Here is a 72,089-nt window from a genome sequence, read left to right on the forward strand (position 1 = left end):
TCTCATGCGTGTATACTCAAAATCATGTCTAAGAGATTGAAGTTTTACTTTGGTTACCTTCTTGTCACCTCTATATTCTATTTATAGGATATCCCATACAGCTTTGGATGTTTATTCATTTGATATTCTGGGAAAGATGGCATCTGAAACTGCCCCTTATATTTTCCCAGTGCCTTAGCATCTATCTCTCATCACATTGTCCCTCAATATTGTTTTCCAAATCATAAAGGGCTCCTCATGATCCTTGGACTCATTATCTAAATCTGGAATTTCATACTCTTCTCAAACCAATTTTCAAAGATCTTGTGACTTGAAAATGGTGGTCATCCTAATCCTCTAGAAATCATAGTTCTCGTTATTGAAAATGGGAGCTCTAAGCTCACTGCTACTTGATCCAGACATCTCTCAGTTTTTAAACCACTCTATGGGGCTTCAAATGTTCGAAATCTTGCCAAAAAGATAGCTTCCACAATACCCTGTTGATTTAATCGAACCTAGGCTCTGAGGCCATGTTAATATTTTGTATTTTGGGTGTTCAAATAAAAAGTAATTTCAGTATTAGTTAGAACTCAGAGAAGAGAGAATGAGAATGTAAGAGGGTGACAACTGCTAAACATTGCAGCTTGGAATCATATATATATCATAGTAGTAGGGTTTTGGTCCAATTATAGTCATCAATCTTATCTCTATTGAGAAAGAAGACAAAGAACTCTACCAAACATTGTACCATTCTAACCTTAACCATACAAACCAGTTTTAATCTCAACCCTCCATTTGTTTTTTAGGACTTGGCTTGAGAACTAGCCATTGGCTTCTTGTTGTTGTTGTTGCTGGAGACTGTCTGACTTCCAACAATCAAACATAAAACAAATTATGAATCTTCCAAAATTAATTGTTGCATAAAGAATTTCCATAGACGGAGATTCAATTTCCAAGCTGTGGACATTTCTAGATCCAAGGCCAAATATAGAGGAGATTTGATAGGGTTAACATGGGGTTGTGCAAGGGGCCTTACTTTATTGGCATAGAGTGTTGAAGGAAGCATACAATAGGTGTTTCTTTCAAAAAGTACCTCAAATGTTTTTTTTTTTTTTCCCAAACTAGAATCGTTTTTAACTTTTTTTGTTAGACAATGTCAGAAGTGCTTTTGGTGGTCTAAAACTATTTTTACCTATATTAAAAACACTTCCAAACAAATATAAATTATTAGTCTTAGGACCAAGAAAATCTATTAATTTAGTGGAATATTAAATAATTGATAAATTAATCATTTATTTATTAATTTATTGTTTAATTAATAGCTTATTAATTTATTAAGGTATTCTGCATTTTCTCCAATGCTCTTAGCATTTAATGTTACGTAGTACAGAAGTGGAACACTATTGCAAGCCCAAACTCTATTTAAACAAAAAATGTCTTAGAGCTCGTTTGGAAGTGTTTTTAAAATGATTGAAAACGCTTTTAGAGAAAATATTTCCGGGTTCCAAAAGCACTTAAAGTGCTTCCTATAAGAAACACATAACTGGTGTTTCTTGCAGGAAGCACTTTAAGTGTTTTTTTTTTTTTTTTTTTTTTTTTTTTTTTTTTTTTTTTTTTCAGAATTCACTTGCATTTTTACTAAAGATTGGTTTTAAAAATATTTTCACAAAAAGCACTTTCATCCATTTTAAAAGCAGTTCCAATTAGTAATAGGAAATTATTAATTTATATATTACTTGAGGGGATAGGATCAAAGGACAAATATTTTTACACTTCTTTATAGCCTTTAGATTTTATAACATCCAAGGGTTCTTATTTATTCATTAAGTGACTTGGATACTTATGTGGATTTTAACTAATATTAAAAATAAAAATAAAAACATAAAATCTAGAAAGAAAAAAAAGTTTGTAAATCCACATAAGGATCCAAGTCACTTAATGAATAAATAAGAACCCTTGGATGTTATAAAATCTAAATGCTACAACAAAGTGTAAAAATGTTTGTAAAAATATTTGTCCCTTGATCCTATCCCTTACTTGAGACTTAAATGAACTTTTTATTAGGTATTAGAGCATCTCCAAAGGTTATGTGAAAACTGCTACGTAAACATACAACGGTAAAAAATGGCAGCAAACTCTCTCCGACCGAGCCTTTAGTTTCTTACATGGCACTGAATCAATTGAAGGCAAAGTTTTTTGCTGTCAAATTTGACAGCAACTGTAAAGTTTGTTAAATGATTTTTTAATAGATGTGATGCAATATATAATAAATGTTATTGTATATCAAGTATTTGATTTGTTGTCTCAGTAATTGAACCCCACAAAGAGATAAAAAGAATTATAGAATGACAATATTATTTAACATATAGGGTGGAGTAAAAAATTGTACAAAATGTTAAATTGCCACATAAACCATCAAGTATCATTTTGATGTTTAAAATGTGACATTTCATTTGGAAATGCTCTTATCTTATAAATTTAGCGTATTATTAATTTAGCAGAGAATGAACTTGTGTAGTCGTGAATTAGTAGAGAATGAAATTATGACACGTTTGTGCCTACGAAGATCGGTTGAGTTTGTAAGGATCGTTATTTTCGCTTAGACTAAGGTCTAGGTTCAAGTAAGTCTGCCATACCCTTGCTAAACTTTTTTTTTTTTTTTAACGAACAATAGTGTTTACATTAAGGGAGAGATGGTGGGCTTAAACTCACAATGGGTTAGTAATAATGTAATTCAAATTTTCATTTGATAAGAATCGAACCTAAAACATCACTTATAAATAAATAGGAATACCACTAATTGTAAAACTAGGTGGCCTTCCTAAATTTTTTGTTACCTAAAAAAGTATTCCACCCTGAGATTTTTTCCAAAGAACGTTTTTGTAAAGTAATGATTTGTTTGAATGGAACGGTCGAATTTGATATCGCGTTAGGGTTTCACAATTGTGCTTTCAGGAACAATTGCTCCCTATACAGGCAGCAATGGCTGTTCCTCCACCTCGCGGCCTCATACCATTCTACGCCACTCTATTCGACGGCTGCAGTTCGTCCAAGAACCTCCGAACCCTCACGCAGCTCCATGCTAAAACCATAAAACTCGGCATTTCCCGCCACGACTTCATTCGAACGAAGCTCCTCTGCTCCTACGCCGCCTCCTCCCAACTGAAGCAATCCAACCTTCTCTTCTCCTTCTGCACTAGCCGACCAACCTTCATATTCAACACCCTCATCAGAGCCCACTCTTCCCAAGGCCTCTTCTCTCAGTCTCTGTCCATTTTTCTCCGAATGCTCGCCGCCAATAAACCCTTCGACCGCCATACCTTGCCTGCGGTTCTCAAATCTTGTGCCGGGTTATCGGTGTTGAGGCTCGGCAAACAAGTTCATGGAGCTGTTTTGGTCAATGGGTTTGGCTTTGACTTGGCGAATTCGAATGCGTTGATTAGTATGTATGCCAAGTGTGGTGATTTGGCGGGTGCCCATAAAGTGTTTGACGGAATGCTAATGAGGAATGAGATTTCTTGGTCGGCAGTTATGGCGGGTTATGGGATGCATGGAGTGTTTGATGAGGTGTTTGAGTTGTTTGATAGGATGGTGGAGGCAGGAGAGAGGCCGGACGGGGTGACTTTCACTACGGTGTTGACAGCGTGTAGTCATGGAGGGCTGACGGAGAAGGGAAAGGAGTATTTTGAAATGATGAAGCAGAGGTTTGGGGTGATGCCCGGGTTGGAGCATTATACCTGTATGGTGGATTTGTTGGGTAGGGTGGGACGGGTGGATGAAGCAGAGGAATTGGTTTTGGGGATGGCGGTGGAGCCGGATGAGGCATTATGGGGTGCATTGTTGGGGGCTTGTAGGATTCACGGGAAGGTAGAGGTGGCTGAGAGAGTGGAAGAGATGCTTTGCGGAAGGCGACCTAGTGTAGCATCTATTTGAGGCATTTAACAATGAAGTACTTGCAAAACTACACCAGTTCTTTGCTCATGATGCTTTTGGGGAAAAATTCCCTTCTCAGGTTGCCTTCGGGATTGAAATTTGTTCATAAAGCCTATATATACTTCTCAATCTGAAGGTTGCCTTCTAGTTACTGAGAGTTCTACATGTGGCTTTCGAATTTGTGGTGGGAACAGATGGAACAGACTATACACGGACTGGAATGCTTTCTCTTCCATTGCTATGGAACTTGACTTTGTGGGAGAACATATTTTGATGGCAATGGATATAACTGCTAGAGGCTGTAAACAACCCAAGGAAGAAAGAACCTTCATTCATCACTTTTATGGTCGATGAAGTTCTCTGTTGTTGGTTTGGTGTTTCTTCTCTTCTCATTCCACCGATGCTAATATCATAAAGGTTTTTTTTTTTAACTTGTTTGTACTGGTTTTTTTAATACCATGTCATAGTTTTAGTTCACATCTCACAAACGAATTATATAGCAAAATAATATCCGCACACCCATTTTCTCGTTTTGCACACTTTTTTGTTTTTTTCCCCCTTGTGTTAGATTGAATAAACATAGGGATTTTTTTTTTTTTTTTTTAGGGGTTGGGGTGGGAGGGTGTACGAAATCACTTCTTGAATTATATTGACAAGACTGGTTTCGGAGCTTCACAAGCAGTCGCAGAAATATATTGTATTCTTGAATAATCTACAACTACAGTGTCAATCAAACTTGTACGGTTCTCTCACAATGTTTTCTGGAACATACCCACATAATATGAGCTCAAAGGAGAGAAGCTCTAGGGTTGAATATATACAGTCTGTGTCAACATGGGATTTATCACCGGCCACGAATTCATGAATGTTACAGTCAACCTCAACGGAACTACATCCCGGTGTCTTCTGTACTCCGAGGTCTTTCATCTTCTTCCTAACCTTGTTTGCACCATCCCACCGTCCAGCAGCTGCATATATATTGGCTAGGAGCACATAGTTGGAATCAACACCAGGGTCAACCTCAGAGAGGTACTTCATCAATCTTTCAGCTAAACTGATGTTCCCAATGGTTCTACAAGCGGCCAACAAAGAACCCAACACAACTTCATTTGGTTTCATCGGCATGTTTTCTATTACACCCAAGGCATCTTCCAACCTCCCTGCACGGCTATAGAGATCGACTATGCATCCATAATGCTCGATTCTGGGTGTTATTCTGTGAACTCCCTTCATGTTATCAAAGTAATGGAGCCCCTCATCGACTAAACCAGCATGGCTGCAGGCGGTGAGTGCTCCAGTGAAGCTGACCCCGTCTGGCTTGAGCCCTTTCTTCTGCATCAGGTTGAAGAACTCAAGAGCTTCCTCTGCGTGCCCATTAACTGCAAATCCCACAATCATCGAGTTCCATGATACCAATGTCCTTTCCTGCATGTTCTCGAAGACTTGACGAGCAAAACCAATACAACCACATCGAGAATACATATCAACCAACGAGTTACTTATCCTAACATTGTCTTTAAAGTCTCGCTTCATAACAAAACAGTTTAGCCACAAACCTAGACCAAGCGTTCCCAGATCTGCACACGCAGCGATTACAGCAATTATGGTCACATAGTCTGGTTCAACTCCCGCGAGCTGCATCTCTCTAAACCACTCCAACGCTTGCTCGAACTGACCTTTCTTGGCAAACCCACCAATCAACACGGTCCAAGAAACCGCATCTCTCATAGGCATTTTTTCAAACAGCTCAACCGCATCCCTAACCTTCCCATTTTTCATATACCCATCAATCATAGTATTCCAAGACATTGAATTCTTCACATCCAGCCCATCAAAAACCAACCTAGCAAAATCCACACTGCCACACTTGGCATACATATCAATCACCGCCGTGCCCACCATCACATTATTTGTATCCAATCCGAGCTTCCGGGCATAAGCATGAAGCGAAGGCCCGAACAGAACGCCCTTGGCCGGAAAATGGGCGCAGCCAGAGAGAAGTGTAACAAATGTGACGTGGTTGGGTTCGACGCCAGCTCGTCTCATTTGGATGAAGTGAGCAAGAGCTTCAGCTAAATGACCATTCCGGCAGCGGTGGGATATTGATGAGGTCCATGAAACAGTGGGGTCTATGGGGGTTTTGGTCCTTTCAAGCGAGACGGAGTGCTTCCGGTACTGGTTCGGATTAGGGGAGGTGGACTGGGAAGGGTTTGGAAGTGGGAGAAACGGCGGTGGTTGTTTGGGAAGTTGAGGGAGTTGGATTGGGGTTGCTGTGTACGCGGGAAGACTCATTGTTTAAAATACCGCTATTCTAAAGAGCCTCACTCTAATAAACAAAGGATGTGGCAAGATCTAAAATGTTATCTTGTCTAAATTATAATTTTAATTAGACCTTGAAAAATAATATACGACGCAAAAACATGACACGAATAAACATAAAACTTATATAGTTAGGCCTGTAAAGTGGGTTTACACAATAATAATACGTTATTTAACGGGGCTGGCTAATGTTCATTCGCAAAATACGATAGACTTGTTATATATCTTTTATTTCTGAAAAATCATTTAGCATAATAACTTGGTCATTTTTATGTAATGTGTTTCACATAATTAGGTTTCATGATATTATACGGTGCTTGCTTTATGTTCAACTTGTCAACTTGATATTATTTGAAATGTCTCATGTCGTGGTGATTCTTGCCAGAAATATAGAGAAATTAGTGTATGGTTGAAACACAATTCTACACGTAAAATTTACAAATTAATTTGAGTTAATATATTTAGGCGTGAAAAGTTAACATGTATGTTGTCTTGAGAATAATGTTATATGACAAAAAAAGGGATGTGCTATCCACACACCCTTTTTTACTTCTCACACATCCTTATTAATTTACATCCGTTGATCTTCTTCAATTCATTCAATCTAACGGCCGGAAACTTAAAAGGTGTGGGAGAAGTAAAAAAGGGTGTGTGGATATCACACCCCCAAAAAAATGATACGATACAAAAATGTTAAAACACTATATGTAGCCAGCACATTGTTAGTACTTAAAAACTTAGGGAAGTTTTTGGAAAGGTAATTGTAACATCCCACATCGCCCAGGGGAGTGATCTTTAAATGTATATTCCCATCCCTACCTAGCACGAGGCCTTTTGGGAGCTCACTGGCTTCGGGTTCCGTAGGAACTTCGAAGTTAAGCGAGAAGGGGGCTAGAGCACTCCCATGATGGGTGACCCACTGGGAAGTTGCTCGTGAGTTCCCAAAAACAAAACCGTGAGGGAATGGTAAGCCCAAAGCGGACAATATCGTGCTACGGTGGTGGAGCGGGCCCGGGAAGTAATCCGCCCCGGGCCGGGACATGACAATTGGTATCAGAGCCTAACCCTGGCCGCGTGTGTGCCGACGAGGACGTCGGGCCCCTAAGGGGGGTGGATTGTAACATCCCACATCGCCCAGGGGAGTGATCCTTAAATGTATATTCCCATCCCTACCTAGCACGAGGCCTTTTGGGAGCTCACTGGCTTCGGGTTCCATGGGAACTCCGAAGTTAAGCGAGTAGCGCACGAGAGCATTCCCAGGACGGGTGACCCATCGGGAAGTTCTCGTGTGAGTTCCCAGAAACAAAATGGTGAGGGCGTGGTCGGGGTCCAAAGCGAACAATAGTGTGCTACGGTGGTGGAGTCAGGCCCGGGAAGTGATCCGCCCCGGGCTGAGATGTGACAATTGGTATCAGAGCCTAACTCTGGCCGCATGTGTGCCGACGAGGACGTCGGGCCCCTAAGGGGGGTGGATTGTAACATCCCACATCGCCCAGGGGAGTGATCCTTAAATGTATATTCTCATCCCTACCTAGCACGAGGCCTTTTGGGAGCTCACTGGCTTCGGGTTCCATGGGAACTTCGAAGTTAAGCGAGTAGCGCACGAGACCATTCCCAGGATGGGTGACCCATCGGGAAGTTCTCGTGTGAGTTCCCAGAAACAAAACCGTGAGGGCGTGGTCGGGGCCCAAAGCGGACAATATCGTGCTATGGTGGTGGAGTCGGGCCCGGGAAGTGATCCGGCCCAGGCCGAGATGTGACAGTAATGGGTAAGTCTTCAAGCGGCTTTATATCCATTAGATTGATAAGTAAGTAAAAATAGTATTTCATCAATTCAATCATAACCGTTTATTTCATGTAATACTGAGTACTCCAGACTATTAAAGAAAAATTAGAAAGTAACACCCTAGTTTACTACTTGCTCCAATTCAAGGTTAACTTTGAACATTTTTGCTGATAAAATGAGCATGTGACATACACATGTGAGATTAAGTTGGACTTTTTAAAAGTGTAAAACTCTCCCGTATGTACTTCATTTTTTTTCTTTGGAGAATTATACAACGAAATAGACAAATTGTTAAGAAATATTGGTTGTTGACCCTAACTATTGAAAATATTAAGTCCATAAGTTGTGATAACCATACAACTATGACAGAGAAATTTGTGAATAATAGCATAAATTAGCAAAACACTCAAGAGGCATTTTATGTCAATCCTCTCCTTCTCAAAGTGGATAGGTTTTATGAAGTATAAAATATTCTGAATTTTTTATCCGTTAAATCTTAATTTTAATATTTTTAATTAAAACTACAATGAGTAAAAAAATTCAGAATACCTGAAGCTCCTGATCACGGTAGAAAACCTTCCCCTCAAATTATGTTTGTTTAAATAAAATCAGCAGGTTCTTGTGATTTGGGAATGCCCCCCCGGAGGGGGGGTGGGTCCCAGCCCTCAAATTATGTTTGTTTAAATAAAATCAGCAGGTTCTTGTGATTTGGGAATGCCCCCGGGGGTGGGTCCCACCAGATAGATGGATAGGTCTGTGTGGTTATTTTCATATTTAAAGATTTCAAACAAACATGAAACTACATGCAGAATCAGCAAATACATAAAAAATAGCATTCTGGGAATTAAGTCGAGTGGACCAACTTCACAACTGCCAATTTTTGTGCTGCAAAGCCACCTGTGCACTTTCTAAACTCTATTTTAAAAACAATTGCCACTTAGTATTACTATTTAGTGATTTTTTTTTTTAAATGAAAGGTTTTAGGTTCGATTTTCACTAAAAATAATTATGATCGATTCTCACCAATTTTTTTTTTTTTTTAAAAGTACTTATGGTCAGAAGTAATTTCAGGAAAAGAAATTCTATTAACATCACATTGAAATTTTTAATAAATATACAAGTGCTTCCTAAAAAACAACTTGATGTGTTTTTTTTTTTTGAAATAAACAGACAACATGTGTTTCTTCCCAGAAAATTTAAGAGTTCAGTTAGTCTTGAAGGGTGAGTCAAGTCCGTACATAATAGGTTGACACCGGTACTAACTAGTAGGGTTAGTGTTCACTTAAAACACACGTTTTTATACCACAGCTATACATTATCTTTATTATAAATCTTTTATTTTTCTAAATACATTTGTCGTTTTGTAGCTCAGTCAGCATTGCATTCAAGATCGGAACTGTTTATTTTGTAAATTTTTCATCATAAATAATCATTACAAAAAGTTGTTCAGACACATCAAAATCTGCAAATGGCAGGGTTCTGTGTTTGGACATGATAAGTTAATGAATCGACTTTGAGTTTAGAGTAACTTCACGTGACGCCGACACGACACGAACACAATAAAACACAACATTCTACTTCAAATCCAGAACTCATGTAGTATGTACCCAAAGAGCAAAATAGAGATTGCAGCCTAAGCAGAACCAGTGAAGCGAAAAATTACAAATAACAAGTCTGTTTGCATTAGTTCATGTCTTTCACTGCTTCAGCCTTCAATCACAAAAAATAATTGATTTTGGTCCATGCTTAAAATTGCATCTATTGACTGGTTTGAAATTACGTGGTAAAAATATGATCTCGGACGCATGTAAATTTCACAATCAACTTTTCTGGAAAATTGTTGCAACAGGAAGGGAGCTCCCGGGGGAGCGTTGATATCGCAGAAGTGTCTAGTAATTTCTTGATTTCGAAACAATTATCAAGAGTAATATGTGCATTAATATGATAGTGAATGCAATTGATTCTTTTCAAACTAACATGTATATAAAGTAAACTTACATAATTCATTAAAATACGAACAAACGTCCTCCATCTACGTTGATGATATATGATTTTACTGCAGTTGTACAATGAACTTATATAATTCGATTTCAGAACCAAATTTGATAGGGGATTTAAAAGAAATCTTAGCGGCATATTCATGTGCAAGGTATCCAAATGTCCCTGCAAGCTTAGTTGTAACAGACTTCTCCCCATCTGGAGTAAGTTTCACCAACCCAAAAACTGAATGTTTTGCATGAAAGTCATCACCCAGAGGAATATTGGAAGATTTGAGATCTCGGTGTATGAAGGTTTGGCGGGCTAAATTATGTAGGTATTCCATCACTCTTGCAACATCCAACAGAATTATGAGTCTCCTTGTCCAAGATAATGGCGTCAGATTGAAGCTCTTCCAATGGAAAAGATGCCTGCTAAGAGCGCCTTGAGACATATGAGTAGGCAAGAAGCCTTTCATTTCCTTCGACGGAGTAACCCAAAAAAGAAACCAGATGTTGATGACGAACCTTGGAAAGAACATCAATTTCTGACTGAAATTCATCCAATGCTTTATTACTGATTACCCCACCGTCCATTCTTTTAACTGCTATTTTTGTCCCATCGTCTAGTTCACCCTTGTAAACAGTTCCAAATCCGCCACAGTCTAGCTCATTTTCGGGTGCAAAACCTTTAGTCACCTTTCGAAGAACTTGAAAAGATATGACAAGGTTCCCAGCTTCAATCGTATGAGAGTTCTCTGTTCCACTGCTGAAGTTACTGACAGTAGTCCAAGTTTTAGTTGACAAGCTTCCGGTGGTATTACTAGAAACTGAAACCTTATACATATTTTCTGGATCAGATGGGTCTCTAGGGTGAATCACAACTGAAGAAGGAGCCTCCGAGATATTTTTTTTTTCCTTTTTATTACAGAAGTAAATAGACAGACAAATAATCAGAAGAGCCGCAAGAGAAACAACTACAATTCCAGCCACAATAATAACTGGTTTGGATTTTTTAGAACTTTGCGGTTAAACATCCACTTGGACAGAAGAACCGGATGGATTAGGACTTGAGTGTGTTATTGGAGAAGGTGGACTACGGGATAGTGGTGTTTTTCCACCACCATATGATGGGGTATCTGATGGACTGTTTGACGGAGGTCGTGACTGGTTAAGCGGAGGCGGGCTTCTAATAATGGAGGAGGGGTAACAGTTTGATTAGCAACTAAAAGAGGATTTCCCTCGGTGATAACCTTCACACTGTCACGGAATTTTGGTAAAGGAGGCTCGATTATCCAATAATCTCAAGGATTCAACTCAGTAAAGTTAGTAGGAACTTTACCACTAATGTTGTTTCCTGGAAGCCTTACACCAATCAAAGAATCTAACTTTGCAAGTGAAGGACTCAAATTAGCAATTAGCTTGCGTCTAGGCAAATTGACGACGGAAACCTTAGTTTGTGGATTGCAACTCAATCCCAACCACGACCTCTCACATGGATTATTATCAGACCACTTGGATGCAAGACTAAATGGATAATTCAAAGCACTAAGGAAATCCAAAAGTGCAGTAACTTCTGGGGCACATTGTAGCCCAGGATCAGTTTGACAAAATGGATTAGAGTTATAAGAAACATTACCAAACTTGAACTTCGGTATTGCACCCATTAGTCGGTTATTTCCCAGGTCCAATTTGTCAAGCTTTATGTCTGCCAGTGACTGCGGAATCAGACCAACAAGTTGGTTGCCATTAAGGTTGAGTTCCCTGAGAGAAGAAAGATCATCAATGTTTGCCAGAATTGTTCTGGTGAACTGGTTTCCATGCAGCCAAACCTGTGTTAACGACGACATTGATGCAATTACATCAATAGGACCAATCAGTCTACCATCTTGATTATTCAACCACAACGTCTGCACCAAAAACTCTGCAAAACTAGCCGGAATCACACTTGTTAATCTATTAAACAAAAGTTGCAGGACAGTGAGGGACGGCAATGTGCCTAAAAACTCCGGCAACGGTCCTGCCAAATGACATTCAATCAAGGACAGATTTTTCAATTGAACAGATTTTGCCAACTCATTAGGCAAAGACCATCCGGTAAGACGCATTCAACGGAATGTGATCCAATGCCATAACCCTTAGACTGATAAGACCATCAAAGAAATCTAAGGGGATTGTATCGAAATCATTGTTATCCAAGTAAGCAAATTCGAGTTCCAATAAGCCACTAAAGGTAGGCAATTTCCCATTAAAGTTGTTCCTTTGGAAGCCAAGGTTGTTGAGCTTAGGTAGCTGGTTGAAGTTCTAGGGCAAAGGACCTTTTAGTCCCATTTTCTGAACCTTAATCTATTGGACTCTGTCCCCATTGCAGTACACATGATGCCATGGAGGGCCGCAAGGGTCGTTTCCATTGTCTGGCCATTCCAAAAGCTCTGAATTCTCCAACCCTTTTCTGAAATCATTCAGAATTTTCAGATCACCTGGGAAAGTTGCTCTATAAGTCGCAATGGAAACACACAAAATTACAAAAATGCATATCCTCCTCCTTATCCAACTTTTCTCCATAACCAATCGGTCACTACAACAACAAAACAACAAAAGCCCAAAAATCCAACTGGAATTTTACAGAATTCTCCAAAACAGACTGTAAAAGCCAAAACCCAGATTCTGAGGTGCCGAGAAAAATTGGAGAAGAATTGGGAGGTATTTTTTTTTGGGGGGAGGGGGGTGGGAATTGGGAATTGGGAAAAAACACCCAGATGAGAATTCAGAGTTGAGAAAAAGAAAAGGCTATTATCCCATACCAGTTGGGTACAGCCACATTTTCGTACAATTAAAGTTAACTGTAATAGAGCTTGGATCAAGAGTCATGACGAGGTCATTTTGGATGGGTGGCACAAAATTTTGCAGGCATTTTTCAGGGGCGGGTTGCGGAGGTGGCTTGTTATATGAGTCTAGCTTAATGGCGGCGACAGAAGTGATATGAGGAACGGTGATGGCTTGTATTGAGAAGGGCTTTGAGGTCGTTCAGGTTGAGTTAGATTCCAAATGTCTCGTGGACATGCTTAATGGGAAAATGCAACCTCATGTTGTCCTCTTTGATATTCAGGATTTAGCTTTTGAAGCAACAATTGAGGCTAGTAAATTTATCTTCGTTCATTGGGCTTGTAATAAGGCAGTATATTTAGTAGTTTCGTTTGTGGTAAGGGAATGGGGCTTTCATAGTTGAAATGGTCTTGAGTCTAAACGGTTGTTTAATACATTTACTTCTGATGTAAACATCTCTATTCGAATTTAATAAATTTCTTACCTTTGGAGAAAAAATAAAAAAATAAAAAAAAAATCCCATACTTTTTTTTTTTAAACCGTATACTTCACACCACAAGCACCATGACTGCCTCTCGCCTTTTCTTCTCGGTTGTGGTCAGTAATTTAATTGGAGAATTGAATTGAAAGCAATGAACTGATTGTTTTGCCTCATATGAGGGTAGGCCTGGCAATTCTTGACACGACCCGATAACCCGACACGACACGACACGAAATTAACAGGTATTCGGGTCGACACAATAACGAATCGGATCATTATCGGGTAACCTGATGAGCACCTGTTAAGATAACGGGTTGATTCATGTATACACGTGGATAACACGATAAGTAGAATATTAATTTAATAATTTTATAACCCTACAAAAATACTATAATAATTATATAAATTAATTTAACAATTTTATACCCCTAAAAACTATAATATATATATATATATATATATATTAAATTAACTATAATAATTATACCCCCAAAATATTGACTATAATTATATATATATATATATATATTAAAATTTTAAATTAAATTTTATACCCCTAAAAACTATAATAATTAATATGCATCATGCTGCCCTTTGAAGAAAAAGGGAGGGAAAATGAAAATTATAAGAAAAGTTGAAAAGGAAACAAAAAACAGAGGGAAAGATGGGACCTAGGGGTATTTTCAATTTTGCTTGCTACTAGTAGCGTGGGTTTTTCCACCGTGGTCTATCAAGTGCACACTTGTTATTGTTAGGATAAGATCCGACAGTTGTGTTCCTGACACGTGTACGTCATTTACCCCTCTCTCTCTACTTTTTTTCTTGAGAAATTTTTCATTGTAATAGGAACACAAATAGTACACCATGTGTTTTAATAGAAGTGGTGAGAATTTTTATTTTTTTAAGTTATTAACTTTTTATCACACATATCCCACTATTTTTATAATGACATGTGATATACTATTCCTTGTACCGGTCAATTATACATACAAAAAAAACAGATTTAAATCTACTTAATAAATATATATACACACACACACCATTGAACTTGATGGGGTACGCATTCTACGAAACTAGTTTCAATGATTTAACCGTCAAACATGTTTGTATATACTTCGAGATCGTATACACCAAAAATTGCAAAAAAACAAACATTCTGAGATCGAGTAACAAGACAAAACTTTTCGACGGTTATAAAAAGAAAAATCACGATTTAACGGTTATTTTAACTCCGATTTTAATGATTTTTTACAACTACACTCCTTGACCCTATATGAATACAATGAATGAACTCGATCTTCAATTTAACATATTTACACTAGTGGATACCACAAAATCTTATGTTATACTCAATGAAAGTATAAACAAACTCTTAAGTGTTAGTGAATCAATTGCTTTTATGGGATATACATTCTACGAAACTAGTTTCAACGATCCAGCTATTAAACATGTTCGTATATACTTCGAGATCTCATATGCCAAAAATTGCAAAAAACAAACATTCAGAGATCAAGTAACGGGACAAAACTTTTCGACAGTTATCAATGAAAACTCACAATTTAACGGTTATTTTAACTCTGATTTTGATGATTTTCTATAGCTACACTCCTTGACCCTATACGAATACATTGAATCAACTCGATCTTCAATTTAAAATATTTACACTAGTGGATACCACAAAATCTTATGTTATACTTAATGAAAGTATGAGTAAACTCTTAAGTGTTAGTGAATCTATTATTTTGATGGGATACGCATTCTACGAAACTAATTTCAACGATCCAACCGTCAAACATGTTTGTATATACTTCGAGATCGCATACGCCAAAATTGCAAAAAACAAACATTCTGAGATCAAGTAACCGGAGAAAACTTTTCCACGGTTATCAATAAAAAATCACGATTTAACGGTTATTTGAACTCCGATTTTGATGATTTTTTCCAGATACACTCCTTGACCCTATGTGAATACAATGAATAAACTCGATCTTCAATTTAAAATATTTACACTAGTGGATACTACAAAATCTTATGTTATAATTAATGAAAATATAAATAAACTCTTAGTGACACACCCCAACCGAGATCAGGGCGTGCTGGCCGTCACACGAAGGTGATGTAACCATGTGCACGTGCGGAAGCTAATAAGATAGTAATGTAAGAAGTACAAACAATTTGAAACTAGGATGCAAAGTACTAAAACAAGTGCTAGCGTAAGTGAGATACAAGTTCAGAGCAAGACTACAGCAGTCCAAAAGAAAAGTTGTGACATAAGTACACCCGAAGGTGACCCTACGCTGGTGAGTGTCTGTCAGAAAAGCCGGAAGAACCCTCAAGGAAACCACCGAAACTGCTAAGCAACTAGAACCTGGAGGGGCGCAAAACAAAAGCGTGAGTGGGTAAAAACAAATCTTTTCTAAAACCATTAGTAAAATACTTTCTAACCCCTCGCCGTAAAACCTGTATACTTCCCAGAAAAATAACATATATACGTATGTATATAGATGTGCCCAAACATGCTCTAGGGTATGCCAATCATGCTCAAGATATGCCATGTCGAAACCTCACAATGAAATGCAAGTGCTCAGGTATAAATCAAATAAATAACATGTAATATGGCAGCCGGAGTCACCTAACGTGACCTGTACGGCTGCATATAGAGCTCAAATCTCAAAATCAAAAACTGAACTTGCCCACGAGTCGGAACCACCTAAAGTGGTCTGTACGACAGGCCTGGGTGTAATATATATATACGCTCTAGTGCTACGATCACGTGAAGGCTGTGCGAATAATCGCGGGTCACCTACGAGTCGGAACCACCTAATGTGGTCTGTACGACAGGACTGTGCACCTAACTTGGATCCAAGCTGAGCGTGTGGTGCGGGAGGTGAACATCACGTGAAGGACTGTGCCCTACTCTGGGCGGGAGCACTAACACCGGGGGTGCAGGTTATGAGCTCTCTAAGCATCTCAAACTACTACTGAATGAAAACATGAATACCACTTACCTGGCACTTACCTGTGCGTCCACAGCACCAAATACGCATATATAAATGTATGCCACTACTAATGCATGTGATGATGCATAAATGATAAGAATATGGTGCATGGCATAAAACAATAACCCTTTTTAATCTAATTCTAGGAATATAAATGTATATAGGTATATACGGAAAACCAAAAGCCCACTCACTGGTAAGTGGAAGGGTCGTAGCCCCTCTGCCTCGAGTGCGCATGCTCGTCCTCGGGGTACGTGTCACCTATATGCGAAATAACTATAAAAACGTTAACTTTAAAGCACATAACCAACTTCTCGTAATAACTTCTCATACATTGCTCAAAATGGACAAATGAATATACCAACGTGCTCTACACAACCTCAGGATCACAACCATATTTTTAGAAAAATTTTCCCCCGCCGCACGCGCCCCCACGCGCCGGCCAAGGCACGTGCCTGGCATGCTGACGGCGTCAACTGACGCCGTGAGGAATATTCCGTTGGTTCTAACGGATTCCGTCAACGGCGTCAGGAATATTCCGTCAGATTTGACGGAATATTCCGTCACCTTCTTCGGCGAGCCTCCGGCGACGTCGCCGGTGCCGGAAACTGGAAAAATTTTCTAACTTAGTTTTCTCACTCGTTTCTCAACCATTTTTCACGATTCTTGAACCAAAATGAAGCTTATGACTAGTAGAACAACGTTATACAAGTTTCGAAGGCTAAAAGTCACCAGATCATACCTGTCTCCAAACTCAAAAACCGGCCTACTTCGAACCAAGCTATTCCGACGTCCAAATTCGTCCAACGAAGTACTCCGAGGCTCCTTGGGACACCACCAAGCTACCTACGAGCTTAAAAATCCCAAAAACGTGCTAGGTTAAGGTTTGCATGAACAGTACTCAAATCGGATAACCTCGAATCGACGTGAAAACGTTAGTGTTCTCACCTGAAAATGGTATGGTTGCACTCGCACGAGCCTCACGAGTTCGAAAATGCACTTGGTTCCTTCGATCTATGAACGTTTGAGTGAGTTGTGTGTTTGTCCGTACGTTTACAGAAGGAAGAAGAAGAAAGAAGGGAGAGAGAGACACGGAACAGAGACAGAGAAAGGGAATAGAGACAGTGGGAGTGTGTGTGTGGCCCAACACCTGCCAACACCACACCAAGCAACCAAAAACATAACGAAATGAATTAGGGGCAAAGTTGTAATTTCACACGTACGTTAACATGAATTTTGGGATGGGCTGTCACACTTAGTGTTAGTGAATCTATCGTTTTGATGAGATACACATTCTAGGAAATTAATTTCAATGATCCAACCATCAAACATGTTTGTATATACTTCGAGATCGAATACACCAAAAATTACAAAAAACAAACATTCAAAAATCAAGTAACGGGAGAAAAGTTTTCGACAGTTATCATTGAAAAATCATGATTTAACGGTTATTTTAACTTCGATTTTGATGATTTTTTACAACCACACTCCTTGACCCTATGTGAATACAGTGAATTAACTCGATCTTCAATTTAAAATATTTACACTAGTGGATACTACAAAATCTTATGTTATACTTAATAAAAGTATGAATAAACTCTTAAGTGTTAGTGAATCTATCGTTTTAATGAGATACGCATCCTAAGAAATTAATTTCAACGATCTAACCGTCAAAATTGTTTGTATATGCTTTGAGATCGTATACACTAAAAATCACAAAAAACAAACATTCAGAGGTCAAGTAAAGGGACAAAACTTTTTTACGGTTATCAATGAAAAATCACGATTTAACGGTTATTTTAACTCCGATTTTGATGATTTTTTACGGCTACACTCCTTGACCCTATATGAATACAGTGAATGAACTCAATCTTCAATTAAAATATTTACACTAGTGGGTACCGCAAAATCTTATGTTATACTTAATGAAAGTATGAATAAATTCTAAAGTGATAGTGAATCTATTGTTTTGATGGGATACACATTCTACGAAACTAGTTTCAACGATCCAACCGTCAAACATGTTTGTATATACTTCAAGATCGCATACGCCAAAAATTGCAAAAAACAAACATTCAGAGATCAAGTAATGAGACAAAACTTTTCGACGGTTATCAACGAAAAATCACGAATTAATAGTTATTTTAACTCTAATTTTGATGATTTTTTACATCTACACTCCTTGACCCTATATGAATACAATGAATGAATTCGATCTTCAATTTAAAATATTTACCTTTGTGGATACCACAAAATATTATGTTATACTTAATGAAAGTATAAATAAACTCTAAGTGTTAGTGAATCTATCATTTTGATGGGATACACATTCTACGAAAATAATTTCAACGATCCAACCATCAAACTTGTTTGTATATGCTTCAAGATCGCATACACCAAAAATCGTAAAAAACAAACATTCAGAGATCAAGCAACGAGACAAAACTTTTCAACGGTTATCAACAAAAAATCACGATTTAACGGTTATTTTAACTCCGATTTTGATGATTTTTTACAAGTTCACTCCTTGACCCTATATGAATACAATGAATGAATTCGATCTTCAATTTAAAATATTTACACTAGTGGATACTACAAAATCTTATGTCATGATAATTGAAGAAAATTGAGGATTTTGTAAAAAGAATAATGTGCAAGTTTTGAGTTCTATTGGCAAGGTTTAAACTTATGAGAAAGGCTTCACAACCTTGAAAACAAAAACTCTTTCATTTTGCATATCCTTGCTCATTTAATATTTTGTAATAGACTAGTAGTGTGTGGATGTTTGTTTATTAGGCTCTTATTTTCAAGTGTAGATGTAGTACTTAAACGACAAATGTATTTTAATGTTTTGAAGTAATATTTATGTGGCAATGTGTGGTATGTGAAAATTTAAGGAAAAAAAATACATTTTTCTTAACAGGTCATAGCGGGTCATAACGGGTCGGGTCACTTTACCCGTTGGATAGAGTGACCCGATCTGTTAAGATAACGGGTGTGACACGACACGATCTGTTAAGACAATAGGTATTACACGAAAACGACAGACACGACCTGTTTGCCAGACCTATATGAGGGTGGCAAGCGAGGCTGACAGTGACAAATCATCATCCAAGTGTCGGTTGTCCGCAGCGAGTGAAAAAGAGAAAGATCTCCTTTTTAATTGATGTATATTAATTAATAATTTTATTAAAAGAGAAATTTAATATTGGTCACTTAATTTGATTTAACTTAAAGTTCAATCGCGTACTTAAAAAATTGTAATATTTGTTTATGAATTTGTTACATTGCAGGGCAATAACATTTGGATAATAATACTGTTATAATTTTTCTTACAAAAAAATTGAAAATAAAAGAGATGAAAATTCTAACAGAATTACTTATGAAAAGTCCACATTAGCAGCTTCCTCTGCTGCCTTTTCATGTCATGTCACATAGGAATTGACACTTCAATTGAAAAACACTAGTGATGCTTTTTTTAGCGTTATTACTGATGTGGATTTTTTGACATCTCATTTAAATATACTCTCTTACGATTTTGTAGTTTGAAATCAAAGCTCCAAATCAACTAAAATTTAGAGATCAATGTTTCAATTTTCTTTTGACAAAATGATAATTGTGAGAAGGTAAAAGCGACATAAGTGAGAATTTGAGGAGTCCAACCTTGAATTTAGGGGTTTGATGGCGGCTTACATTGGAGGGAGGGATCTCCACTGATTCTCGGACTGGGAAGCAAGAGGAACCAGCAGCAACTGAATATCTTGGAGAATAGCTTTATTTTATGTCACACATATTTGATTTATAAAAGGACAATTACTTAATGGAACCTCGTCAAAATCATACAAATAAACAAAAGATCATGTTAAAGAGATCAAAATTTTAAACCAAATTTGCAAATTAAATAATGTATCACTAACAAGAAATAAACACGTTAATCAACATTTAAGTAATATTCTAATCATTAACAACCACATCATTTGGTTTACAAAATTTGATTTAAAAATTCAGTCTCCCGAGCTTTACCCTAAACAAAATGATACTAAAAAGAGGGAAGAAAATAGTTGCAAACAAAGATTTAAATATACAAAACACATTAACAAATGGTGCTCCTACCCCCTTCAAGTTTTTCTTTTTAAATACCAACAATATATTTACCCTAACAGATGAAGATTTGAGCTAAATCATATAATAAATCAATTATATTAATTTGACATCTAACTCATCCACAGCAGAGTTAAACCGAATACCTCATATTTACAAATGGAAAAATATACCACTAAACCGTAATGCACATCTTTCAAGTTAATTAACTGATAATATTACATAAACAAAGTGAACACAATGAATTATGTTTCTTTTTTCTTTTTGCTGTATCTTCGAAAGTGTAAACAAACTGGGATTTTTTTTATTTTTTGGTGAAATGTTGCTTTATTCCAACACAATAATTACACAAGAAAAAGCCAAGATACAAACACATAAACAAAAAGAAGGGCCTCAGAAGCAACTACAGAGCCCAAAACAAAAGTTTGAGCCCAAAACAAACTGGGATTTAGAACCTTTAGGAAGTCCACATCTTGATGTGATAAACAAGAAGAGGGATGATATGTTGGCATATATAACACACAAGACTATCTCTTTACCAGTAAAAGGAATCGAATAAAGGACTACAAATGCTTCCATTAGGTAAAGCCCATCCGACCCAAATCGAAAATAGCCCTAGTTGTGATGAAGGTTTTTCTATTTTTTTTTATAAGACATATGTTAAATTGTTTTGATTTATGAAAATAGAGATTCAAACTTAGATACAAAAGAACAAACATATTACAGTGGCTAACTAACCTAAATGTTATAAAAGTTTATTAATTAATTGATTTGTTTATGATACAAGAGTAAATCCTTACCCTATGAGCCTACTAGTGACAAACATAGGTCCAACTCAGACGGGTTGGATGATCAACCTAATCCTAACCTAACTTTCAAAATTTGGGTTTAAATTTGGGTTGAGTTCGTGTGAGTTTAGTCGGACTTGGGTTTTAATTAGGTTCGGCTTTATTTGGGTTGAGTTTGGGTTCACCCAATTTTATCAAGTTCAATCTTATAACACCTTATTGTGCATGATTTTTTCAATTTTTTGACCAAACAATGTCAATTAGTTAAAATTTCATTTCACATCATCATCCACACAAAAGTGAAAACAAACAACTTGGAGACTATTTCTAATGTTTCAACCATTTAAAGTTGAAATAAAATTACAAGACATATACCAAAGCTTCAACCAAAAGAAATTTAAAAGTAACACTATCATTCATTATCTATATGAAAACCAACAATAAACTTCAAGTATGGTCATTCCAAAACTTACACATATTTACATAATATGAAGTGGAATAGGTAATTTGCTCATGAGTGAATTCGAACTTAAAATCGGGTTGGATTTGGGTTGAAATGGGCAGGCAAGACATCAACCCAACCCAATAAATGATTGGATTGAGATCGGGGTTGGGTTTGGACGAGTTTTTTTCTTCGTTCCAACCTGAGCCGATCGGGTTTGAAATCAGATTAGGCATGGACGTATTTGGGTTGATTCAACCCAAGTTTCACCCCCAAATGAACTATTAAGGTTTTATCACAAATTGTCTTTAAAATTAACCTAACTCATCATTTTGGTTCCTTAATTTCAAAATCCACCAATTTTGTCCTTAAAATTTACTACTACAAATCAATTTGGTCATTCCATTGGGATTCCATCAATTACTCAATTAGTGTGATGATGTGGCATATATATGGATATCATTAGCAATTAAACAATGCCATATGAATTTACATAGGTGTTATTTTTTTTTTAAACTAATGTAAAAAACCATAAACCTGAATAAATAAATAAATAAATAAAGAAACAAACAAAAGAAAAACTAGAAAACAAAAAAAAGGGGAGTTGGCGGTACAAGAAAGTTTCAATGGTGTCAAGAGTATCTCTGAAGAGCAAAGACAAGATGACTACCAACAACTCAGAGGAGTGCTCGGTGGTTCTCTCCGTGCAGGAGTGGAGCACATGGAAGGCCAAGGTCGTCACCCACTATTGCTTCATTCATTACGAACTCACTCTTGCTGCAACGTAATCATCTTATTAGCTCTGTATGATTGTATCCTGATCGGATCCTTCACATTCTATTATCCGTCTTTGATATTATCTCTGATGAGTTAATCGGTCGGTGCCTATTCGTCTAATCAACATAGTATGATTCAGGGATCTGCTCTATATTGTTTAGGCATTTGATCTATACGTTGGGGGCTATTAATTTTAGTAATTAAGTTTGAGAAATTTATGTATGCTTTACTTAAACTGATCCCTAATACAAAAACATATTTGCACGACGGAGAAAATTACATTGTGCAAGGACATTTTGCGCAATGTTCACAACTAAGCGTCACGCAAGGACATTTTGCGTAACGGGACTTTGCACGACGTAGGTAGCCTTTTGCGTGACGAATGTGAACCTTCATTGCGCAATGTTGGGAAAAAAACAGTAAAAGTCTTGGTTTGGTACCAAAATCTTGCGCGATGTAGAGCAAACGACCTTTGCGCGACATTTTGTTTCACCGTCACGCAAAGACCTTTTGCGCGATGCACCAACCACTGCAGGTCTTTGCGCGACGCACCAACCACTGCGTCACACAAAGATAGCTTGTGCGACGCGGTCTGTCCATCGCACAAAGTGTTTTTTATACTTTATTTAAGTATAACATAAAATTTTGTGGTATCCACTAGTGTAAATATTTTAAATTGAAAATTGAGTTCTTTCATTGTCTTCATATAGGGTCAAGGAGTGTAACTGTAAAAAAATCATCAAAATCGGAGTTATAACTACCGTTAAATCATGAATTTTCTTTTATAACTGTCGAAAAGTTTTGTCTCGTTACTTGATCTCTGAACGTTTGTTTTTTGTGATTTTTGGCATATGCGATTTAGAAGTATATATAAACAAGTTTGACGGCTGGATCGTTAAAACTAGTTTCGTAGAATGCGTATCCCATCAAAGTAATAGATTTACTAACACTTAAAGTTTATTTATACTTTCATTAAGTATAACATAAGATTTTGTGGTTCTCACTAGTGTAATATTTTAAATTGACAATCGAGTTCATTCATTGTATTCATATAGGGTCAAGGAGTGTAGTTATAAAACAATATTCAAAATCAGAGTTAAAACTACCGTTAAGTCGTGATTTTTCGTTTATAATCGTTGAAAAGTTTTGTCCCGTTACTTGATCTCTGAACGTTTGTTTTTTGCAATTTTTGGCGTATGCCATCTCAAAGTATATAAACAAGTTTGACGGTTAGATCGTTGAAACTAGTTTCGTAGAATGTGTATCCCATCAAAACAATAGATTCACTAACACTTAGAGTTTATTTATACTTTCATTAAGTATAACAAGATTTTGTGGTACCCACTAATGTAAATATTTTAAATTGAAAATCGAGTTCTTTCATTGTATTCATATAGGGTCAAGGAGCGTAGCTGTTAAAAATCATCAAAATCGGAGTTAAAATGCTGTTAAATCGTGATTTTTCATTATAACCGTCGAAAAACTTTGTCTCGTTACTTGATCTCTGGAAGTTTTTTTTTTTTTTTTTGTGATTTTTGGCGTATGCCATCTCGAAGTATATATAAACAAGTTTGACGGTTGGATCGTTGAAATTAGTTTCGTAGAATGTATATCCCATAAAAATAATAGATTCACTAACACTTAGAGTTTATTTATACTTTCATATAATATAAGATTTTGTGGTACCCACTAGTGTAAATATTTTAAATTGAAAATCAAGTTCTTTCATTGTATTCATATAGAATCAAGGAGTGTAGCTGTAAAAAATCATCACAATCTGAGTTAAAACTACCGTTAAATCGTGATTTTTCGTTATAACCGTAAAAAAGTTTTGTCCTGTTACTTGATCTCTGAACGTTTGTTTTTTTTCAAATTTTTGGCATATGCCATCTCGAAGTATATATAAACAAGTTTGAAGGTTGGATCGTTGAAACTAGTTTCGTAGAATGCGTATCCCATCAAAACAATAGATTCACTAACACTTAAGAGTTTATTTATACTTTCATTAAGTATAACATAAGATTTTTTGGTACCCACTAGTGTAAATATTTTTAATTGAAAATCGAGTTCTTTCATTGTATTCATATAGGGTCAAGGAGTGTCGCTGTAAAAAATCATCAAAATTGGAGTTAAAATAACCATTAAATCGTGATTTTTCTTTTATAACCATCGAAAAGTTTTATCCCGTTACTTGATCTCTCAATGTTTGCTTTTTGCGATTTTTGGCGTATGCCATCTCAAAGTATATACAAACAAGTTTGATGGTTGGATCGTTAAAACTGGTTTCGTAGAATGCGTATCCCATAAAGTTCAATATTATATATATTTATTAAGTAGCTTTAAATTTATTTATTTTGTACGTATAACACTTAAGAAATTGAATGGTATGTATATTTATTAAGTAGCTTTAAATTTATTATTGTAATTTGGATTGAGTTTTTGTTCGAAAAATATATTATTGTGGTTTTTATGTAAAAAAAAAAAATTGAATTTGAAGTGAGCAAAGTCACATTTTCAGTAAATTTTATAATAAATTTTTTTTTTTAAAAAAAAATATAACTTGCACGTCGCTAGGATAGGGTCGTTGCTCAAAAACACTTTGCGCAATGCCAAGATGGGGTCGTTGCGCAAAAACACTTTACGCGACGTCATAATGTATACATGCGTCGCACAATTTGTTAAAATTTTAGTGATGCAATTGTAAAACATATGCGCTTTTTTTTTAATTTTCCCAAAATTTGGTCTCTTCCCTCTCTCTCTCTCTCTCTCTCACTCCGTCTCGTGTAGCCTTCCTCCCGACTGCACCCAGCCAGCTATCTATCTTTTCTTAATTCTTAAATTTTCTTCTTTCTAAGGTCAAAATCAGGCTTTAATGCCTTAATTTGAAGATTTTGGTATTGTAATTAGATTCAATTTGGAAAATTAAATTAGAAATTGGGGGTTTTAGTGTTAAATCAAATTTTAGGGTTAGAAATTGAGGGATTTAGTATTGAATCGAATTTGGGAGATTTTCACTTGGACTAAGAGCTCAAACTAGTACTCAGACTAGAAACATTGGACAAAGTAATACCACAGGTTCGTAACATGCTAATCTCTGATATATCACTTGTAGTCTTGTTTATAGTTCTCAACTGATGAGTTTGATTATTCATAGGATGGCTCTGTAGATCCTGATTCTTTGAGCACTAGCATTAGAAGTGATATATAACCTCTTCCAGGCCTCGCATCCTTACTTGAAGAGCTAGTACAGGAAGATGGGTAAGGTTTTGCATTTTTTGGTTTATGAAGAGCTATTTCTGAATATTTTAATGGCTTTGATTGAGAGACTAGAATCCGTATGAATATTTTGGATTTGGAAAATTTTCAAGACTAGTATTGCTGTCAAGACAATATTTATCTCAACATAAACTGCTGATAGTTACCAAAAACTAGATTTTGTCAGAACTTCTACAAAGTGTGAATAAAGAAATAAATGATTAACTGCTGAACTCCATTCATGAACTCATACATGGAACTGAGGCCACAAGGATGACTTTTTTGGCAACAAACTAGTCCAGCCTCTTTTGCTTCTCATTAGATAAAAGTTAATCCATTATAATTTTCAAATAAATTATTTCAAAATTGTACTTTTAAGCATGAAGTTCTCCCAAGCATTGGTTGTGAGTAAATTATACTTTTTCAAAGGCTGAGCGGTAAACTAATGTGGTTCAGGTTATTAGTCTGTTAGGTCATGTTAGCTAATTATGTTTTTCCTCTTAATTCCATTTTCCACTTTAGGTATGCTCTTTTCGGACTTTGCAGATAAGCTGTTTGAGCCTCGACCGCCGTTGGATTTCAAACCACCTCCGGAGAATAAAAAGTGCCCACCTTTGACAGGTTTGTTAACCATGAAAATAAGTGGTTAGCAATGGACAGAGAGCAATATTTGATTTATTCAATACTAGAACACAACTCCTAAGTTGAAGTTACATTTGTATACTCTGTATACAGAGATTAATATTTGATTTATGCGGTAGTAGTACACGACTCTTAAATTGAAGTTGTAGTTGTATACTCTGTATACCTTTTATTTTTTCCTTTTTTGAAGTCTTAACTTTCAGAGAATTGTTGTGCACTTGTATGTGAAAAGCAGAGTCAAATCAGAAAAGGATGTTTGAAGCTGGTGGTCTTACTTCCTTGCTAATGCTTCTTAGAAGCTTTGAGGACAAAACCATTCGAAGGGTGGCAGCTGGTGCCATTGCGAATCTTGCAATGAATGGTGAGTGCTCAATGATCTATTCTTCTTTCTTAGAGTGCAAGGGCTTTTTTCTGCAGTTTGAATGTTATTACTTTTGGGTTGAGAATTATCTGTCTGACTTTCAAAATATTGGTTTTTTACGTTGCTTCCTCTTTGGATTTGCAGAAGCCAATCAAGAAATTATAATGCAGGAAGGTGGGATTAGTTTGTTAGCAATGACAGCCACTGAAGCTAATGATGCTCAAACCCTACGCATGGTTACTGGAGCTATTGCTAATTTATGCGGCGATGGTATACTACGTTGTCTTTTCTTTACTTGTTGTATCATTAGAGCCTTTGCCTTTTCTTTTGGTTATTCATTTCTTTTCTCTGATGGTCTTAAAAGAAAATATGTATGACTATTTGTAGTAATCGGGCATAAATGGCTTCATTGGCTTATTAGTGCATAATAAAAGTCCTTTTAAATTTTTTGAAGAAGACTCTTCTTTTCTATTTAGTTCCCGGGTTTATAATTTGCAATTCAAACTTTTTTACACTAGTCCTTGGAAACATGTCCATTTTCCAATTCTATGCTTCAGAGGAAGGGTTTTCTGTTGTTTGTTCTTCATTTTGTATATGTTTGCTCAGCATTTTCCCCCTAAATTTGAGTATTTAAATCTTGCTTTGTTATTATTTTGTTAATATCCTCACATAAGCTACAAAGGAAGTTAAGGTCTGAAGGTGGTATTAAGGCGTTGCTAGGAATTGTGAGGTGCGGGCATCCTGATATTCTTTCCCAAGTGGCACGTGGAATTGCTAACTTTGCAAAATGTGAATCACGAGCATGTACTTAAGGTAAGAGCCTCTGTCAGAAATATTCCATGAATAGTTCCCTCAGTATTATGGTGGAATGTCCGATTTAATATTTTTACGTTTTTGGTATAATGTCAATATGCTGACCTACTATAGGAATAAAGAATGGAAAATCTTTCTTGATAGAAGATGGTGCACTTCCATGGATTGTGCAAAATGCTAATGATGAGGCTGCACCAATCCGGCGCCACATTGAGCTTGCACTCTGTCACCAAGCACAACATGGTAGGTGAATTTGTCCGATCCTAGATAACATCTTTATGTCTTAGACTTTCTACTTATGTACATTGGGTATTTGTATCACAGAGGTGAGTGCGAAGGACATGATTAGTGGAGGTGCCCTTTGGAAGCTAGTTAGAATTTCCCAAGACTGTTTATGAGAGGACATAAGGAGTCTTGCTCATCGAACTTTGAATTCAAGCCCGACTTTCCGTGCTGAAATGCGACGGTTACGGATAGACTACTGATTAGCAAGCAATGTGATGGACTGCTCTGAATATATCTTATTGCCTCTCCAGTCAATGAAAGAGGCACACACAAATTCGTGACGCTTCTGTACAGGCTTGGTCAAGAATTGAGTCTGGTAGGCCGGAGCAGTAGCCTGGGAAGTCGAGATTGCAGCCTTGTTATTGGCCCAGGACTATAACATGAGTATGATCTTACGGGCCTTAAAGATGTCCAGCCTTCAAATCCCGATGCCAACACCTGATCTTGCTCCATCTTTGACCTCTCAACCACTTTGCCTAGCTGATACCCAGTAGCCTGATGCATCAAGCCTAGAAGACGTATGTACATTTTCATATATTTTATAATTAAATACTTTTTCTTGGTTTATTAATTATTGTTTATAATTTAATTACAATATTTATAAAAAATTAAATAAAAATATTTTTGCCAAAAAAAAAAAAAGGTTTGCTCAACGAAAAAGTAACCTACGTCGCGCAAAGAACTTTTGCACAACAACAAAACCTACGTTGCGCAAATCTTCGTTGCGCAAAAGGTCTTTGTGCAACGTAGGTATGGTCATCGCGCAAACCTTGCTTTCACTGCCTTTGTGCGACAGTTGGTGCGTGACGAAGGTTTCGTTGAGCTAATTTTCAGGCAACGTTTTTTGACTTTGTGCGATGAAGGTACATGCGTCGAGCAAACTGTTTTTTGTACTAGTGTGAACTAATAGGCGCTGAAGTTGTGGGGTTGGTGCACAAGGGAGGAAGAGGGGGAAGGGGGTAGTGGTGGCTAGACTGGTGTAGAGGTGGGGTGACGTGAGGTAAAAAGGGGGAAAAATGATGGATTAGTTTTTTTTATTTTTTTTTTATTTTGATTTTCTGTCCGAGAAAGTTGGAGCTGGTTTTTTGGGCGATTTGCGCACTAAAAACCTAGGGTTGTGACGACGTTTATTATTGGGGATTATGGCGGTGGTTCCAACGGCTTTTTTGGAATTGTAAGGATTTCTAGCATTGGGATTTGTGAAGGGTAAAGGGTGATATGGAGGATCCTAATGCGAAATGAGTAATGGAAGAGTTAGGGCAAAGTTTGGGAGAGAAGCTTCATCTCACAGATAAGGAGAAAGATAAGGTTGTGATCGATAATAAGAACGTGGACGAGGCGTCGATTGGCTTCCACTATATGTTGATGGCAGAGGTTTTAACAAAGAGGGTGGTTAAATGTGTGGTGTTTATTGATCGATTCATGTCATTATGGCGGGGAATTGAAGGAGTATCTATTCATGATATTGGTGATCGTAGGTTTTTAGTTAGGTTTGTGGCTAAGCGGGATATGCAGCGGGTGCTAGACTCAGAGTTCCCCTGGACTTTCCGAGATGATTTTGTTATGGTGGATGACTGCACTAATATAAGAGATGAGTGATGGAATTCATTGTCATTGAGAGTCCTACGGGTACAAATTCACAAGGCACCACCGCTTAGTATAACGGTTGCAGTTGCTATTGCGATTGGAGGGAAGGTTGGTACTGTGATTACGATGGACAAATTGGCGAGTCATGAATGTATTGGGACATTTATGCGAGTACATGTTCGCTTTAATCTACGGGAACCATTGATGCGTGGTATGATGGTTATGTTTCCGAATGATGGACGAGTGTGGGTTGACTTTAAATATGAAAGATTCCCTAACTACTGTTTTTACTGTGGAAAGCTTAGGCACATTAGTAGGGTGTGTAGAGCGTAGGGGGTACTTAGGTAGCAAGGTATGTATGAGAAGAGAGTTAGACATGCACAGGTGTACCGACTGCCATATGATGGATTAGAGGCTCGTATTGACCTGCGAGGTAATGCACGAAACTCGCCATAACGAAGATTGAAGGGCTAGAGTATGGGCGAAGGAAGCTGGAAAACCAAGGAGACGGTGAAAGATAATGTTTGTAGTCGGGAGTGGTCGCAAGAGGACATGGGGTTTCGTGACAATAAGGTAGGGTTGGACAGGAGGGTTCTGCTTCATCACCGTTGAAACAGAAAAAACATATCAGTAGGGCTGGAGAAGGAAATGAGAAGCTAAAGGATATCATGGCTTAACTTTGAGAGGCGGAAAAGTTGGCTCTTAAAGCGTGAGAAAGAGCCTTCGATGCGGGGCTCATTGGAGGTGGGGGGTCATTACGCTAGGGACGGTAAATGTTGAGTTGTTTAATTTTATTGAACCAAATGGTAGAGAGGTAGGGGACGGAGAAAAGAGCAGGCAGAGGATAAAAGTGGATTTAAACTTGCCAGCTAGTCTGGAGGATGGAATAAGTTAGGGTGCTAAGCAGCAGAGGGCGTTGAATGTAGGCGGCAGTATGTGGGGAATGAGGTTGAGGAGGTTATGATGGAGAATGTGCAAGTTGGCACTCAGAATTTGGACCCTTTTGATTTGGGTCCAATCATCGTTGTTGTGAGTAGGGATAGTAGGAGACAGAAAATGAGGATCACAAAAGTGGAGTAAAAAATAGAGGTGTAGAGCGGGGATGGGAGTAGTGTATGTAACAAGCGAGCTCTTATTTTTTTTGAGGTGGAGTCCAGCAATGAGGGGTTTCCACGGGCGCCATAAAAACACTGTGTTGGAACTATCAAGGAATTAGGGGTTCCTTGACAATTGACGCCTTGGTGGAGTAGGTGTGGCTTCACATCCCCAAGGTAGTGATTTTACTTGAGACTAAAAACAAAAGTGATTAGTACAAGTATCTGATTCAGTTCTTACAGATGGACTTTATGCAACCGGTTGAACCAAAGGGTATTGGTGGTGGTTTATGTGTGTTTTGGAAAGAGGAGGTGTCTATTTCTAGCATTGTTTGGAATAGGCTTTGGAGGGGATCCAATTTATTTGGATTAGCGGATGTTGGTTATGTATGCAAGTACGGATGAGAAGCCGAGAAGTGCTCAATGGAAGGAGATTAGTAGACGAATTAGTTGCTCGGATGGGAAATGTATTGTGATTGGGTATTTTAATGATATTTTGGACGGTGAAGAGAAGAAAGGAGGTAAATACCGTTCTATGGCGAGTACGAGGGATTTTCGAGATTTCTTGGCAGAAAAAGGGCTTCTAGACTTGGGGTTTGAAGGTTACCCTTTTACATGGAGGAATAAATGTGAAGATGGTTTGAATCAACAAAGGCTCGATAGAGGTTTGCAACTTTTAGGTGGATGGATATGTTTCCTAGGGCGAAGATTAATCATGGGACATTGGAGGGCTTAGATCATTCCATGCTTGTTCTATTTTCCGACGGAACTATTATAGAAGGGTCGTGACTTTTGTTTTCTATGACTTTAGGTGGGGAATATTCCAGAGTGTCGTGATATCATTACGGAAGCTTGGCAGAAATAGGTGGATGACTCATTGGCTTTTAAAGTGAGTGAAAAAGTGTAAGGTACCAGGCAAAGGCTATGTGCATAGAAAAAGTCTACGAAACTGAACTCAAAACGGCGCATTGCGGAACTTAGGAAGGAGATTAGGAAAGGGATTGGGAATCCTTTAGTTCAGTAAGAGTAGATAAAGGCTAAGGAAAATGAGCTATTGATGGCAATTAAAGAGGAAGAACATTACTGGAAGGTCAAATCGAGAATCCAAGTGGGTGATAAAAATACAAAATGCTTTCATGCTCAAACTATACAACAACGAAAGACGAATAATTGGTTACATGGGTTGGAAAACGATACCGGATTATGGTAGAAGACTTAGTTGAGTATGCAGGAAATAGTAGTTGATTATTTTACAGCTTTATTTCAGTCAGTAGGCTTACTGCTGAGAAAGGCAGTGGCGGCTTGGGTAGGGCCAAAGGTGAATGCTCGGGGTTAATGAGGAACTTGTCTGTCCATTCTCGGATGAGGAAATTTAGGGAAGTAGTGTTTCAAATTCTGACAACAAAATCACCTGGACTAGATGGTTTTACGGTTGGGTTTTTCAAGGACCATTGGGATGTGGTGGGAGCGGATATTATGTGTATGTGAAAGCTTTCCATCATTCGGAGGAGGGGGGTTGCTTCAGATGGTTAATCATACACATATTGTACTAATCTCGAAGATGAAGAATCCACGGCGGATTACTGAGCTGAGACCTATTTCTCTATGTAATGTCGTATACATGATCATTGCTAAGGTCTTGACGATGAGATTAAAAAAAATGATTGGTCGGATTATCAGTCCAAATCAGTTGGCATTTGTGTCGGGCCGTCAAATTCATGATAATAGTTTGGTAGTATATGAAATTTTGCATTCTTTAAAGTAAGGGGCGGATAGTGTGGATGGTAGTATGGCAATTAAACTGGATATGGCGAAAGCCTATGATCAAGTGGAGTGGGGTTTTCTGACGGAGGTTATGGGTAATTTAGGATTTCATCCTAAATTTTGTGCTTGGATTTGGGAATGCATCTCTACGGTGTCTTACAGTGTTATGGTGAATGGTGTTCCATCAGGTTAATTTTGACCTGAGAGAGGCTTGTAGTAGGGAGATTTAATGTCACCATTCTTATTTCTTCTCCGTGCAGAAGCTCTTTCGTCATATATTAGGAAGCATGAGGTGGATGAATTGATTAATGGGGTGCGGGTTTCGGCTGATGCGATACCTATAACCAACCTGTTTTTTTGAGGACGATTCTATGTTTTTTTGTAGAGCTGATGAGATGGAAGCTGGTCAGGTGGTTCAAATTTTGGAGGATTATGGAGAGTCTTCTAGGCAAATTATTAACTTGGAGAAAAGTTCAATATACTTTGGGAAGGGTTGTTCGAAGAAACAAAAGAAGCGAATTGTTACAAAAATGAATATTCAAGCTAAAGATGGTCTTGACAAATATTTGGGGATTCAGGAGGACTTTGGGCACTTGAAAAAGTCAATGTTTGAAAAGGTGCGTTGTGGTATTGAAAACCAAACTGACAGTTGGGCCGAACAATTTCTTCCCCCCGTAGGTAAGGAAGTGTTGATTATATCAGTCATTATAGCAATGTTGAACCATGCTATGGTGTGTTTAAAATTACCAGTGGGTACTTGTAAGGAAATGGAGCACGTTATTTCACAATTTTGGTGGAGAGGGCAATCTAAGACGAAAAGGTGTCATTGGGTAGCATGGGACAAATTGACGATGGGTAAGAAGTATGATGGGTTGGGTTTTCGAGATTTAATCAGATTTAATTTGGCTATGCTTCCCAAGATTAGTTGGAGCGTATTGCATAACCTAACTCGGTTCTTAGGATTTTACTTTGGGACAAATACCTCCCCAACTCGACCTTTCTTGAGGCCAACAAACGTAGCAAATTGTTGTGATGGAAAGGCATTTTGTTGGGGTGGCAAGTTTTGGTCTATGAGCTCTGATGGCGGGTTGGCAATGGTGAGTCTATCAGGGTGGCTAGCGATCCTTGGATACCGAAGCCTCATTCTTTTAAACCAATGTTGCGGGATGGGGCCCCTAATTTAAGGATGAGTAAGATTATCGTACTGATAAACAAGGGTGGAAAAAGAAGGAGCTGGCTGCCATGTTTACACCTGAGGATGTGGAGATGATTCGGACAATCCCCATTAGCCGTTGTGGATGTGATGATAAACGAATGTCGCATTACACGAAGAACATGATATATTCGGTGCATTCAGGATACCACGTAGTGATGAAGATGATGAAAAATGGAGAGTATGATTGTAAAAGGGGAAGAATGTCAAGCTCGTCTAGCTCGATAATGGGGATGTGGAAGAAAACGTGGTCTCTTTTGGTGCTGAATAAAATCAGATTTTTTATTTGGAAGGCCTGTCGCAAGGCATTAGCAGTGAGGCATAATCTGGAGTGACGACGAATTCAGGTTGTGAATAAGTATGAACTACGTGATGCACCTGATGGAACTAAGGGTCACCAGTTCTTTAGGTGCGAATTTAGTTGTGCTTTCTGGTTCAAGACATCCTTGCAAATTAATATGGAGTCTATGGGGGCGAATGACTTTGTGGATGGTTGGCAGAGGTTGGTAGAGCGATTGGATAAAGAATTGGATGTGGAGTTGGTATTTCAGCAGATGGCGTTTGGCTTGTGGAGAATTTGGAAGTGCAGGAATGAAGCTATATTCAATGCAAACCCAATCCTACCCCATGTTGCACTTGATTTGTGGCAGCAACAGGTACGGGAGTTCTAAGAGGCTCTGGTTATGGAGGTGGGGGAGAACCATAAGAGTGGGAATCAAAAGGTGGGTCGTAGCAGGATGGATAGGGTTGGCTGGGAATGATTAACATGGAGGAAACCCATCTTTGTTACTCTAAATCTCAACTATGATGTAGCATGGTTGAAAGCTACGAAGGTAGGTGGTGTGGGTTGGGTGCTCTGAGATTTTGCCGGGATACCAAACCTTGCAGGAGGTGTGGATGGGGAGCATTTTGTTGCTACGATCATGGAGGAGGCGGAGGCAATTAGGTAAAGGGTTTGATCCAAATGATTAACAAGGAGGTCATTGCTGATGTGGCACTTGATTTTTATCTCCAAGATATTTGGAGGATGCCGAGCTTCTTCCAGTTGGTGAAGTTTTGCTTTACCCCTCGGCAATGCAATCGTTCAACCTATTTGGTGGTGGTGCACGTAGTTAAACATGGCGGGAGATGTGGTTGGGATGAGTTAGGTTCGGAGTTTCTCTTTATATTTTTTAGCAAAAGATGCAAATATAACCGTTAGTATTTAAATTTTAATAAAATTCTATCTTAGTTAATGACATATTTTTATTAAGAGAAAATTAATATCGGGTCTATAGTTTCTAATGTTCATTGACTAAGACCTTATCAATTTTTAGATTTTGATCAAAGTCCCTAACATTAATATATTAATGAATTACATATAAGTTACATAATTTTTATAATAAAAATTAGTAATTGATTTAGAGTTTTAATACTCACACCCTTATTAAAATCCTAATTAATTTTTAATTCAAACCTTTCCAAAATATAAAAAATAAAAATAAAAAGAATTTGTACCCATTAAATTTTTATGAAAATTTTCAATTTTTTAATCTTATATGTACCCATTCTTAAATATACCAATTTGTTATATGAAACATGTACCCTTGTTTAATATAAAATGTATCCATTTTTTTTTATATAAAATTCATTCAATCTTTTCTCTAATCCATTTTTTAAACTTATATAGGTACATTCTATTTCGTTTATTTGAGAATGTATCCATGTCAAGTTTAACAGAAGAAATTTAATATTGTTATTAAGCCTAATATCTTTTTTTTTCTTTTTTCTTTTTTGTATTTTTAAACAATGTACCCATGTTTTATTACCATAATTTTTTGGTTAGTTTTAACGAACGTACCCTATGTGTACACACACACACACACACACACACACAAAAATATATTGGAGAGTATAATTTATCATTAATATTTTTAATCCCATAAATTATGAGTTTTATTTAAAATCTCATTAATATAAATAACTACAAATTTCATTTTTAATTTAAAAATATAATAACCTATATAGAAATACATTATTACATTAATGTTAAGTCATTATAAATAGTTATAATTTGATTATTCTATCATTCTGTCTGTCTGTCTGTCTGTCTGTCTCTCTCTCTATGAATGTCATATGGTCTTTGAGCTATTATAAATAGAGATTTAGTACTCTTTGGATCAGTTTTCTAGGGATTCTCTGGACCAATGGATCTCATCTATTGATAAAAATCCAACGGCCAAATCTCTTCTCCCTCATATTTTCCCCTCAACTCCTTTCTTTCTCCCTCACTTCGAAGCTCTCAACAACTCTTTTCTTTCTCCCTCATCCTTCTTTGTGACTTGGGATACTAGGTTCCTTGTTTTTCCCTTCATCCTGACATTACCACCTTCATAACTTGGTTGAGGAAGCCTAACCTCCACTCATCTTGGTATTTTGGTTTCTTTATCTTCCACCTTTTCTAAGGCTTCGTGGTTTCTGAATACCTCGGACAAGTTTTTTGGTTCAAAATCTCCTCCTAACCTTTGGAAAACATTTCTGGAAGTCTCTTTCTCAGCTACTCGCATGATGCTTCTACAGGCTTCTTGCTCTTCTTTCTCTCTTCTTCTAATCAATTCTTGATCAATAATAGCTCCTGATGCTGGCACTTCTAGCTCACATTCACATTATCACTTGCTACACAATACCAACCCTTTAACTATGGTTGTTTTGGGTTTCTCGGGCAACTTGATAGTTCATTCTATTGGTCTATCACCTTGCCTTTTTTCTGCTTTCACTTCCTAAGTGGCTTTTCCCTTCCCTTTCTCTGCCCAAGTTAGGTTGATCATGTTTATTGGGGCCTCTGGGAAGGGATTTGTGTCAATCATCATATTAGCCAGAGGTTTTTCCAAGAGCAACTTCCCCTTGACTATGAGGTCTTGTATCTAATCCCTGAACTGGACACAGTTAGTTATGGAATGGTTGAAGGTATAATGCAGATTGCAATACTTATTTCCTCTTAATTCTTCTGGCTTAGGCATCTTTTTGGTGTTGTCGGGTATAATTACTCTTGCTAGCACCAACTGTTCATAGATTTCTGAGGCCTAGGCGGATTTATGTATATGTATTATATATATATATATATATATAAGTATATTTATAAAAAATTTAGGGCTTTTTATGTTAGTTTTATAACATTTACTCAGCCCCACATATTTTAATTATTATAAGGCTTTGCTTCTTTTCTTGATCAAGATTGGGCTTTGTTTTTCATTTAATAAACAACATTATTTCTTTATATAAAAAAAAAAAAATTTATTCCTTAGTGACATAGATGTGGCAAATAGATAGCCACATCTTTCTTTCCACAACTATCTTCCCACTTTAATTTCTTATCTGCTCGTGAAACACAAAATCCCATAAATCTCTCTCTCTCTCTCTTTCTCTCTTTCTCTCTCTCTTATTTCCTATCAGCCCGTGAAACACAAAATCCCAGAAATCTCTTTCCCTTATTTTCTCTCTCGTTTTTTCCAGAAACCTCTAGCAAAGCAACCATGGCTATCTTTCTTTCTCTTTCTCTCTCTCTCTTTCTCTCTCTCTCTCTCTCTCTCTCTCTCTCTCGTTCTTTTTCCAGAAACCTCTAGCAAAGCAACCATGGCTATATTCAAATACAGACGCAGATGGAAGTTTCAATGCAGATGCGGGAGTTAGAGTTGCAGATCCGATGAGTGTTCGAGACAGTAATAGTTGCAGAGACTTCAACGCTGGCAAGAATTTCAAACCACCTTAAGCACCGCCTAGAGCGCCTAGCGAGTGCCTAGGCGGCTGCCTAGATACCCACCGACTTTTGTAACGATTTCTCCCAAATCGGATCGGGAGACCACTGCCGAACACCTAGGCGCTGCCTAGGGCAATTTTTAGAACACTGGTTAAATCAAAAGAATAACTCTGGTATTTAGGGGGCTTCATAAGGACAAACCCACCATCATTCATCACCACCTTCTGATCCTTGACTGGCTGGACTAAACCTTTCAATGTTAAAGGTTTAAAAAATGTGTTCATCTCTGCTGCACACATCTCAATTCCCTCTCTTCCATGACTGTCACTTTCTTTTGGCTCTGCTCCTTCAAACTCTACTTGGTGAATTGCAGCTTTATTTTTGTAGAAATGAGGCACCTTGGATGAGTGTTTCACTTGTTCTTCAATCAATAGCTTCTCATACTTTGTAGTAGCAATCACCAACTCTTGCAGTTCACTGAACTGTACATCATAAAACTTTTTCCTTAAAGGTAGCCTTAATGCCTTCTGAGCAATGGATATAAGTTAGGCATGATTGACAGGGAATTGGCACCTTATCCTTGTCTTTCTAAACCTCATCATGAAATCTTTTGTAGACTCATACTCATATTGCTTCACCTCCACTAGATCATTGATAGTCATCTCGGGCTCCACCCTATAAAACTGTTCATGGCAAGCCATCTCTAGTTGCTCCCAGTCAGCAATAGAATTAGGGGACAACAGAGAGTACCACTGAGATGCTAGACCAACTAACAAGTTCCCAAACAATCTTAACTTATAATTAGGATTGTCTTTAAATGCTATGCAATGGTTGGAGAACTTGGAAATGTGATCTCTAGAGGACACACTGCCATCTTCTCCATTAAAAGTGGGAAACGCGAGCATCTTAAAGTTGAAGGGAAAAGGATTTTGTTCATCAATATACTCAGGATATGGCTTCTAGTAGGTGATCCTAAATAGTGGGCGAGCCTGAGATTGAGCATTCTGGAGCACCATTCTTCTTAACTCAGCTAACTCATCTCTGAGTTGCTGGTTGGCTATATTATTAGGTAGGGTATAAGGAGGTTCCCACTTCGGGCTACGATCATTGCCCGAGAAAATTTCCTTTTTGGGTTCAAGCTTCCTCTATCTGGTCCCTCCTCCCTTATTAGCCAATGGTGGTGGCCTATATGGAGGAGGTTTGTCCGCAGTTGTGAGCTCACATTTCCTGCTGGATTCTCCAATTAATTAGGCCATTCCATACTTCTTCATTTCTTGCTCGACTTGCCCCTACTATTTAGTGATGATAATAGTGGGTCGGGCAACACTCTCCAAGATTTCTTCTAGTATTGACTGGCTGGCCCTAGGCCCTACTTTCTCCTTTCCTTTTACTTTCTCCTTCTCGAGTAAGGAAAATAGGGGAATGGCTAATTCCTTCTCAGGACTTGCCTCTTTCATCATTTTTTGAGCATTACTGCCTTGTGCTCGGCAAACCAATCAGGAAGGATGACTCCATAGATATAGTGGAGGTGGCCTCATCCATTCATCCATTTGTTTCCCATTCAAATCAGTAGATCATGGGAGAACTAAAAGGAGACGGTAACTGTTCGGGCAAAGATTTCTTTGGAGAAGGCTCTTCGGACCTCAGCACAGCTCTTCAAAGGATTGGCACTTTGGATGTGTAGTCGAGCTCTTGCTTGTTGATGTGCTACAAGAAAAAAACAAAGTTAGTTCTGAAAGGTACCTTTGTGGGGCCTTAGGTATAGGCCTTGAGACTCGCAATCAAAACTAACTAAGTGCTAGGCGTGCCACTGTTATCTTAGTATAACAGATGTAGAACAAGTGTGTTTTAAGTTGATTACTTGATCCCCAAGTTATTCAAACTTCTTATTATCAAAGGATTGTCGTGGATGGGTTAAGTCCACATTAAGTTTTTTCTTGCCTTGTAAACAAGGACTTTTTAGTTTATAGTCTTGTATGTTTAAATGAAGGGAGTCCAGAGCCCTTTAAGTTACTTGTTTGGTTCTAGATGACATTTAATGAAAACATATTCATTAAGCAAACCAAATCCAGATGCAAACAAGACTCTTAAAATAGAAAAAAAAAAAAAAAACTTGAATACATGCTGGATAATGTATTAAGCAATAAATCTACTAATTTAGAAAGCAAACAAAGAGCTTCGGGCAAGATTTCACCTTGGCTGGCAAGGTTGAACTTTTTGCAGTCACTTCTCTTCGAATTTTCAAGGTTTGTATGCTAAAAAGGGAAGGATGGTAAACAAGTTTACATGAGGGAATCGACACTACAACACTAAAGGAGGTAGCAGAGCTTTTGTACTAGACAAGAGATAGTTTTTTCAGGGAACTATCACTAAAAATGATTGAATCTGGGTTGATTTCAGCTTTTGGATTCAAATCTGGCTTAAGAGCAGAGTTTGTAAGTTTGTTTGTTTGATTGGTTGAGTGTTCTTGTCCCCGTTGTCTCTTCTTCCTTTTATAGATAATTAGGCCCGAATGTTGTAGCTTTTGTTCTTGCCCAAAAGCACTTAGAGGGTAGTGAGTCATTAACTTGTTTACTTGTGATGCCACTGGAAAGTGTTCTTTAGCAGATAATAGGTTAGTCTCCGTCACTTGTCATTTCGCCCATAGACACGTGGCTTGTATTTTGGTTGAGAAGACTTTAACTTGCTTTGGGCTCGATGCTGGGTTTCAGGCAAGTCTCCCTTTTAGTAGGCATCCTTTGGTCTTCTTTTATGAAAGCCCAATAGTCAAATATTAACCCAAACACCCTGCAACAGGTTTTGGAGGGAAATGGACTTCAAACTCGCTGGAGTTCGTCCTCATTTTCTTGCCGGAAACTAGAAACAAAAAAATGAATGCATGCATGGATTAGAGTTGGATTAATGAACCCCAAACCCCACATTCCAATAAGGTTGAAGTACATAGAGATTAGAGGCATTGTAGGCCATCACCAACCTCAAATGCAACGACAAAATGCTGAAATTTGATGTCAGAGACAAACATGCAAGCACAGATGATTCGCAGAGGTTTAAGCCCCCAAATTTCATTACAAACCAACTCCAGACAAGATTTAACCCAAAAATATAAAGATTAAACTAGAAATCTCACCTAGTATTCAAGAATAGAGCTCAAGGCTCTCGGCTTTAATGGTGGATCACCCTATGATGCTCTGATGCAACATGCAAGACCATATTCGTGTTCATTGAGTCTCAGGGATGTCAAATATATGATTTTGGAGCTGGATTGGTGAGGGAATCGAAGTGAAAGCAAGAGTGAAGCTCTCAAAGCTTAGAGAAAGAGAGATAGAGTGTTGGAAGGTTAGAAAGAGAGTGAGTTTCAAAAATGAAGGAGAAGAGAGAATACCAGAGTGGGTTATAACCTCACTTAAAATTATTTTAAGCGAATTACAAATTTGCTCCTCCATTAATCATAAATTTGCAATTAAGTCCTCGCAACTTCGATTCAAATTTCATTTTCGACGTTGAACTAACATACAAGAATATAATTATGAAACTTAAGAAAGTATAAGGATATTAACCTCAAGCGTACAAGTATTGTGAGGGAAAGGTGAAAAGAACCCTTTGTTATATATAGTTGAAAATAGAGTGGAAAACTACACTTCAAAATCAAGTGCGTGGACATTTTTCAACGTCCAACCAGTCCTTAGGAGCGTTTCCAAAGTCAACCTAACCGGTTACTTTAGTGGAAATGCACTAAAACAGGCCCATCCAAAAGGAACTACTGAATAGCTTACTAAAATTGATACACAATGGTATTGTTGAAACTTGCTTGAACATGAATAACTTCCTTGGGGGTTATGTTATCAGATATTAAACAATCTTTAACAAATGCACCTTGCTCTTTAGAGATTATAATATGGTTCAATTCCAGGATGGCCCAACTATGCCAAGGAAAATAATTTTTTATTTCATTCGAGAGTGCTTTTAGTTCTACAGCCACAAACCCAATTAGATTCAGGCAGGATACACTTTTTAGTTATTAGGAAGGATGCAATTAATGGGTCTAAACTGCATCATAGTAAGAGGATTCTTTGGGCACCAAGGTAGTTATATTTTATTTTAAGCAACAATAACAATTACAATGAGAACTACATTTATAGTTACATTTGGTTGATAGCGAGATCTCGAATCAACTTATTTGTCTTATAGTATATCTCAGTATCGAGGACTATCATTTTCTAGGCCATTTGGAAGGGTTAACTAATTATGTATATATGCATTTTTAATGAACTAGACAATTAGAATTAGAAGGAAAAAAAAAAGAAAAAAAAAAAAAACTAAGGACTTGTGTATTGTTGTACTTCATAAGTCACATAAATTTCTTGACCAACAACATCTCGACCCCTAACTACCAGAGGTTGTTTACTTACTTTGGTACTAGTGCAACTCGAAAATTAATTAAGAAACCCACTCAGGGGCAAAATAGTTATTTCACATGTCTTAAAAATAAAATACAATATTTTGATGAACAAGTTGTAACATTGTTAACAACGGTGAGGGAGAGAAAGGAGTTGAGGGGGAAGAGAGGAAGGGAAAAAGGTTTTGGCTGTTGGATTATCCTCATGGAACTAATTCAAAGAGGATCAGAATCCTATAAATAGTTAGAATATGAATATTCTATGACTCTCTTTCTCTCTCGCCCTTCGTTTACACAGAGGAGATCGCTTAACCAAAAAAAAAAAAAAAAAGGAACTAGAAAATGGACACTGCATTAAAGTGTCCAAATCTAAATGTAAAAAATAGAGCCAGGAAACAAACGTTGCATTACAGTGTTTGAATCCAAATGTAACAAACTAAGCCAGGAAATGGACACTGCATTATAGTAGAAATCAAGAGTTGCACGAGCTGTGAAGCGTAGGAGATGTGTGAGTGATGGAAAAAATAGAACCAGAAAATGGACATTGCAACGCAAACATTGCAACGCAGTGTTTGAATCCAAAAGTAAAAAACTTAACCAGGAAACGGACACTGCATTGTAGTGTTTGAATCCAAATGTAAAAAGGAACATGTAGGAGGCGTGGGAGTGATGGAAAAAGCGAAACCAGTAAATAAACATTGCAACGCAGTGTTTGAATCCAAATGAAAAAAAAAAAAAAAAAAAATCAGGAAACAGACAATGTACTGCAGTGTCTAATCCGTGTTAACTTATTCCAAAATATATAAACTAGAAGAAAGAGAGTGCCAGTTGAAGTGGCAAGTTTTGTAATTTTTGTTTATTTTAATGCATTTAAGTAAGTATCACAATACATGATTGACCTATTTATAATTAACATAAATATTGTTCATATTGAAACTTTTTATTGATTTTACACAAAATCATCCTTTTTTAAGTTTTTTATTTTTATTTTTATTTGTTTTTATGTATTTAGAATTTTAAATAAGGGTGACTTTGGATGCAGTCCTTATTTATCAACGTTCTTTGATTGAAACATTGTTTGTTTTTTGTTTTTTATTGAAGTCTCTGAAATTAATGCAATAATGCATTTCTATGTAGGTTATTATAATTTTTAAATTAAAATTTGATATTTGTAGTTATTTATATTAATGAGATTTTAAATAAAATCCATAATTTGTTGAAAATATTAAAAGAAATTATACTTAAATGAAACCATGATTTGTCATTACTTATATTAATGACATTTTACATACAAAAAAATGATAATTTTTATGCGATGCATTTTACATATAAAATGTTGGTAAAAGCGATACATTTTGTATAATGGGTACATTTCATATAAAAAAACAATGGCTACATTTTACACAAAAGAGGTGGTACTTACAAAAAAAAATTCAGTACATTTTACATATAACAAGGTGGTACATTTTAAAAGACATATAGGTACATTATTAATAAATTATGGGTACAAATAAAAGGTCAAAAAAATAGGAGTACAAATAAAAGTATGAAAAATATGGACAATTAATATATGGGTACAAACTAAAACTAAATAGAAAATTGGCATTGTGACGACCCATCCCAATTTATTATATAATTTTCTCCTCGAGTGTGTAAACTGACGAATATACCCTCGTTGGCTTAGTGATGTGGATGTACATGAGCAGTTTTAAATTATTATTTCCACTGTTGTAATTAAAACATACTCAACGTCACAAATGCGTTGACGCGAGTTAGGCCTGAATCAGAGTCGTAATGAAAAAGTTACGATTATTTTAATACATAAATGGGTAAATAGCATTGTATTTTTCCTTGGATGTTGACCCTTATGTGCATCTCTTACCCCAATTATTAAAGTTCCCATGTTCTTGAGCCCAATCGAATATGTGGCCCTATTGTTTTTGGACCAATTAAAACTGGCATTCTCTTTCTCTTCTGCCCAATCACGTACACACACACACATATACACTCTCATTCTCTCTCCTTCTCGACTCTTCTTCCTTCTTCTTCCTTTGCACCGTGACACACCCACACCCAAACCCATCAAAACCTCACAGATCGAACATGAGCTTTACATCATCGTGTTCCCCGTGGCCTCACGATCCTAGTGATACCATTTAATCACCAAACGGACGTTGGGAACTCGAAAACCAGAAGCTTCGGCGAGGAGACAAGTTTACTCTGACGCGATCCCAGCGAGGTTAAGGAGTTTTAGGACTTGGAAAGGTATCCACTCAGCTTCCCTAACACTTTGGAGTAGTATTGGAGTGGAGTGGATGTCGGAATAGGCAAGTTTGAGAGGGTGTAGAGTTGGCCGGATTTTCCAACGAATTTTCCGATCATTTTTCGTTGGATTTTGGACTTCTAATAGGTACGAACGTGTTCTACTCTTCAAGACCTTCAAATCCATATAAATTTCATGGAATTTGGTTAAGAATTGAAGTAGATATAAGCTTTTGAAAATTTTCTAGAAACCAAAGAGTGTAGGCGACGGTTAACGGTGGAGACCGGCGAGTGACCGGAGAAGAAAAAGGTATATTCTGTTAACATTAATGGAATATTCTAATGGCGTTAGGTAACGCCGTTACCATTTAACAGAATATTTCGCCTATTTTGACAAAATATTCCTAACTCCGTTAGGGTTTTCGTTAGTGTGTCGTGGATGTGCCTATGCATGGCCGGCGCGTGAGGGCGTGTCCGATGTCCAAAAATATTTCTGAAAATTTATGTGGGTTCGTATCGTCGAGTAGATCACGTTTGTATATTCAAACCTTTCATTTGAGCAAGCTATAAGAAGTTAATCCTAGATTTTGTATATGTGCTAATTAATTAACGTAAAAATAGTTGTATCGCATATAGGTGAAATGTACCCCAAGGACGAGCGTGGACAAGCCAGATTAGGGGGCTACGATCCTGCTGCTTATCAGTGAGTGGGCATTTGTTTTCTACACACACACACACACACATATGCTTTATAGTTTCTAGAAAACGTTTTAAAATGAATTATGCCTTGAATGCCATGTCGAGTATGCATGATACTTATACACATTGCATTGTTATAAATTCAATTACATTGAATGATGCTGCGGAGGCCCATGTAAGCTTCAAGTGAGTTAGTATATGGTTGAGTTGGTTGCCTTACATTGGTATGCATAAATGCCTTTAGAGCTCATCATTGATGCACCTTGGTGTTAGTGCTCTTGCCCGGGGCCAGGGCACAATCCTTCACGTTATTGTTCACCTCCCACACCGCACTCTCACCTAGGATCTAAGTCTGGTGTCAGCCTGTCGTACAGACCACAATAGATGGTTCCGACTCATAGGTGACCACGATTTATCGCCTAGCTTTCACGTGATCATAGCACTTGAGCATACATATTTACACCTAGCCTTGTCATACAGGTCACATTAGGTGACTTCGATTCGTGTGCTAGCCTAGGTTAATGAGCTATAGGTCCAGTTGTACATGTCACGTTAGATGACTCCGACTGGCATGTTATTTTATATTGATTCTACACCTGGCTTACATGTTTTAGTGCTGAAATGTGATGACATGGCATATTTTGGTTTTCACTGCCCTTGTGCATTCATTTTTGTACTTATGTAGTATTATTATTTTTCTGGGAACTATACAGATTTTATAGTTAGGGGTTATTATGTTCAGAAAGATAACTATGTTTTCAAAAGCTTTGTTTTTGCCCACTCACCCTTTTGTTTTATGCCCCTCCAGGTCCTAGGCAGCTGTTCGTATCTGTGGCTCATGAGGACTATCTGGCGGTTATGACATTTCCATAAATAAATGTAGGGATCTTCTCCCTGTTTGTATAATTAGTACTTGTTCAATTTGACTGCACTGTTGGATTGCCTATGCTATGAATACTTGTATTTGGTTTTTGGTCACTTCCACGCACTTATATATATATATATATATATATTATATGTAGTTTAAATAAGTTTAGGTTTGGTTTATTTATTTATTTATTCACATATTCTTGTTACTATCACTTCTGTTGCGCACTAGGCTACATCACCCTCATGTGACGGCCAGTATGCCTCGACTCAGGTCGAGGTATGTCAGTTTGAGAGGGGATGATATGCCTTATATATACATACTCCCATCCCTATAGCATGAGACTTTTTGGGAACTCATTGGCTTTGGATTCCATCGGAACTCCAAAGTTAAGCGAGTTCAGGCAAGAGTATTCCCAGGATGGGTGACCCACTGGGAAGTTCTCGTGTGAGTTCCCAAAAACAAAACCATGAGGGTTTGGCCGGGGCCCAAAGCGGACAATATCATGCTACGGCGGAGCCGAGATTGGGATGTGAAAGGCACAATTTAAAAAAAAATGTTGCAAATTAAAATGGGTACAAACTAAAAATAAAAATATATGAAACAAAATTTAGCCATAAATATAAATATATCAAATGTAACGTTTCTAAACACTAAATGAATAATTTAGAAATAAACTTTAATTATCTTGATATGTAAAATATTTTATTATTGAAATAATTAATGATGTTTATTAAAACCAAGGGACCTTGATTAAAAATTGAAAAGAAATAAGATTTCAATCAATGGAGTTGAAAAAAGAGGGATGGGAACCTAATTTTCATTTTGGTTTTGGTCCTTAATCAACCTAATTGTTAGACTGAAACCTTGTTAAGATCAAGGTTCTTAACATCATTAAGAGATTTAACTCATGCATTTATGCATTTAATGTTCCACAAACCATGAAATTTAAACAAATTCAAATAATATTTTTAAAATATAATAAATACTTAAAAATAAATATTAGAGTAATATTGTTCTTCCCAAAATTATAGCAAGAAATAATGTACCCACAAAATTACTAACATATTTTAAAAAATAACTACTGATACATTTTAAAACATAAAATAAATACATATAATTAACATGGGTACATTTAGCAAAATTTAAAAAGTGTAAAAATAAATTAAAAAATATGGGCACAAAGAAATTAATATACGGGTACAAATTAAAATAGAAAAGAAAATTGGTACAAATTGAAAAAGGGTTGCAAATTAAAAATGGGTACAAACTAAAAATAAAAATATATGATAAAAAATTTATCCATAAATATAAATATACCAAATGTAACATTGTTAACACGAAATGAGTATAGGTAGAAATAAAAAATATTTTATTATTAAAATAATTAATGACGTTTATTAATACCTAAGGACCTTGATAGAAAATTAAAAATAAATAAAATTTTAATCAATGAAGTAGTAAAAAGAGAAATAAAAACCTAATTTCTCCTATTATTAATCTAAATACCACGGTAGTGATTAACCCATTTGGTACAAATTTATTCCCATTTGGTATAAATTATTCTTTTAAGACTACGTGCAAATAAGTTAATTAATAGCCTTGCCACTCTAGTTCTTCATGGGCTTCTCGAAGAGAGAATAGTTCTTCATGGGCTTCTCGAAGAGAGACTATACGTCAAAGTAGTATGTCTTTGACCTAACGTGATTTTGTTTTCTGGTTGCTGGTGGATCCAGCGGTGAACAAGACGAAAACTTTGCGTGCATTGGAGTCTTCAAATTATAGAGTTATTTCAATTTATTTCAAATTATAGGGATTATCTTTTACATAGGTACAATTATTATTTCTTATATTCTCTTGTGAGCAACACAAGACAAATGAAGCAATATAATAACGCATATCGAGTCAAATAAGGCGTGTCTCTATGTACCATGGATGAATATCGAGAATAAGAAATCAAATTTCAGCCAGATAATGAAATAAAATAATGATCACATTAATTAAAAAATAGTGAAGTTATATTTCTTATTTCACTCTCTCCTCAAGCTCAATAAACATGACACAATTCGAGCATTTTCTAGTAATTTCTCAACTCCTAGAAAAATGGAAAGAATTTTATAAAGATATTCCAAATCAAAAAGGAAAATTACAAGGCTTGCACGTTGCGATATAAAAACAAACATTACATAGCAAAACTTTCTTTTTATTATTTATTTTTCTTATTCTATTAGGAAAAACATTCCGAAAATCTGCTCATTGACAACTGAAATTATGATCGGTTCTCATGTCAATTATTATGATTTGCTATGCTGTCTCGTAGATCACATGGCTAGATACTATCTGGGAATGTGATGACAAAGTCTTACATCGGTGATGAATTAAATCATGCAAGGACTTATAAGAAATTGTGCTATGCCATTTGGTTTTATAGTGGAATTTCAATTTTCTTCACACATCCATCGGACTTAAGGTCCTAAAAGGCGCTAGGCATCTAGGTGTGGCCTAGGCGGTTTTTTTATTTTAATTGAATTTATTATATAATATATAAATAAATTTCTATTATATTTGAAAAATGTATAATTGTATTGTGATATAAATTACAAAATAGAATGACATATAGATTATAAAGTATTAGAATATACTGAAATATGGGGAACAAACATATAAAAAGTGTTCATCCAAGTATTCAACAAGCCTCTTGCAATTTAATGAAAAAAAAATGCAAAATGAAAGTTATCTATTTTATGTATAAATGAGAGTCGCAACCTAGGCGTGTTAGACAGATTAGGCTGGCTCCTAGGCAGGTCTAGGTGTCATTTCTTCATTTTCAAACGCATAAGATTTAATCAGGGCAGTAGCCTGCTGCTTAGCACCTAGACAGGGCTTAGGCGGTAATTTTTAGAATAGTAACTATACTAATGTGAATTGCAATTGTAATGCTCCAAAATTTGCTTCATAAGACAAAGTAGAAACATTTATACATACTTACATTTAGAAGAAAACACAAGTGATCTCCATTTATTTTGAGAAACGATTTTCATACATTCATCTTTCCCTTTTGTACCACTGTTAATTTTTTTACATAGAAAATTTTATATTCGTTACATAGAAAAGTTGATTTTACGTTAAATTCTAAATTAGAGAAAAGGGTTCGAACTTGAGTATAGAGAAATGAGCAGTGTTGTAGCCAACTTGATTAAGCATTAAATTCTAAATATTAAAAATTGATATATAGATAAAAAGGAGTTCAAAAATCAAATCTCTCCCACTTTTATTTTTTATTTAAAATAATAATAATAATAATACAAGGAGGTGCATCGTACCGAGGACGTACCCCACCCCTTACCTAGCTACGCCCTAACAATTAGGCACTCTCTCTCTCTCTCTCTCTCTCTCTCTCTCTCTCTCTCTCTCTCTTAAAAAACGATATTATCTACGCTAAGAGGATGGGGGAGTATGCTCAGCCTCACAATGGTTAGCCATAATATCGTGGTTCAAATTTGCCTTTGACAAAAATCCAATCTAAGACTACTTACAAGTGAAGAAAAATATCACTAGACTATATTATTAAGTGGCAGTTCTCTCTTTTTTATATACAAGTGATATTTTAAATTATTCTAATCAATGTGAGATAGTTTGAACTCAGATGCAATCGACTGAGCACCCTAATTTAACTAATTGGCTTAACCCAGAATAGCTGATTATAATATGATTTGATAAGCACAGTTGAAGTTACCATCCAACATGGTTCACTTATAAATAAACTTCTTCGCTTTGTCAGAATTCACTCCACAAGGCATCCTCACCTGTCTAACTATTTTGCTCCCTGACTGTCTTCTTTTTCCTGCAGCTCCCAATATTTTGTTCCTTGATAGCAATAATATGGTATCTTCAAACCATGAGAACGCTGCAGGATCCCTAGCCTTTCCCAAAAGACTATGGGGTAAAATAGATGGATTTGCCTTGAGGCTAAAGAACTTAGGCAAAGAGGATCCAAGAAGGATCATTCATTGTTTTAAAGTGGGACTAGCTCTAACTTTTGTGTCACTCTTCTACTACTTTAAACCACTCTACGACGGCTTTGGCCTTGATGCAATGTGGGCTATTTTAACTGTTGTGGTTGTGTTTGAATTTTCTGTTGGTAAGCAACTTCTGTAAGCTCTCATAATTTAAGTCTTAACGAATAGATTTGATTGTAATTTCTAATATTTGATAATTATGCTATGAAACAATTTCAGGAGCAACACTAGGAAAAGGTTTGAATAGAATGTTGGCAACTTTAACAGCTGGTGCTCTTGGCATTGGGGCTCATCGCTTAGCAACTCTTTCTGGGGAGACTGGGGAGCCTATACTAATTGCTCTCTTTGTTTTTATAATAGGTATAATATAATACTATTAGAAACAATAATTAGAAAATTGATTATTGTATATAAATCAACTAATTATATCATCTTATAATTTCTTTGCAGCTGGAATAGTAACATTCCTGAGATTCATTCCCCAAATTAAGGCGAGGTATGATTATGGGTTGATGGTATTTATATTGACATTCTGCTTGATTTCGGTGTCTGGTTATCGGGATGAAGAGGTTATACGAATGGGATTCGAGAGGCTATCGACAATTGTCCTTGGAAGCTGTGCTGCTGTATTTGTATGCACTTTCATATGTCCGGTATGGATTGGGGTAGATCTTCACAATCACATTGCTACCAACATCGAAAAGCTTGGGAATTTCTTGGAAGGTACATATACTAAAATATAACAGTGGTTTTATGCTGCCTATATGAAGATTAATATTCTAAGTTAAATATAACATTCATCAATGCCTGCAAAGGTTATGATAGGTGATTCAACTGCAGAAAAAATATCATTTGCACTTGGAACCCTACTAAAGTTACAAAAGGAATCTAACCTTGAATAACCTTAGCAGAACATATATTTTTCCCCTTTTTATAGGAAAATCTTGTGCATCCTACTATAAGGAAAATACATTTATGAGACAGGAGCACAGTTAGATTAGTATTTGCCTCTATCTTACGTTGTTTGATTTTTCTTTTCGTTATTACTATCAGGAACCATCAAAACTTAGCCAGTTAAGACTAATTATTTTCAGGATTTGAAGACGGATACTTTAAAATATCTGAGGAAGGACAGCCTATAAACAAGTCATCATCTCTTCAGGGATATAAAAGTGTTTTAACTTCAAGTAGCAAGGAAGAAATCATGGTGAGAATTATATACCTTTCTCATCCTCTATAACTTTCTCACCAAGACTTTTATGCTTGAGTTCCACTCTGAATTATTTAACTTTTATTGTCCAGGCCAATTTGGCAAAATGGGAACCCTGCCACGGCAAGTTCAGATTTCGTCATCCATGGAATGAGTACTTGAAAGTTGGGATAGTAACTCGCCAGTGCGCTTTCAAAATTGAATCTCTCAACCACTACCTTACCTCTGAGATCCAAGTATGATTATGAAACCCTTTCACCAATTTATATCTAAATGTTATATATGCATTTCAATACCAATTTAGTAGGTCTATTATAACTTGCGTTTTGGTAATCTTACAGTCACCACCAGAAGTTCGAAGTATAATTCAAGGGGAATGCACAGTTATTAGCTCAGAATGTGGGAAAGCATTGAAGGAACTAGCATCTGGAGTTCGAAAAATGACTAAATCATCAGCAGCAGAACCTCACATTACGAACTCAAAAGCTGCTGCTGAAAACCTCAAAGCTGTAATCAGATCTAGCTTGTCTAAACACTGCGATTACCTAGAGATACTACAAGCAGGAGCAGTAGCTTCTCTACTGTTTGAAGTTGTCAAATGTACAGAGGAAATTGCTGGTGCTGTTCATAAACTAGCATCCCTGGCACACTTTAAGAATGATAAGCCTAGAGTGACCCCAGAGACGCAAGAATTACCTTCACAGGGAGCGGTAAATCCAGTATCAGGCATCGATGGGGCACATCATGTTATAACGATAAATCCATCTCAAAGTTTACGTGAAAGTGAGAACTCGTCCGCACCAGTACTGGCTCCAAGAATGGAAGTGTAGACTTTGGAAATGAGTAGTTTTTAGTTCTCTGTCAAGAAATGAAGTGATAGATGTGCTTGTAATCGTCATATGTTTTTTTTTTCTCCCTGTTAGACATTAGCATATATACTGTTAGGGAGTTCATGTGTTGCTTTTTCCCTAGAGCTTCCACTTGAAGCTCAGAGGTTTGAAGCAGTTTATATTTGTGCTTTCTGCAAATAATGAATTGCCTTGCTCAAAACAGAAAATGCCTCACTTGTCTTCTTTCATAATTCAATTCAAATTATTCTGGATTTGAGGTATACCGGAATTAGTTTAGTGTATAAATATGATTAGATAGTTTGATCAGCTTTGATTCATTTAGACATGGTTTTAATAAACAAATTTACGGACTAACCTGAGATTCATGAAATAATTCGTACAGTAATGCTACAAGTTGCTCTACCAGAAATACAATTAAGAACAAAATCAAGATTAAACACGAACCCACAAAAAACCAGTATTCAACGCTGTTCACCTGCACAAAGTAAACATGCTTTTCGTGGTTGCCGAAGGAAGACTGATTTAAAACTTGAAGTCTCTAGATCGTCACGAGTTAGTTGGTCTTCCTACTAGAATTAACTTTTAGTATAAAGCGTGTTTCTCGCAAAATAAACCTATCTTGTTTTATTTATTTAGGCATGGGACAAAAATTTAAGCGTGATATTAATAATATAGGAATCAAACTCTTATAGTGACTAATAAATTATTTTGGTCATTCCGTAAAAAATTTATCAAAATCCTCGTTAAGTGAAGGGGTTTGTTTGACCAAAATACCCTTAAAAAGCCAGTCAAATGGTCGTTCATATGACAATCTAACGAGGATATTGATAATTTTTTTTATGAAATGGTCAAAACGATTTACAATGGACAAACTTAGAAAGCATTCTATCCATTTTCATTGTCAATGACCCAAATAAGAAGTTATCCAATCTCAAATATTATTTTAGCCGAAAAGCCGTAAAATATTTCGAGTCCTCCGATTGAGAATTTCGAAATTAAACATTCTTTTAAAGCCCATACCTAGTCAAGAAGCATATTGCTGAAATTTGACCTTTGGTGACTCATTAATCCTCGTACCGTCTGTATAAGAAAACAATATTCAATCTTGAGCTCTGCGTTATTTAATTCCTTTTCTTGGCCTTGTTGCTCAAGACCAAGAGCTCCCATACAAACTCCATCTTAATAGCACAAACGATATTTGAGGAATCCAACTCAAAAACTCCAATAAAAAAGTGAACGCTCTTAATTAACTAAAATACAATGCATACATTCTTTTTTTTTTTAGGAAGTTTTAATGAAAAATCCACGGTATTGTTCACTTTTACGAAAACCCACATTTTTATACTAAAAAGTCAAACCTAGTACTATTCAATTTACTCATTATTTTGTTCTTATCGTTAAAACTCAAAGTTTTTAAGTCATTTTCATTAATTTTTTTTTTAAGCAAACAAATTGGGAGACCTACCCAAATTTTTTTAAGCAAACAAATTGTGACTCATTTGAGTCATTTCTTATGAATAATTTAAATTTGGGAGACCTACCCAAATTTTGCCATGTTCTAAACATCTTGAATGCAGATAACTTATTTTCTAAAGCACTGCTAGTTAGGCCTGGCAAACGGGTCGTGTCTGTCATGTTCGTATCGTTTTCGTGTAACACTTGTTATCCTAACGGATCGTATCGTGTCGCACTCGTTATGACCCGTTATGAAAAATATATTTTTCTTCTTAAATTTGCACATACCACACATTGCCACATAAATATTACTTCAAAACATTAAAACACATTTGTCGTTTAAGTACTACATCTACACTCGAAAATAAGAGTCTAACAAACAAACATTCATACACTACTAGTCTATTATAAAATATTAAATGTGCAAGGATATGAAGCCTTTCTCAAAAGTTTAAACCTTACCAATGGAACTCAAAGTTTGCATGTTATTACTTTTACAAAATCCTCAATTTTCATCGATCATCATGACATAAGATTTTGTGGTATCCACTAGTGTGAATATTTTAAATTGAAGATCGAATTCATTCATTGTATTCACATAGGGTCAAGGAGTGTAGCTATAAAAAATCATCAAAATCGGAGTTAAAATAACCGTTAAATCGTGATTTTTCGTTGATAACCGTCGAAAAGTTTTATCCCGTTACTTCATCTCTGAATGTTTGTTTTTTACAATTATGGGATCTCGAAGTATATACAAACATGTTTGACGGTTGGATTGTTGAAACTAGTTTCATAGAATGTGTATCCCATCAAAACAATAAATTCACTAACACTTAAGAGTTTATTCATACTTTCATTATGTATAACATAAGATTTTGAGTTATCCATTAGTGTAAATATTTTAAATTGAAGATCGAGTTCATTCATTGTATTCATATAGGGTCAAGGAGTACAGTTGTAAAAAAATGATCAAAATCAGAGTTAAAATAACCATTAAATCGTGATTTTTAACCATCGAAAAGTTTTGTCCTGTTACTTGATCACTAAATGTTTGTTTTTTTGCAATTTTTAGCGTATGCGATCTCGAAGCATATACAAACAAGTTTGATGGTTGGATTGTTGAAATTAGTTTCGTAGAACACGTATCCCATCAAAACGATAGATTCACTAACACTTAAGAGTTTATTCATACTTTCATTATGTATAACATAAGATTTTGTGGTATCCACTAGTGTAAATATTTTAAATTGAAGATCAAGTTCATTCGTTGTATTCATGTAGGGTCAAGGAGTGTAGCTGTAAAAAATCATCAAAATTGGAGTTAAAATAACCGTTAAATCGTGATTTTTCGTTGATAACCGTCGAAAAGTTTTGTCCCGTTACTTGATCTTTGAATGTTTGTTTTTTGAGATTTTTTGTTGATGCGATCTCGAAGCATATACAAACAAGTTTGACGGTTGGATCGTTGAAATTAATTTTGTAGAATTCGTATCCCATCAAGTTCAATGGTGTATGTATATATACATATATATATTAAGTAGATTTAAATTTATTTATTTTGTACGTATAATACTTAAGAAATTGAATGGTATGTATATTTAAGCCGATCCTGTCACATCCCGGCCCGGGGCAGATCACTTCCCGGGCCCGTTCCACCACCGTAGCACGATATTGTCCGCTTTGGGCTTACCATTCCCTCACGGTTTTGTTTTTGGGAACTCACGAGCAACTTCCCAGTGGGTCACCCATCATGGGATTGCTTTAGCCCCCTTCTCGCTTAACTTCGGAGTTCCTACAGAACCCGAAGCTAGTGGGCTCCCAAAAGGCCTCGTGCTAGGTAAGGATGAGAATATACATATAAGGATCACTCCCCTGGGCAATGTGGGATGTCACAATCCACCCCCTTTAGGGGCCTGACGTCCTCGTCGGCACACACGAGACCAGGATTAGGCTCTGATACCAATTTTCACATCCCGACTCGAGGCGGATCACTTCCCGGGCCCGCTCCACCACCGTAGCACGATATTGTCCGCTTTGGGCTTACCATTCCCTCACGGTTTTGTTTTTGGGAACTCACGAGCAACTTCCCAGTGGGTCACCCATCATGGGATTGCTCTAGCCCCCTTCTCGCTTAACTTCGGAGTTCCTACAGAACCCGAAGCCAGTGAGTTCCCAAAAGGCCTCGTGCTAGGTAAAGATGAGAATATACATATAAGAATCACTCCCCTAGGCGATGTGGGATGTCACAGATCCAATGGTCACCGATTTTTAATATTTAATATATATATATATATATATATATATATAATTATTATAGTTTTTAGGGGTATAAAATTGTTAAATTAATGTATATAATTATTATAGTATTTTTTTAGGGTATCGTGTTACCCACGTGTATACCCGAACCAACCTGTTATCTTAACAGGTGCTTATCAGGTTACCCGATAACGACTCGATTCATTATTGTGTCGACCCGAACATCTGTTAATTTCATGTCGTGTTGTTCCAGGTTATCGGGCCGTGTCAGGAATTGTCAGGTCTATTGCTAGTATCCAAATTTTGGGGAATAAAATTTAGGGTCCTTTTGGTTCCGGTCCCTAATTAACCTAATTGTTAGAATGTAATCTTATTTGTTTAAATAGTCTGATCAAGGTACCTAGCATCATTTAAGGAATTTAAGTCATGGATTTATGCATTCAATATCCCACAAATTATGAAATTTAAAAAAATCCAAATAATATTGTTACAAACTTAAAAATCAATAATAGAGTAATTTGTTCTTTATATAGTTCTAACAAAAAAAAAATTGTACCCACGTAATTATTAATATAGTGCAAGAAATAACTATTGATATATTTTAAAACATAAAATAAACACATATAATTAGCATGGGTATGTTCATAAAAAAACTATTGGTACAAATTAAATTAAATGTATGGGTACACATTAAAATTCAAAACTATGGGTGCAAATTAAATTGAAAATATGGGCACATATTAAATTTCAAAATCATGGATACAAATTAAAACTAAAAAGAATATTGGTATAAATTAAAAAAAAAAAAAAAGAAGATACAAATTATAAATAGAAATATATGGAAAAAAATACTAAAAAGATTATATTTGAATATGAGTAATGCTTTTTTCTAAATTGACATATAAAGACCTGTAAATAATTTAATATTCAAATAATGACATGAAAAAGGGTCCAAGAGACCCTGATCAAAAACGAAAAAAGAATAAGGTTTTAATTAATAATAAGGAGAAACGAGGGATGAGAACCTAATTTATCCTAAAATTTATGAATAATTTGAAGCCTCTTCATTTGTTTTTAGCAATAATGATTACATTCCATCGCAATATAAAAATAAAATAACATGAAAAGCAATTGAAAATTGGGGATTATGTTTTTGATAGGTGGTGTAACTACACAGATACGTCATCCACAGATTTATTATTGACTCGCCTAACAAGTTTCACCTTTAAAATACAGGATTTTATTCAAAGCCTCGGTTTCTTTGTTTTGGACAAGAATATTATTGTTGGATTAGACAAATAATTGCATTTCAAAAACATCGGAAAATAATGCTAATAAATTTCAAACAAATAACTACAAATTTGCAAAGTGGGAATGAAATCAACGGAATTGACATCGATTTCGGGGAAATAAGCGGCATTTTGAATTAATTGTCATGGAAACCGCATGTGGTCATGTGAACGTACAAAGAAGAAACCAGAGCGGAGAAATCATAGACGAAAAAGAAGGTGGAGGGTTGTGCGTTAGCGCTCGCGTTGTGCGACTGGTTTTATGAACCCAGTGGTATTCTGGACTCAAAGTCCAAGACCCGGAATCCTATTCATGTTATGCTTGTACCTCATCAAACAACAACTTGACCTCGCGTTCAATTTAATGGTCATATTCAATCTAAGCTGGTCTACAAAACAGGCTTAGAGCATCTCCATCATTGTAAAGGTATTAGGTTTGAATTTCGAAAATGACGAATTTGATGTTATGCTTGTACCTCATCAAACAACAACTTGACCTCGCGTTCAATTTAATGGTCATATTCAATCTAAGCTGGTCTACAAAACAGGCTTAGAGCATCTCCATCATTGTAAAGGTGTTAGGTTTGAATTTCGAAAATGACGAATTTGATGTTATGCTTGTACCTCATCAAACAACAACTTGACCTCGCGTTCAATTTAATGGTCATATTCAATCTAAGCTGGTCTACAAAACAAGCTTAGAGCATCTCCATCATTGTAAAGGTGTTAGGTTTGAATTTCGAAAATGGCGAATTTGATGTCAAATTCGACTGCCCATTATGTGGCTTAATTGAGTATGCAAGTTTGCCTATCCTACAACATATGAGTAGGGAAATTAGGTCCCACAACTCTTTATATAATAAAATATCGTATGTGAAAAAAGATGACAAAATAAAATATAGAAGTAGGAATCTGGATCCTCTTCGTGAAGATTCCGTAAATCCGTTAATCGTGTGGTCAAAAATTTAGTTTATCTGGCATTACTCCTTTTCATAAGAAAATTGAGTAGTTTTTAAAGTACAATTTGGCCTACTCTACTTGCCTACACCATTGGACAGGGCGACACTCATCTTCTTGCCTTTGTTCCTCATCCCTTCATGTAATTTGAAATCCAAACTATTGTTTGAAAAAAATCATATTAACTAGCATTCCTTGGCCTTGAGCATTCTATCCATTTAACTAGAGCAATCATAAAATTCTAAAGAGATGGTCGAAATTCTCCTAAAGATTGCATAAAGTCTAAAGAGGGTCAAAATTTTGCCAAATTTGTTCCTTTAATGTGAAATTTTAGCTCAACCACCTTTTTAAATCCTAGATCGTGTTTGAACGTGAGAAGGTTCAGACAACAAAGTTGCACGTTCAGTTTTGACATAAAAGTTCCACCTCTAGTATAGTTTTTTAGCTTCGACCTGCCATTGGAGATGCTCAGACAATCTGTAGTAGAGATGTCAAAAGAAAAATGTCAAATATAAATTTGATAGTTTATGTAGCAATTAAAATGTCAAATGTAAATTTCATCTTAATTAAACCCATATGTTTATTCAAATAATACTTGCAGGACCTACTTAATGAATCAATTAAAACTGATTTTCATCCATATATATAAAGTGAGAGCCGCAAAATAATGAAGCATTCCAAAATGCCAAGAATATTCCTAGGTTTCCTTTACAATCAAAATCCAAAAAAAAAAAAAAAAAAAAAAAAAACGAGGACAAAAATGCAAAAAAGAACCTAATTTATCAGAAACGGTATTGGAAACAAAACATAGTAATTAAAATAATAAAAAAATCATGATAATTATCCTCTAAAAGTTAGCAGTTATGGAGAGAAGAGAGAGATAAATGATAAAGGCAACAAAAAAAAAATTAAAAATAAGAAAAATTATACCTAAAGTATACTTTTAATACTTAATTATTTCAAAAGAGAAACAACTTTTTTATACACATATTTGATGACATCATAAATGTTATTTCAAGTGATGAAATTACCCTTCGAGGCAGACACACCTGCCCGTCCCAAACGCCCGACAGATAACATTGATGCACTTGTTATACTGGCTGCACTTTATTTTCACACTTAGGCATGCTTACCACGTGGAATCACTCCTATTCCCAAAAGTCAGCAGCCATTTACTATTTTTCACATTTTGCATCTTCCTTATTGGTGTCAAGTCTTTTTCTTCTTTTTTTTTCTTTGCCGCCACACCAGCTTGCAACCTCCTTCGTCCTTCAATCATTCTGACTCAATGAAATTCAAAATTTTCAAACACAAATACCACTTTAACCCGCCCACCCAAACCGAAAACTAATTGTGTTGGGTGAGTCGGAGTAACAAATTGTTCAATCCGTGATGGGTTGGTCGAATGATGACTCAAGAATAATTTATCGGCCTACGGGTTGCTTTTAAACAGACCAACCCACCTAATGCTCAGTCCTAGTAGAGACGAGGGAAATGAACAATGCTTGGAGAAGGAAACAATTTTGATGAAGAATCGTATTTGTTTTATTTTTTATTTATTTTTATTTTCGATAGAACATAGTTGGATTTCCAATACGAAAAGAGTTGGATTTCAAATAAAAAGAGTTGGATTTGTTAAGTGAGGTTAAGTGGATGGCCAGTTGCCAAACTTGTTTACAAAAAATATACAAAATTGGTTATACTAAAAATTATACAAAGATACCATATTTTTATACCACCTTAGATGACATCTGATGTGGACAGCCACATCATTTGAAAAAACCCAAAGAAAGGAAGGAGAAAAACTCCTCGTATACCACAATCATCATTTAATTAACTAGTTTTTCTCAATTATTAGTTTATTAAACAATGAACTAAATTTAAAATTTGATTAATTCAAATGATATAGTTGTTCATATCAAATGCCACCTAAGGTAAGATGGTATGAAAATGTGATACAAAAACATGGTATGAATAACATTACTCTTATACAAAACTGATTTAACATATATTTGAAACTAATTCTATAAAAATAGTTAATGACAGGTTAGGCTGATGACATGTATGTAGTTTTATTGAAAATATACAAACAAATTCTATTAAAGCTATACAAAAAGATTCTACTAAAAAAGTATACAAAACTCATTCTACATGAATTTGAAACTGATTATGCAAAAATGGTCAAAGACGAGTTGAACTGATTCAATATAAAATGGTCGAAGACGGATTGAACTGATTCTGCAAAAAAATGGTCGAACAGGTTCAACTAATTCTACAAAAAAATGATTGAAGACGGGTTGAACTGATTCTGCAAAAATGGTCGATGACGGGTTGAAGTGATTCTGCAAAAATGGTCGAGTACGAGTTGAAGTAATTATGAAAAAATGGTTGAGGACGAGTTGAAGTGATTCTGCAAAAATGGTCAATGACGGGTTTAACTGATTCTACAAAAATGGTCAAGGATGGTTTGAATTGATTCTGCAAAAATAGTTAAAGACGGGTTGAAGTGATTCTACCAAAATTGTCCAAGAAGTGTTAAAGTGATTTTGCAAAAATGGTCAAGGATGAGTTGAATTGATTCTGCAAAAATGGTCAAAAATTGGTTGAAGTGATTGTGCAAAAATGTCGAACACGTGTTGAATTTATTCTGCAAAAATGGTTGAGGACAAGTTGAACTGATTCTGCAAAAATGGTCGAGGACGAGTTGAACTGATTTTGCAAAAATGGTCGAGGAAGAATTAAATTGATTCTGCAAAAATGGTCGAAGACGGGTTGAACTGATTCTAGTAATAAATGATACAAACTAATTCTACATATAGTTTCAAAACTGATTCTGCAGAAATAGTCGAAGATACGTTGAACGTATGACACATATTAATTTTGTTGGAGTTGTGAGGGTTGAGTTCTATTAATAGCCTTAAAGTCTTAGGGATATGACGGGTATTTTAAAACATTGTTTTCATGTTTTTGGGCTCAGTGTTAGTTATTTTTATGTTTTTGTCTCTCCTTTACATGTTTAAAAACTAGTGAAGTTACTTGCAATATAATGAACGTTTTTGTTTCTATATATAAAACTCCCTTAAAAATAAAACAAATAGATAATCCAAACTAAAATGGCAAAAGCGTTCAGAAGGAAAGAGGATGAACGGGACGTCATTTTTGAAACTGCTATGAGCAGTTATCGTTTGGTTTTTTAAATGGATATTGATGGGAAAGCCCCTCAAAAAATTTCGACTGGCTGGGTTTCTTTTTTAGTTATTTTTCTCTTTTATTCACCGTAATTTCTTGATGCATGAATTCTAACAAATATTACATAGAATATGGGTACTTCCATTTTGATTAGTACGGTTGTTGCTGTATTTAAGGTTATTAAACAAAAAGAAACAAATATTTGACCAAAAAAAAAACAAATAAAAGTAAAGGGACGTGATGGATAACTCCTCCATTTTAGGACGATATATTAATATCTCACAAAATTATATTAAACAAAAAGAAACAAATAAAAGTAAAGGGACGTGATAAATAACTCCTCCATTTTAGGATGAGATATTAAAGTCAGGTATAACTGCATTGAACTTCATTTTAAAGAAATATTAAAAAATAAAGTAAAAAAAGGCGACATGGTGAATACTACTCTCTATTTTAGGAGAAAAAGATATTAAACAGAAAAATTCAAATTTGTTATATTGGAAAAAAAAAAAGGAAAAAAAAGAAGAAACAAATAAAACAACAGCATTGTGAATAACTTCTCCTTGTTGTAGGCCTAATTTATTGAACTGTATTTAGGACGAGAGAGGAAGAGGGCCAGCGGGCAAGAGAGAGAAGAGAGAGATGTAATTTTGATGTGTGTATTGTATCACCCCATTGTGCCTTTATTTATAGTAGTAGGAAATGTTAAATCCTTACCCTAATAGGATTATAACTCTAATAGGATATTAACTACTAAAGGGAATATTCAAAGATATGTGAAGAGATCAGCCAGGATGTCCTAGGAATGGATTTGCTTGACTTCAATGTTCTGATGCTGTTGTTACTGGTGAGAATGAAAGAACTTCAACGCTATGTGCTTAGTGTGGTTTTCCTTGATGTATGAGTGTGGTCTTCCTTGATGTATCCCTTCTTTAACTGCTCGATACATACTGCATTGTCTTCAAAGATCATTATAGGAAGGTCAACGATCGATATATTCCATGACTGCTCTCAACCAAAAGCACTCACGCGATACTTCATGCAGGGCAAAAATCTCAGCATGGTTCGAAAAAGTCGCAACTAGCATTTCCTTATTAGACCTCCAAGATATAGCGGTGTTTCTAACGGTAAAGACATAGTCCGTTTGAGAACATGCCATGTGCGGGTCAAACAGATAACCAGTATCTACGTAACCAACGAGGCAAGAATCAAGTCGAGGACAGAAAGGGGAGGCAGCTCATCTCAAGGATTCATGGGTGTAGATTAACCTCAAATCCATTGTACCCTTGAGATAGTTGAAAATGTCTTTAACCCCAATCCAGTGTATGCGTGTAGGCGCGCTGCTGTATCTAGCCAAAAGATTAATAGCGAAGGAGATGTTGGGTCTAGTGCATTGAGCCAAGTACAATAAAGCACCAATTGCACTTAGGTATGAAACTTCATTCTCTAAAATGTCTTCCTCATCCTCATTGGGATGAAAGGGATCTTGTTTAGCATTTATAGTCTTAACGTCTATATGAGTACTCGAAGGCTTCGCTTTATCCTCATTAAGTCTTAGCATCTCGTTTAGCATCTATAGTTTTAGCATCTCGTTCAGCATCTAAAATCTCTTCCGATATGGTTCATGTTGTCAACATAAACTGCAACGATCGCAAATCCGGAATGTGACTTCTTGATAAACATGCATGGGTATAGTTTGTTGTTCACATAACCCTGACTTGTCAAATATTCACTCAGATGGTTATACCACATTCACCTGGATTGTTTCAATCCATATAGTGATCTCCTTAAACTAATCGAGAGAGTGTTCCGTGGTCTAGAACTATTTGAATCAGTTAATGGAAGTCTTTTTGGAACTTTCATGTAGATTACCGTATCTAGATCCCCATAGAGATACGCGGCTACCATGTCCATAAGCTGCATATTCAGTTTTTTAGAAACTACCAAATTGATAAGGTAGCTAAACATTATGACGTCCATTATAGGGGAATACATCTCCTCGTAATCAATCCCAAGGCGTTAAGAGAAACCTTGCCCTACAAGGCGTGCTTTGTATCACACTATTTCATTCTTCTCATTACGCTTCCTCACGAAAACCCACGTGTAGCCCATGGGCTTCACATGTGGTGGAGTAGGAGCCACAGACCTAAACACTTACGTTTTGCAAGCGAATCGAGTTCAACTTGGATTGCTTGTTTCCAATTTAACCAGTCCATTTTACGTTGACATTCATCAACGGAACTTGGTTCAATGTCATCACTAAGCATGATGTCAGAATCAACTGTATACGCAAATGCATCATCGACAATCATCTCATTCTGATTCCAAACCTCATCCAATACTGCGTAATGGACCAAAATCTCACCATTCTCAGGAGGTCGGTATGTCTCATCTAAGACATCATTGGTCGGATTCAGACTAAGGTTATTAGTTTGTGCCGTTTTCCTATTCCGGGTTTGTGAATCCTTTGAACCAGAGGGTCTGCCATGCTTCAGGGTAGGAGCAGATGATTGACTAACCACCAATGTACCGGGCCGCGTGGGAGGTGCGGCCTCCTCACCCTCGGGGACAATCTAGCCTTCTAAGGCGGTGATACGGCATACGTTAAGTACGTTCATCCTTGCAGGTGCATTTGCAGCCGGTATATGTGATCTCGTCACCATTGCTAGATCAATAAAAGTACCCGGCATGCTTTGAGCAAGACTCTGAATATCTCGAATACTTCGCACTGTAGTTTCAGACTGAGGGGTGCGGGGATCCAAATGAGACATAGCGGGAGTAATCCATGACAATTCGCAGCGTTCTACTAGAACGTTAGTGATCTTATCTCCCCCTAACGACAGGAAAACTGTTATCAAAGTGACAATCTGCAAAACATGCGGTAAAGTGATTTCCTGTCAAGGGCTCTAAGTAGCGAATAATTGATGGCAAATCATAACCGACGCAAATTCTCTTTTTTATCTAAGGACCCATTTTAGTACGTAGTGGCGGCGCTATTGGCACATAGACTGCGCACCCATACACACGTAAATGCGAGACGTCAAGCTCGTATCCAGTAACCAACTGTAATTGTGGGCCTCAGGTGGACCAACATAGCTGCATGAAATATTGCATGGTCTCAGGCAGATAGGGGCAAGTTGGTTAGCATAACCAAAGTTTAAGTTATCATTTGAATGTGATTTATGAAAGCTTCTGCTAAGCCATTTTCGGTGTGAACATGGGGTACATGATGTTCAACTTCAATCCTAACAGACATGCAATAATCATCAAAATTCTATGGTGTAAACTCTCCAACATTATCCAGTCAAATCAACTTATAGTATAATCAGGGTGGTGAGCCCTAAGCTTAATAATTTGTGCTAGGAGTTTTGCAAATGTAGTATTGCGTTTGGACAATAAGTAGACATATAACCACCACGTTGATGCATCAACCAACACCATGAATATCTAAATGGTCTGCATATTGGTTGGATAGGTCCAAAAATATCCCCTTGAATCCTCTGAAGAAACTTTGGCGGTCGTGAATAATCTTTGTAAGTGAAGGTTGAATGTTCAACTTCCCCAGGAAGCATGCTTTGCAAAGCGGATGGCCGTGATAAAATTTTAAGTGATGCCCATGTGATACTTTGAGGATACGGCGCATCATATCACGTCTGGGGTGTCTCATTCAATCATGCCAAAGCATGAGAGTGCTTTGAAACCCAGCCATAGGGTCGGCCACTTGATGGGTCTCCACGAATCGAATGGTTGTTATGTACAACCCACTTGGTAAACGTTCTAGCTTCTCGTGAATGCGTTTCTGGCCATATTCGTAAGAAGCGATACAAAGAAGTTCAGAACCATTCTCTTTAGTGGTTTCAACATGATATTGATTATCTCGAATATCTCTAAAACTCAACAACCTTCTGCTGGAACATGGAGAATATAGTGCCTTTTTAATGGTTAATTCAGTACCACTGGACAACATATTACGGGCCTTTCTGTATCTTTCTATCAGATTGGATGGGCTTGAGAGGGTTGTCAGATGTGCATTTTTAGGTATGAAGTTCGTAAAATAGTGTTTCTCACGCAATATGGTGTGTGGTGGCACTATAAGCCAGACAACTAACTTCCCCACTAGTCATACCTAGAAATAAATTAATTGAATCGGTCACATGCATAAATATAATTTCATTCATTCAATTAATCAATTCGAGAAATATTATCCATAAAATAATTATTAATTCAAAACAAACCAATCCAAACAAATAATTCCAAAGATTTAGAAAAATTGTCCAAAAATTAAACCATAAACCTAAAATTTAAGGGAGGGGTTTGGTCATTCCTAGTGGGTTTGGCTAGTAGGGGTGTAACAACGCCCTAACCTGTCTTAGAAAAATAAAACTTTATTCTTCCATGGGAGTGGATGCCTCCTGAAAATCTGAAACCTCCAGTGTTGTAGTAGTATCTTCGGGATGTTCTACATGCACAAAGTTAGTCTCACGACGGGAATGATACTTGGTAATAGTCTCGGGGGCAGCTCGGCATACACGTGACCAATGATCATTTGATCCACAGCGATATCACATGTCCTGTTCAGTGGAAGTCGATTGAACGATAGTTTTTCCCTTGTTCTTAAAGTTTGGGGCCTTAGGTGCAAGGGGTTAGGGCTTCTGGGTCAAATTTCCTCCCTTGGGTGAGACTTTGTTTTGTTGACCTTGGGCCCATGGTGGGGCTTGCCGCCAATTTCCACGACCATGACAGGGTTTTCATCAGTTATGGATGTTAGAATTAGTAGCATGCACTTCAGGCAGAGTGTTCGAGCCAGTGGGTCGAGCTTAATAATTCTTTATCAAAAGCTGGTTCTGTTTTTCAGTAATAAGTAAAACAGATATCAAATCTGAAAATTTGGTGAACTTTTGTGCCCTATATTGTTGCTGCAGGACAATATTAGTGGCATTGAAGGTCAAATAGGTATTCTCTAGGAGATCCTGTTCAGTTAAGTCCCATTTACAGAATTTAAGTAGTGATCGAATTATACAAACTTCAGAGTTGTATTCATTCACAGACTTAAAGTCTTGGAAGTGTAAATGCTACCAGTCATGTCTTAGTTTAGGCAAGTAAATGTCTTTCTGGTGATCTAAGTGATTGGCCATAGTGAGCCAAATGGTACATGGATCCTTTTCTATGAGGTACTTGATCTGCAGTGCATCATGGATGTGTTTGCGGATGAAGATCATAGCAATAGCTTTCTGATATTCATCGACGGGTTCATCGTCGGTAGGTTCCTTGATAATATCTCTAAGACTCTTTGCAGTAAGATAAAGCTTCACATCTTGAACCGACTTTAGGTAGTTTTTTCTAGAGACTTCCAGAGCGTTGAAATCGAGCTTGTTCAAGCTCAACATGTCCCTAAAAATAGAGGGTACAACAAAATGTGGTTAGTCGTATGGAAAACCATAGATATATATCGTAGAACATACGGGTTCTATAGACATGTATTGGTTTAATTTAAGCATGAAAGCTACGGGTTCATGTGGTAAGACTTGAATGAAAACTGCAGGTTTCAACGACACTAAATTTGAAACTACAAGTTCGATTTAGTTATGAACGTTTGATTTATGTATAGAGGTACATGCAAGAGCACAAGAGACAATATACAATAAAGTGTAGTGAATTTGTGGATTGCTTCAGGAACCCAAGTGTGAGTGCATTGAGACTACGAAAGATAATCAACAGTCATTAATTGCCAAAAAGTGAACTTCAGGTCAACAATTTTGGATTAATTATCAGAATAATGGACTGCTAGTCACTTTAATTAATTAAATATATCGTAACCCTTCAAGATTGATCGTAGAAGCAAAAATAATAATAACATTCAGGTTAAAATTATAGCCTAATTTCGGTGGGCTTAGGTGTCGTGTGAGGGGCAAGGCCCTAAAAGGGGTTTTAATGGGCCACGGGTTAGTTGCGGAGCAACCCAATCATCGTTGTAGGCCATGGTCCATGTGTCTGGGACAAGCCTATCAGTTTTGCTGTTGGTTTGTGGGCCACAAAAGGCGTAAGTGCACAGGCTCAGTGTGGAGCTGGCCTGGGATGGGTGCGCACGAAGCCTAATAAGAGCTAGCTTTGTTGTGGGCCAGTTTTAGGCAAGCCCAACTACATGGGCTGGCTTTGGTGATCGCGGGCCAAGATAAATGGTGAGCCCAGTAAGCAAAGCTTACTGTAGGCGGGTCGGGTCATATGCAGGCAAAGCCCAACAAGCAAAGCTTGCTGGCTTGACGGGCTGAGATAATGATAGAACCCAGCAAAGGCTTGTTAGCCTGCTAGAGTGGACTTAAGGCTTCGAGCCAGTGCATAAACTAACCCAGGCCGAGGCCTAGTTGCAGTGTAGTGGCAATAAGCCCACGGGGCTGCTGCGAGAGGTTCATAGCGTCGAGCCTCGAGAACACGATCCAATAAAAATGGTCTAACTTAAAAGTTGGCAAGTAAGGCTCCCTGGTGATCCACTCCCAAAACCGCCCCAGTAGATTTTAGGTTGGTTAGAAGAGGAACACGACATGCATAAAGAGCATTAAGAGACTGTGAGATTTCTTGCTGAAAGCATTTGCTACATTATTCTCACGACCAGGGTGCTATTAATAGTGCAATCATAATCACTGATAAATTCCATCCATCTACATTGCCGGAGATTAAGTTCTTTCTGAGTAAAGATAGACTTGAAGCTTTTATGGTCAGTGAAGATTCGACATGTTTCCTCATAAAGATGGTGCTGCCAAATTTTTAGAACAAAAACAATAACGGCTAATTCAAGATCATAAGTAGGGTAGTTCATTTCATGGGGCTTTAATTGTCATGAAGCATACGCAATCACCTTTCTATGCTGCATCAACACACAACCCAGACCATTCAAAGAGGCGTCATTGTAGATCTCGAAGTATCCACTATCATCGGGAAATGCCAACACAGGCGCATGAGTGAGACAATACTTCAACTGTTGAAAACTCTATTCACAATCATCACTCCCTTCAGATTTAACTCATTTCCTGGTCAACCTTGTCAAAGGCAGTGCTATGGCTGAGATGTCTTTCACAAAGCGTCGATAATAACCAACAAGACTAAGAAAACTCCGTACTTCCGTGACAATATGAGTTGCTCCCAATTTTCCACTGCTAATACTTTATGAAGATACACGAGAAAACCCTGAGCTGATATCACATGTCCCAAGAATGACACCTGATCTAGCCAAAACTGGCATTTACTGAATTTAGCATACAATTAATTCTCCCTTAGCTTCTTCAAAACCAGACGTAAATGTCTAGCATGGTCAGTCTCGCTCTTAGAATACACTAGAATGTCATCGATGAAGACAATTATGAACCTATCAAGATACAGACGGAATACCCGATTCATCAGGTCTGTAAAACCAGCTGGAGCATTAGTTAACCCAGTGACATCATGAAAAACTCATAATACCCATATCGAGTTCGGAAAACTCTTTTCGAAACATAATCACTTTTAATCTTCAACTGATAATAGCCAAACCTTAGATCGATTTTCGAGAAAACACAAGCACCACGAAGCTGATAAAAAAGATCAGCAATATGAGGCAATGGATAACAGTTTTTAATTGTCACCCGATTCAGCTGTCTGTAATCTATACATAGCCTCAACATTCCGTCTTTCTTACTCACAAACAAGAGTGGAGCTCCCTAAGGAGAAGTGCTCGGCTGAATAAACCCCTTACCAACAAGTTCTTGCAACTGGGTTATTAATTCCCTCAACTTATTAGGAGCCATACAATAAGAAGTTCGAGAAATAAGGTTGGTACCTGAAATTTGGTCGATGGTGAACTAAACTTCACTATCTGGTGGTAGGCCAGGTAAATCGTCGGGAAAAACATTAGGAAAATGTCTGACTACCCGAACGTCTTCCACAAGAACATGAGTATCCTTAGTCATCATTACATGAGCTAAGTAGCTCTGACAACCCTTCCTCGACATTCGCTTTGCCCTCATGGTAGAGATAACTCCGTGTTTAAACCACTACATTCACCAACAAAGGCTACAATAGGCATGCCCAGTCGATGGAAAGTAACAATTTTCTGGAGACAAATCAACATGGCATGATTGTAATCTAACCAATCTATGCCTAAGATAACATCGAAGTCAACGATGTCCAAGAGAACAAGATTAGCTGGCATTACGACATCCTCGATAATGATGGGACATCCTCGATACTTCTAACTAACATAGCAAATTTCACCCATGTGCATCGAGAACTCCAACTCATAACCGAGGGGAGTGGGGTGAAGCTGAGTCTTTTGAGCAAACATATAGGAAATCACCGAATGAGTAGCACCCGAATCAATTAAAATTCTAGCAAGATGGTCAAGAACATTCAACGTACCCATGATCAAGTCGGGGTTGCCCTGAGCATCCGGTAAGGTGATGTTGTTGATATGACCCTGTATTTGTTGTCTGCCTTCATGACCCTGTTTCCCTAATTGTCGCGTCCCTGATTACCTCGACCTTGGTTGGTTTAATTAGTCTGTATGGTTGAACCGCCACTTCTAGAAGCTACATTAAGATTTTGGTACTGTCCTCTAGCATACCACTACGCTCCGCCACCCTGATGCGGCGTATAACCCCCTAGTACTGCGGATAACTACCTTGGTAATAGGGAACATCAGATGGGTAGTGATACGCTCCTTTTGGATACTAGGATATACCGCCCTGGTAGTGGAAAACACCACCATAACTTGTCTGCTAGTAGGTACCATAACCTGGAATCTGCTGGAGATGAACTGCTGGTGGTTGAGTAGGAGGTTGAGTTTTTTGATTCCGAGGGCAATTGTTATGGTTCATTTGACTCTGAAAACATGAACTGCCAGTGGACTTGCCGCCCCTTCGAGGCATATTGGAACTTGAAACACCACTCGACAATCCAAAACTGTTACCGCTTTTCTTGAAATTCTGAGTCTTTCGAGGGCCAAAGAATGAATGCCCTCTATTATTATTCCTATGGTCCTCATCATCATCATCATCATCATCATCATCAGGACCATTCTCGGAATCTTCAACATGAAGCAGAAGCTCAAAGAATTCTTGGTAGGTAGAGCATGGAGTAAAAGTCGCCAAAGAACGCAGTCGTTTACGAGTCCCTTTTTTAAAATAACGAAGCATTTATCTGGGATTCTCAGCGATGGAGGGACAATAATGGGATATGTCAGTGAACTTTCGGTGGTACTCTATGATTGACATTTTACCTTGCTTCAATTCTGTGAATTCGTTTTTCTTCCTATCGTTGTATTTCGGAGATGTGAATCTAGCCTCAAATAGGCGTTTGAAAACATCCAATTCATGGCATCTTGAGCAAACAACGGGCATGACTCTTAAGCCCACCATGATTCCTCTCCCAGATGAAAGAATCAAGTCGCTATCTGGACCCATCTTTCCGCTTGAAGATTCCCTTGTCGCTGCATAACGCGAAAAATCTTGTCAACATGGTCGATCCAAGCCTTGGATTTCTCAGGTCCCTCATTACCAAAGAAATTATTTATCTAAAGATGGGTTATGGTCTCTAAGGTAGTCTTCTGGGAAGGACGAAGTGTGTATTGAATAGCGTTAGTGATAACCTCACCGAGTTGCCCAAAATCAGGAAAATTAGTCTTAGAAGGGATACGTAGCGCTATACGAGGTGGCATGATTCTGACATAAGAGATCAAAAATTATTAGGGCTTATAACACATATGAGGAATGTAGGACTGTCAAAGCTATATCTGTTACCAAATTAACACACCTCGATTGGAGTTGAAGCATGCTGGCCGATACCCGAAGGTGACGAAACCAAAAAGGATAGTGATGCATAAAAATAAGGATAAATTTAAACCAAAACTAACATTTATTTAATCTAAAGTAGAGAGTGCGCAATAGTGGGAAGAACCTATAAAACACAACTATTCAGAGCATAGATGACAGTACGACATAAGTAGTGCAGTCGAACCTAGTTAAAGTAGTTAATACACAACCGGGAAAAAGTCCCCTACATTTATTTACAGATATGTTAGAACTGCCAGAGATTCCTTGTACGCCATTGAGAATTCAGCTATCTAAGTCTTGGAGGGACAAAAAACAGAAGGGTGAACCGGCAAAAACAAAGGTTTATAAAACATATTTATTTTCTGAACATACTAACCCCTCACCATAAAACATGTATAGTTTCCAGAAAATCACATTACGTATAAGTATGAAATCAAATGAAAATCAACAGTAAATCCAGAAATATGCCAAATCATAATATCTCAATAGCATAACAATAAAATTAGGTGTTCATCAATCTATGCTAACGCACGTGTTCATGTAGAGGGAATCTGACACGAACAAGACTGGGTGTAATCATAATTCTAGACATCGAAATTTCAGTGAAATAAATGTTGACCAATGCATTAAAATTACAACCTTTATTCATTTCACCTACATCACACACTCATTTCACCTACAAACTACACTCATTTCACCTATAAACTACATTCATTTCACCTACAAACTCCACTCATTTCACCTACAACATCCACTTACTTCACCAAAAAAAATGGATGGTGGTGATTCATTCTCAAAGCCTATAAATAGGCTTCTCCATCAAGGGATAAGGAGGGAGAAAAGACTAATTGATATCACACCAAAACCTTGAAGTTTTGAAACTCTAAAGCTCTCAAGCAAATCCCGAAGGATCAAGAAAGCCCTCTTCGTGCTTCGTCAAATCCTCCTTCAAGATCAAGCCCTGAAAGCCCTTGAAGAAACTTCCCTCAACCTTCAAGATCAAGTCCCGACGGCCCTTGAAGAAAGTGTTCATCGTTCATCATCCGTTCATCCTAAGATCAAGCCCCAACGGCCATTTGGATCAACAACATCAACAAATCCACACATCCATTCTTCAACATTAAGCCCAAAAGATCCATTCATCAATTGTTCATCAAGATCTAGCCCCGAAGGCCCTTGAAGATCCGTTCATTCTAAGATCAAGCCCCGACGGCCCTTTGGATCAACAAGTTCATTCATAGATCTACACTTATGAAGATAGAATCAGAGGATCAAATTTGAGAGAGATTGTAACCCTAAAATCAATACAAAATATTATTTTGTACACGTGTTCTTATTTCAGAAAAATTCGTGTTTACAATAATATACGCTATAGTACTACAATCACATGAAAACTGGTGTTAGGCGCATATACGACAAGATTGGCACCTATAATGGATCCAAGGTAAGCGTGCGGTGCAATGTAAACATACACTTGAAGCCTGGCCCTCGCCAGGGTGAGTACTACATCGGTGCAAGCATGGATGATGAGCAAGTAATATGTATAAGAACATGCCATGATCATATATAAAAATCTCAACAATAATATGGCATTTTTAAAATTAAATAAAATATGGCATGATAGGCGTATAATCAATCCAAAAGCACATGTGGAAACTATAAACTTTATATATAATATATA

The 72,089-nt window shown here is 36.9% G+C and overlaps 3 protein-coding genes and 2 pseudogenes across 7 annotated transcripts; 3 read left to right on the forward strand and 2 right to left on the reverse strand.

The window, feature by feature from the left end:
* Positions 1 to 2,828: 2,828 nt before the first annotated feature.
* LOC137741310 (putative pentatricopeptide repeat-containing protein At3g11460, mitochondrial pseudogene) lies at positions 2,829 to 4,451 on the forward strand (annotated as a pseudogene). The gene is made up of 2 exons (XR_015953769.1): positions 2,829 to 3,991; positions 4,107 to 4,451. The product of XR_015953769.1 is annotated as a putative pentatricopeptide repeat-containing protein At3g11460, mitochondrial pseudogene (transcript).
* Positions 4,452 to 4,574: 123 nt separating this feature from the next.
* PDE247 (Tetratricopeptide repeat (TPR)-like superfamily protein) lies at positions 4,575 to 6,269 on the reverse strand. The gene has a single exon (XM_068483726.2). It carries the CDS (start codon positions 6,202 to 6,204, stop codon positions 4,639 to 4,641), a length of 1,566 nt encoding a protein of 521 aa, XP_068339827.2. The 5' UTR covers positions 6,205 to 6,269; the 3' UTR covers positions 4,575 to 4,638.
* Positions 6,270 to 9,965: 3,696 nt separating this feature from the next.
* Positions 9,966 to 12,558, reverse strand: LOC137742981 (receptor protein kinase TMK1-like; annotated as a pseudogene).
* Positions 12,559 to 25,227: 12,669 nt separating this feature from the next.
* On the forward strand, positions 25,228 to 27,121 carry LOC148692942 (uncharacterized). Of its 4 annotated transcripts, XM_088679215.1 has the most exons (5): positions 25,238 to 25,482; positions 25,562 to 25,665; positions 26,185 to 26,283; positions 26,540 to 26,665; positions 26,810 to 27,121. In XM_088679215.1, exons 2-5 carry the CDS (start codon positions 25,662 to 25,664, stop codon positions 27,040 to 27,042), a joined length of 462 nt encoding a protein of 153 aa, XP_088535341.1. In that variant the 5' UTR covers positions 25,238 to 25,482; positions 25,562 to 25,661; the 3' UTR covers positions 27,043 to 27,121. The 4 variants fall into 4 exon arrangements, 3 of the variants coding, with proteins under 3 accessions (XP_088535341.1, XP_088535342.1, XP_088535340.1); XM_088679216.1 differs by having other exon boundaries at positions 25,240 to 25,665; positions 26,209 to 26,283; XR_015953097.1 differs by having other exon boundaries at positions 25,228 to 25,665; positions 26,209 to 26,665.
* A 22,053-nt stretch (positions 27,122 to 49,174) lies between these two features.
* On the forward strand, positions 49,175 to 51,668 carry LOC137741489 (aluminum-activated malate transporter 2-like). The gene is made up of 6 exons (XM_068481193.2): positions 49,175 to 49,523; positions 49,621 to 49,761; positions 49,852 to 50,124; positions 50,496 to 50,608; positions 50,704 to 50,847; positions 50,953 to 51,668. The coding sequence occupies exons 1-6, from the start codon at positions 49,265 to 49,267 to the stop codon at positions 51,439 to 51,441; spliced, it is 1,419 nt and encodes a 472-aa protein (XP_068337294.2). The 5' UTR covers positions 49,175 to 49,264; the 3' UTR covers positions 51,442 to 51,668.
* The last annotated feature ends 20,421 nt before the right edge of the window (positions 51,669 to 72,089 follow it).

Source organism: Pyrus communis, chromosome 11, assembly GCF_041283825.1.
Source record: "Pyrus communis isolate YQ-2024b chromosome 11, ASM4128382v1, whole genome shotgun sequence".
Lineage (NCBI taxonomy): Eukaryota > Viridiplantae > Streptophyta > Magnoliopsida > Rosales > Rosaceae > Pyrus > Pyrus communis.

Bases quoted from the DNA above. Each gene is read 5' to 3' on its own strand.
- LOC148692942 (XM_088679214.1), top strand. From the start codon at position 26,151: ATGTTTTTCCTCTTAATTCCATTTTCCACTTTAGGTATGCTCTTTTCG. The intron at 26,284-26,539 runs GTTTGTTAACCA...TGTGAAAAGCAG, and splicing joins AAAGTGCCCACCTTTGACAG to AGTCAAATCAGAAAAGGATG. The intron at 26,666-26,809 runs GTGAGTGCTCAA...TTGGATTTGCAG, and splicing joins TGCGAATCTTGCAATGAATG to AAGCCAATCAAGAAATTATA.
- LOC137741489 (XM_068481193.2), top strand. From the start codon at position 49,265: ATGGTATCTTCAAACCATGAGAACGCTGCAGGATCCCTAGCCTTTCCC. The intron at 49,524-49,620 runs GTAAGCAACTTC...AAACAATTTCAG, and splicing joins TGTGTTTGAATTTTCTGTTG to GAGCAACACTAGGAAAAGGT. The intron at 50,609-50,703 runs GTGAGAATTATA...TTTATTGTCCAG, and splicing joins GTAGCAAGGAAGAAATCATG to GCCAATTTGGCAAAATGGGA.
- PDE247 (XM_068483726.2), bottom strand. From the start codon at position 6,204: ATGAGTCTTCCCGCGTACACAGCAACCCCAATCCAACTCCCTCAACTT.